The 65,547-nt window shown below is 36.2% G+C and overlaps 6 protein-coding genes across 7 annotated transcripts; 3 read left to right on the forward strand and 3 right to left on the reverse strand.

Moving 5' to 3' along the window:
• Positions 1–4,598: 4,598 nt before the first annotated feature.
• Positions 4,599–5,536, forward strand: LOC113467738 (receptor-type guanylate cyclase gcy-25-like). The gene is made up of 2 exons (XM_026824103.1): positions 4,599–4,701; positions 5,169–5,536. Exons 1-2 carry the CDS (start codon positions 4,603–4,605, stop codon positions 5,310–5,312), a joined length of 243 nt encoding a protein of 80 aa, XP_026679904.1. The 5' UTR covers positions 4,599–4,602; the 3' UTR covers positions 5,313–5,536.
• A 2,241-nt stretch (positions 5,537–7,777) lies between these two features.
• Positions 7,778–22,462, reverse strand: LOC103509902 (trypsin-1-like). The gene is made up of 6 exons (XM_017444352.2): positions 22,249–22,462; positions 21,840–22,002; positions 17,843–17,955; positions 13,062–13,261; positions 9,135–9,189; positions 7,778–7,928 (listed from the first exon to the last, which is right to left on the reverse strand). The coding sequence occupies exons 1-6, from the start codon at positions 22,388–22,390 to the stop codon at positions 7,801–7,803; spliced, it is 801 nt and encodes a 266-aa protein (XP_017299841.1). The 5' UTR covers positions 22,391–22,462; the 3' UTR covers positions 7,778–7,800.
• Positions 22,463–28,682: 6,220 nt separating this feature from the next.
• On the reverse strand, positions 28,683–31,462 carry LOC103509896 (transmembrane protease serine 9-like). Its single transcript, XM_008474528.3, has 6 exons — positions 31,437–31,462; positions 30,692–30,746; positions 29,835–29,918; positions 29,548–29,761; positions 29,258–29,292; positions 28,683–29,058 (listed from the first exon to the last, which is right to left on the reverse strand). The coding sequence occupies exons 1-6, from the start codon at positions 31,460–31,462 to the stop codon at positions 28,927–28,929; spliced, it is 546 nt and encodes a 181-aa protein (XP_008472750.2). The 3' UTR covers positions 28,683–28,926.
• A 9,229-nt stretch (positions 31,463–40,691) lies between these two features.
• LOC103509903 (venom protease-like) lies at positions 40,692–44,154 on the forward strand. The gene is made up of 4 exons (XM_008474533.1): positions 40,692–40,695; positions 41,735–42,001; positions 43,458–43,508; positions 43,997–44,154. Exons 1-4 carry the CDS (start codon positions 40,692–40,694, stop codon positions 44,152–44,154), a joined length of 480 nt encoding a protein of 159 aa, XP_008472755.1.
• A 58-nt stretch (positions 44,155–44,212) lies between these two features.
• On the forward strand, positions 44,213–55,681 carry LOC103509904 (trypsin-like). Its single transcript, XM_026824098.1, has 7 exons — positions 44,213–44,231; positions 50,005–50,167; positions 50,488–50,702; positions 50,988–51,050; positions 53,684–53,889; positions 54,257–54,269; positions 55,177–55,681. Exons 1-7 carry the CDS (start codon positions 44,213–44,215, stop codon positions 55,296–55,298), a joined length of 801 nt encoding a protein of 266 aa, XP_026679899.1. The 3' UTR covers positions 55,299–55,681.
• A 4,322-nt stretch (positions 55,682–60,003) lies between these two features.
• On the reverse strand, positions 60,004–62,630 carry LOC113467739. 2 transcript variants are annotated; one of them, XM_026824105.1, is made up of 2 exons: positions 61,782–62,630; positions 60,004–61,640 (listed from the first exon to the last, which is right to left on the reverse strand). In XM_026824105.1, exons 1-2 carry the CDS (start codon positions 62,257–62,259, stop codon positions 60,010–60,012), a joined length of 2,109 nt encoding a protein of 702 aa, XP_026679906.1. In that variant the 5' UTR covers positions 62,260–62,630; the 3' UTR covers positions 60,004–60,009. The 2 variants fall into 2 exon arrangements, with proteins under 2 accessions (XP_026679906.1, XP_026679905.1); XM_026824104.1 differs by having other exon boundaries at positions 60,004–61,520; positions 61,662–62,630.
• Between the last annotated feature and the right edge of the window lie 2,917 nt (positions 62,631–65,547).

Below are 65,547 nucleotides of genomic sequence, written 5' to 3' on the forward strand. Positions count from 1 at the left end.
TAGGGTAAGTGTACCATTTATTCGCCCACCTAAAAAACGTACCATTTATTGGCCCACCTGTACCATACGCCACATAAGTCTGAACTGGACGAAAATTTTCAAGATCCAAATTCATCAAAAGAAAGAGCTTAAAGACCGCTATCGAACCAGTGCTGTTCAAAAATTGTAGTCATAAAAACAAAAATTATAAAAATAAATGTGGGCAGGTGGGCCAATAAATGGTACGTTTTTTAGATGGGCGAATAAATGGTACACTTACCCTACTATTTTTTTTTTTTTTTTTAGGGAAATATGTACTCGTATGGAAGAGAGGAGGGGAAAAAGGGAAATTTGAGTAGGGAAAATTAGAATCGGAATCACGCGTTTTCTATTAAAATAGAACGTGAGCGAAGCCTGACCACTTTGGTCTTGAGATAATGTCTGATATGAGAAACAAGTAGCATCTAATGTACAAATACGAGTACAAAGGTATGTGCAAAACAGGTACCTGAGTACATATGTACATAGCTTGCAAAATGAACAAATTGTAAGTTCATGGCTGAATCTCACACATGACTGCCAAAAAGTAGTCAAATTATGTAACTTTCTTATATTTTTTTTGTGTAGGGAAAAGATAGGGAGAGAGAGAGAGAAAGAAAGCGAGAGAGGGAGAGGGGGAGAGAGAGAGAGAGAGAGACTAGAAAAAACAAACTGATGGAGCTACTAACAGTTTCCAATAATACAGAATGTAGAATAGAAGGATAAAATAGAAAGCTGTAAATTTTGTCACGTGGAACCTTTCCTCCGAGAAGAGGAAATACAATAGCATCATGAAATAGCGGTCCGTAAAATTGTAACTTTGAGATAGCTACTCTTATTGTACGAGTTAGAGGTGTATGTAATTAAGTAGGTTCCTAATTATTCGATTTGCGAGTAATGGTTCATGTTCCGGTGGAGATGGCTGTCTGCCCGAACTCAGATGAACCTGTCGAGCGACTTTACATACTACCAATTACAACCACCTATATTTATTATGTACCTAATTAATTTCTATTTTCTGTTTACGACTGATTTTGTTGACCACTTTTTCGGGAGAAAATAACATAAAAAAGTCTGTTTTTTCTCCTCCTCTTCCTCCTCCTCCTCCTCCTCCTCGTTCCTCTCTTTCTATTAACCATAAATTATTGTGTCTACGTATTGTTTTTACCGGAGAGATATAAAAAGGCTGATATTTTAGGTTGTTGTTGTTATTAAACCTCATTTTGTGATGGTTTGAATGGAAGTTACCTAAGCCAAACAGATACATAAATCTGAGCTACGAGTAGTTTTAATTTAGGCGCATAAATTTAAACATAGAGTAGGTATCGATTTCTAAATTTTTCATGACATTATCAATTATTATTATAATTATAAGTATTATACGCGTATTTTTACACTGTTTATTGTATTTCAATCGTTTTTCTCTTATAATCATGATCATATTTATTTACTTTTTTTTTATTATTAGTTATACTTATTTTATCATTTCCAATGTCTATGTAGGTACCTATAGTTAATTAACTTTTTTGTCTACCTTCTTCCTGATATATTTTTTTTATGATTTCACCCAGAGGTCTTCCCTATTCTTGTCTTCATTAAAAAATTAACGTTTACCAGAGTGAATTAGTTCAAAAATAATAATGAAATTACTTATAAGATAATTTACTTATTCAATTTCTCATTTTAAGTGTGATACCTAATTTTGAATAAATTTTATTGAATTTACCCACCTATGATTTACGTAATCTCTTATACTTACTTTACCTATCTATACGTTTATTCTACGTCTTTTTAATGTGCTATTATTTTAAACTTTCGAAAATAAATAATTAGGTTATGTGCCTAGTTAATATTTTATGCGTGCATTAAAACTGTTTTTACTTTCACCTCATGTCCCAATGGAAGCCAGGATTATCTAAAAGTGTTCTAAATTTACATGCTGGTCCTAAAAGCTCCGATTTCGACCTTGTTTAAAGTAGTTTCATGTTTCGCGGCAATTTTTCATAATAGAAGCAACCTGCTTACGAAAAAGAGATCAGTGGTGGTTGATCAGATACCATGAAGGTGTGCCTACTGTCGACAGCAGTCGATCAACATCGACTGGACCGCACAAAGTAGAGGTGTGTTTTTCTTTCGAGACACTGACCAATGAAAATCAGTTCGCATTGGAGCTGTCGGTGTTCAATTTTCCAGTAACGGTGGCATTTTCCAGAACGAAAAGTACACCTTAGGTAAAATCAAAGGAATTCGGTGCAAAGAGACGTGTTTCAAGACTTTCAAGTGATGTCGATCTACGTCGATCAATCATAGTTTCTATACGACTTCAGTATTATGTCGATTTGTTGAACAAAAATACACCTTCAGCAGAAGTCTGTTCGCCCCTGTTTTATTTTCATCCAGGACACAAGGATGACAAGGTCATATTTCCAGACCATGTGCCACAACATTGATGACTCTGATGGCATTGATGGATTGAGATGTATTGGAAATCAGGGACAGGGGCCCGCGTGAGGCCCAGTCGACACAAAATCTAATGAGAAAATTGAAATTTTCATTTGCATGATGAACGACGAACGTCTTTACCGAATTTCTTCAGGATTAAATAGGCCATTCGAGAGTTATGGTAAAACAGGCGTACAGTCAAAACTAGATCGTAGAAAACCAAACAAAGACACAAACGCAACGAACTAAAATCAAAAATCGTCGAGTTAAAACTTGACACTCTCTTCGCTCGTTCAAATTATTCTTCTCTGGAGACAATTTCTACGAAGTATGTGTCCCAACCAAGATGTTTTCCTCTTTCTAATTGCCCCCATCAATGTTCTCTACATCATATACGTATACTTTTATTCTATTCTCAGTTTAGTTTACATATTCGCACACCTTGTTCACTACAATTGTTTCTATTCTTTTTGTTCTCAGACGTATGACAATGTGTCCATCATGTTCTGTGAGGTTGAGATCACCTCTACCAAATCTCTTAGCACTGTTCATGAGGTGATGGAGTTTGTCAAGTACATGAATCAGGTTTACACTGCTTTCGATGCCCTTATGGATAGATTCCATGTGTACAAGGTAGGTTTTTTGGAATGTCTAATATATCTATAAACTCCTATTTCCTAACTACTCGTATTTCTGCTTGCTTTTATTTTAATAATACCTGTTGACTTATAAAGATAACTATGCCTTTTTATGACCTGCCTTTCAGAATCATTTGATCAATTTCTTTGTTTGTTGTTCTATTTCTATGGGTAGTTTTCTAAAGTTAACTTTTCGTGTAGCTTATTCTTCTTTCATATTTATAGTAAGATTTTTACAGGTTCATAGATATTATTCATCAGAATCACTGATAACGATGAGGAATCATCTCAGTAGTCTGTAACGTACCGTAATCCAGAGCTAAACCTACATTTTCTTTCTTTTACTATAAGCCGGTAGATAGGTATGGGAATTATGAGGAGATACGAAATGAAATAATAAAAAAAAGTGAAAATTATTTATTTTTCCAACTGTTTTGCAACAGATAGCAGAAAAAAAGCAAAGGTATCATACCCAATGTACAAAAGAAACACTTTCTAGACAATTTATTTTTATTATTGAAAAATAACACGAGTGTCTGTTTTTCCTATTTCAACCAATTTTCTTGATTAATAATTACTTTTGCCCTTTTGACGCTTTAACATTGAAAGCGACTTAGATTACGTAAATACGTACATTATTATTGATATTTACATATGTAGGTAGTAGATTTATCTATAAACTCTGTAAAAAGGTTAGGGGACAAAACATTATGTATTTCTGGAAAGATTTTATGTATGTCTTCAAGTAGGAATATACGCTTTTCTCTTACATGCATGCTCGTACAGATTTCAACATGATACTCGTTTTTCTTTCCTTTTTCTCATTTAATTTTCCTACCAAGAAGAAATCAGAACACGATAAGACAGCTAACTTTTTTCCAGTGCTCAACTTCCCAAAATTTCAAACTGAAAATATAAAATTAGTGGCGTAATGTAGGAAATGGATGGGACAACACAGAATCTGATTTTATGTCTCTTTTGTAAAAGGAAGTTTTCTTCGCGAATACTCCACTGGTTCTGAAGTATAACATACATATGATTACCTAATTTTCTAACGTAAAATAAATAAGTATGAAGCAGAGTTTAACTACTTTTTCAAGTTAACTGGAGTTGTTAACAAACAAAATTGAGAGTAATTTTTCAGGCAGAACAAAAAGTACTGTTACTGTCTGACAACTTTTTCTTAAAATTGTAATATGAGTAGAAATTCAATTTTCAACTCTTCTGAATCACATATTTGCTCTAACTACTAACATTATCATACAGCAGAAGCTTTAGGGCTTTGTCTTGGTTTTGAATTTGACATTTCATATTTGATTTTTTTATAAGCCCCGGGACTACAAATGGAAGATCTTTATTAAAAGTCAAAATTAGATAAGATACCTAATAGAATAGTTCATGGTTTAATCTCAATTCAATAGTCAATAATAGAAGGTATATTGCGAATAAAGTAATCAAAGGTAGGTAAACTGACACAATTTGACGTTCTGAATTTCAGTCCAGTATGATTCATCTATCTGACACAACCAAGACTCTCCTGGAGCAATCCCAGGAGAAAATCAGTGACTATATTATTCAATCCAGAGGCATTGTTAATCTAAAGGTAAGATTTTTGACAAAAGTAAGAAACTAGACTAGACTCTAGACCAGATAACTAACTAAAGCCTACATAATGGAAAAAAAATTACAATATTAAGGAAAATTCCGAGTCCTTTTACTTCTTATACGAGGCTCGTACTTACGAAAGCCTTAAATGTGAAAGAAAATTGAGTTTATATTGGAGAAAATAAATTGGTCCTGTAAATAACGATGTCACTTTAAAAAGGGAAAAAATAGCGGGTCATTTAACAAAATGAAATGAGTTTCTTTCTACCTACGTCTTACCCTACTATTCTCACCCGAAATTTCATCCAAAGGCTGATTAACTGCCTTTTTAAGAGACCCATTTCTTCAAATAAATTTGGAGAAGTCTATTTTCCTTATTTTTCTATAGTTAATAGTTATACCTAGTAGGGTAATTTTCTTTTCTGCTGTTAAGGCTCATAAATATTTGGTGTTAATATGTTCCAGGGGAAAGGTAATGTGGAAACTTACTGGCTCACCGGTAAAGAAATCAAATTGAGAGAAGATCCGATTGCGATGAGACTTGAAAGTCCACATTTGGAACTGGAAGAAAATGGCGATCATTTGCAAAGCGGAGGAGAGCTGACCTAATTTATTTAATACCTATACCATGTACATTATTGGTACTTCCATAATGTTGAAGAAATCTTACAGAGATAACTTCTGGCCTAAAAATCCTAATAAAAAAATCTAGAATTCTAGCCCACTAATAATAATGTAGATTTTAATAATAATAACTAAATTATTGTGTCTACGTATTGTTTTTACCGGAGAGATATAAAAAGGCTGATATTTTAGGTTGTTGTTGTTATTAAACCTCATTTTGTGACTATTTTTGTGGTCAAATTCTCAAATTATATTGAGGATAAAATTCCATACCTCGGCTGGGATTGAACGCCCTCCTGTTTACCAGGCGAGCGCCTTGACCACTACACCGAGGCAGGTTTCTATAGTTAATAGTTATAGCTAGTAGGGTAATTTTCTTTTCTGCTGTTAAGGCTCATCTTGGTGTTAATATGTTCCAGGGGAAAGGTAATGTGGAAACTTACTGGCTCACCGGTAAAGAAATCAAATTGAGAGAAGATCCGATTGCGATGAGACTTGAAAGTCCACATTTGGAACTGGAAGAAAATGGCGATCATTTGCAAAGCGGAGGAGAGCTGACTTAATTTATTTAATACCTATATAGCATTTACATTATTGGTACTTCCACATAATGAAGAAATCTTACAGAGAAAACTTCTGGCCTAAAAATCCTAATAAAAAATCTAGAATTCTAGCCCACTAATAATAATGTAGATTTTAAAAATAATTAATAAATTATTGTGTCTACGTATTGTTTTTACCGGAGAGATATAAAAAGGCTGTTATTTTAGGTTGTTGTTATTAAACCTCATTTTGTGGCGATATATTCGGGTTTAAAGTTTCTCTTCGAAGTACAACTTTACAGTCTAGCCACGTACTTCTAAACTTTCAGGTTGCCTCACCTCTACAAAGAGTGGGGCAACCTCTCAACCAAAGAGTCTTTTCTAACACTTTTCATTAGCAGGTTCCAGGGAGTACGTAGGTATCTAGTGTAGATATAGTGCTCTCTAATGTGGACATAATAGCGATTCGGAGACACAAACACTGTCTATAATTTGGAGAGAAAAGTATCTAGTTTGGTTTTTGTTAAGTTTGAAGTATGCTAAGAGCAAATGGACTGGATACTGCTACCCGAACGTTTGAACCTGTGGGACACTTTTTAAGTGCTGCGATTGTTGGCATTCCTAGTCTTCCGGTTCTGTAGAAATCATGAAAAGAAAATTATGAATTTTGGTATCATAATTATTTTTCTTCGCAAGAATTAAATACCTATATGAAGTATATTTTGTGATGGTTTGAATGGAAGTTACCTAAGCCAAACAGATACATAAATCTGAGCTACGAGTAGTTTTAATTTAGGCGCATAAATTTTTACATAGAGTATCGATTTCTAAATTTTTCATGACATTATCAATTATTATTATAATTATAAGTATTATACGCGTATTTTTACACTGTTTATTGTATTTCAATCGTTTTTCTCTTATAATCATGATCATTTATTTACTTGTTTATTATTATACTCATTTTATCGTTTCCAATATCTAGGTACCTAGTTAATTAACTTTTTTGTCTACCTTCTTCCTGATATATTTTTTTTATGATTTCACCCAGAGGTCTTCCCTATTCTTGTCTTCATTAAAAAATTAACGTTTACCAGAGTGAATTAGTTCAAAAATAATAATGAAATTACTTACATACTTATAAGATATGCTATTAGGAAACGGGGATGCACATAAAAAATGTTATTATGATTTTTCATTTAACTTTCTTTTTTCTTTTCTTCCTCTAAAGTTTAACGTTAAAAATTAAATTACTCGGAGCTTTTAAAGTTAAAAAAATATATGTATAGATATATTAGAGATTAAAAAGTTTAATTGAAGGATTTACATAAAATGTTTAAGAGCTTTTTTTTCCAGTCGGAAACTTTTCGGTGCGATCTTTGGATTTTCTTACCAGAAAACTTGTTCAACCTCACCGTCTATTCTATTGTACAGTGTCAAAAGTCAATAGTTTCTTTTTGAGGGAGAGGCACGTAATTCGATATTTGAAATGAAAAGAAACACGTGTAAAATAAAATAATATATTATTTTTTTAATAGATAATTGATTTAAAGAACAATGACAAATAAATAAAGTGGTTAATAAAAAAATATAAAACAAATAAATAATATAAAATTAAAAATATTCCCTTTTTCACTCATTTTCTCTTTTATTTCTTCACTCTTCTCTTTGTACATACTCGTACTCCCTAAATAAATATAAACAAATTAAATAAATAAATAATGTACCTACCTACTATCACAGTTGCATAATAATTATAAAGTTACATATAAAAAATAAAATAAATACTTGTACCTAAATCTGACATAAATAACTTATTGCATAATATTAGGTATTTGCCAATAGAAGATCAATAAGTGAATTTTAAAAAATAAATAAATAATCCATAAAAAATCAATATTACAGTCATTTTGTAATCAATATTTGTCAGATCAATAGTTGTAGTTGCAAGGACAGGCATCAATGGTGTTGTTCTTGATCCAAGTTAGATATCTGTTGACACGGGCATAAACTCCTGGGTAGTTTTCTTGGGCACATCCTTCGCCCCAAGATACAACTCCTGAAAATAAAAGACATAAGCCTTTAGTATTGGAAACGGGATTTTTACAAAATACCTATTCCATAGTCTTACAAATAATTCAGTTACTTCCTCAAACACATAATAAAAAGAACTTTAATTTTGTCCACTCAGTATGTGCATGATCTTTCAGGCGTTTATTCCAAACACCCTGTATATATTTCCAAATTCAAACTCAAACCGATTTATTCTCATCTAAAAAATCTCCTCGTGTCAAATTGAAAAGTTCTGACCATTTTGTTTCGGACGAAACTTTGTCCACTGAAATTCAGACTTGTAAATTGAAAATGATTGTAAATAGAAGGAATTGCCTCCGAGGCTTGTGTGGAAAATCGTCCCAAACTCAAGGTCTGTGAAAAGCTCGTGTCATGTAGGGAACAAATCGAGATACATTGTTCTATCTAATGTTCTGAGGAATTCAGCAATAAATTATCTATCTCCAGAGTTTTGTCTTGTTTTCTCAAAAGCCTTCCCCGAGATAAAATAAAATAAGTTCCTATGTAGGTACCTAGGTTTCTGTCTACTCAAAATGCTGAGAGGGTGAGAACGAAAAATATGGCTATGGTCGAAAATGCTGAGAGGCTGTGAAGTTTTAAAATGTTTACACTATTGCCAATTGGCCATGGTCGATCGACATCCCGCGGACACTGTACTAGTCACCTAAGTATATAATATACATTGTACATACCTACCTATATGGGGAAATTCTAAAATAATTATAAATAGGTACTTGAAACTATCGTTACAGCACGTTACCATACGGAGGATAATTATTTATTGTTTATAGCTTAGGTTGGGTGGTAGAGAGCACTACTAATTTTATTGTTACCAGGACCAGACATATAATTAGGATACTTAATCTGTTTTAGAGTAGCATTAGTAAGTAAATAGAGCGAAAAAAATGGAGATAGAATGGATGAAAGTTTAGAATTAGGGTGCCTCTGGATATTCTTGACTAATTTCGAACAATAAGTACCTACTAAAATCAACTCAAATGTTCTTCGTTGCTCCAAATATTTTTTGGGTGGAAAAACTCCTTCATGAAAACCGTGCCACTAAAAAAAGGTAAGGTAATAGGTACACAAAAAGCCCCACTCCGAGGCTTAGTTGTAGGGCAAACAGCCCTAAAGTTCGGTTTAAACTTGTACAAATCTACCATAAAAGGCAACAAAAATGAAGGTAACTTACCAACAATATGATGAACGGTTTCATTAGCATAGTGGAGAGGACCACCGCTGTCTCCCTGGAAACAAAATAATCAAATATCACGAAATTGCTTAGATAGGTTGCTAAAAATATTATTAGTATGTGTAAAAAGGAGACATTCGGGTGAAAGAGATAGTTATTTCAATTAAATCCTTGGAACATAGATTATTCTCTGTATATATCTAGTGATAGATCGATTTCCAGAACTCTAGATTTCAGAACTCAACAATGACTAGCAGTCGCAATAATCCATTGCATGAAGATTTTATCCAGCATAAACCAAGATTATACTTGGATAACCCGTGGGACATTAAAATAATTATGTCCTATGTGTATATCTATGTAAAATCCTATATGATCTTTATCCTATGATCTTTATGCTGTCTCCCTGGAAACAAAATAATCAAATATCACGAAATTGCTTAGATAGGTTGCTAAAAATATTATTAGTATGTGTAAAAAGGAGATATTAGGGTGAAAGAGATAGTTATTTCAATTAAATCCCTGGAACATAGATTATTCTCTGTATATATCTAGTGATAGATCGATTTCCAGAACTCTAGATTTCAGAACTCAACAATGACTACCAGTCGCAATAATCCATTGCATAAGGATTTTATCCAGCATAAACCAAGCTTATACTTGGATAACCCGTGGGACATTAAAATATGTCCTATGTGTATATCTATGTAAAATCCTATATTCTTATCTTTATGGTAAAACTATGATCTTGCTTAACATCATTTGTAATCTTCATCCTTCTGACAGCTTGTTCTTGTTGTTGTAAGTTGAAAAAAAAAAAATCAAATTATAATGCTGTTTATGCTGTCATCTTTCTTATCTTTCCTTCTTCCTACCTCTCTTATCTCGTTGTATCACAATCTCTCTCTCTCTCTCTCTCTCTCTCTCTCTCTCTGCCCTTCCCTCTCTTTCATTTTCTTTTCCCGGCTCTCCTTCTAGCCTACTCTTTACATCTTCAAATTGTGGTTCATCAGGGTTAACCACACTTCCTGTCAAAATTTGAACACTCGTAAATAAATTCCCAGTCCAATTTTACGTCATCTTCTCATCACTTAATTAAGCAGTCCATTTTAAAGACAAAATACTACCTCTCAAGTACAACCTTCTTACGAAAACATCAATCCTGAACATCTAATTGACAAAATCTACTTCAATCTGACATGAAACTACACAAGTACCTACCTATTTTTGTTCTTAAATAAGAGAGCTACTTCCCGATTTATCCCTAAAATTTTGTCCTTATGGTAATTCAAGGACAATTCAGGCGATTTACTATGGAAATGTGCATGATAATATGATATTGTCCGTCTCCATTCTGTCATTGTTATGTAAATACTGGACACGTGCTTCGTCCCCTGTCCTACTGTCTCATCCACTTGTCCATTATCTCCTCTATTTACTAAACTCCTATCCCATCCATCTCCTCCTCCTTTTTTACTTCTCCTTCCCCTCCTCTCTGTTCACTGAATTCCCAAACCTTCCTACTCAATCTGTCTGCTCCATCCTCTCTTATGCTTCTCTTCCTCCTTACTTTTATAAGTCTTCCTTCTTTTCCTACCCTCTTCATTCCTTCTCAACGTTCTACTCTTTCTCTTTCTCCTTTACCTTCATCCCCTTCCTCCTTTTCTTCCGTCTCTTATATCTTCTTCTCTTCTCGTCTTCTCTTTCTCTTCTTCCTTTTTTCTCCTCAATCCCAATGAGAAATAAGTTAGTGTGGGGGAGAAAAGGTTGAAGGTTTTCTGGTGCGTTTACCATCTTTCAATACAAAAGGGAGAAAAATAGACGGTTAGGTTTCCAGAAGCGAATATTGATGGCGAAATTTTGCACCCGTTTTCATCTACTTTTTAAGACTTCTCCTTATCCTACTCCTCTTCTTTGTCCTCCTTCTTCTACTTCTCCTGTTTTTTCTTCTTGTCCTTTTCCTTTTCCCTCTCTACTCTATCTTACACCACCATGAACCCTTTTTTCTCCCTCCTACTATGTTCGCACAGAACTGATGGTAATATTTCCTCCTCTTCCTCATCTTTCTTCGTCCTTCTACATCCAGCTTTACGATGCTTCCTCCCTTCTCTAAAGTACTACCAGAACCCTTTTCCATCCCACCCCTTTACCAATCTTACCTCCCCTCCCTTTTCACGGAACCAATATTCCCTCCCCTCTGACCTTGCTCTTGAAAAATCCACCCAAAATAAAGTTTATTCAATTTGAACTGTCAAACAAAACAAATTTTCTCCTTCTCCTCCTTTTCTCCCGATTTTACCTCGTGTTCACACAATGGGTAGTGTTAGAAAGCATTATTGCTTTTCTTCGAGGGGGAAGTCGATTTTTAGTGACATATATTTTTTCCAGATGTACACTAAGAATGTTTAGACTCTACTTACACACTCCTTCTATTCCGTATAAACTTGGTTATTTGATTCCCCTTATTAGGTAGGTAGTTTGAAGAAAAGGGCGTAGATACTAGCTGTTATTAACGACCTCCTTTAATGTCTTTTTCTTCCTGATCAATCTGATCATATAGGTATGAACAAAGCTTGCCGCATTGCATATTCGTAAATAACTACTAGGCATTCACAAAAAAAAAAAAAATGTTTTGGTTCTCGTTGTCGATTTTCTTTTTTAAATTTTCCAGATTTTATTATCATATAAGTATGTGATTCCTCAACTTTCTAGGTAAGTACCTACCAAATACCCACCAATGCGCCTAAAAATTATTATTGAAACCCAGTTTATGTCTCTCTATAAAAAGTTCAGCAAAATAAAATTACTGAAAACATCCAAACGTTTTTAGCACCCAGTACAAAACAGAATGGTTACATAGTAAGCGATCATTATAATATGGGTTAACTTGGGTGTAATTATCTATGAATGTGTTCTCAAACTCCAGCAAATATGGTTTTCCACTCAGACCTCAGAAGGATAATTTCCCTCAAAGGAGAACAAGGGATGGCGATCGGGGATGTGATACGCTTAACGCTAAGAAAATGGTGAATCTTAGGGGGGTTCTTCAAGGAAGTACATTGGAATTATAGGGGTGTAACAGGGGACAGCGGCTGGGCGTGTGATACGCTCAGAACATGGCGAAACTTGGGGCGTTCATCAAGGAAGTAGATTGGGCCCAAAAGGGTACAAGAAGGATCGAAGTTAGAACCAAAGTTGTGCGTTAAGAAAACGACAAAATATATGGCGTTCTTCACAGATCTACATTTGGGAACGGAAGTGTGCGAGGTAAAACTTGGTGGGTTCTTCAAGGAACTAGATTAGGACCACAATAATAGTAGTAGCCTACTGCTGGAGTAAAGGGACTTTTCAGTCCTATACGAGCAGTATAAATAAACACTATTATTATTATTATTTCCTCCTCTACCTCATCTTTCTTCGTCCTTCTACATCCAGCTTTACGATGCTTCCTCCCTCCTCTAAAGTACTACCAGAACCCTTTTCCATCCCACCCCTTTACCCATCTTACCTCCCCTCCCTTTTCACGGAACCAATATTCCCTCCCCTCTGATCTTGCTCTTGAAAGATCCACCCAAAATAAAGTTTATTCAATTTGAACTGTCAAACAAAACAAATTTTCTCCTTCTCCTCCTTTTCTCCCGATTTTACCTCGTGTTCACACAATGGGTAGTGTTAGAAAGCATTATTGCTTTTCTTCGAGGGGGAAGTCGATTTTTAGTGACATATATTTTTTCCAGATGTACACTAAGAATGTTTAGACTCTACTCCTGATTTTGCCAAGGGTTCATTTTTTTCTTCTTTCATTTCTTCGAGTTATTTGCTGTAAAGCTGAAGAGAGCCAAAGTGCCTATAGCGCTCAAATCAACAGTAAAAGCAAAGGTGACTATATTCTGAAAAATCATACACTCGGACCCTTTTCTCACTCACCTGGCAAGAGTCCTTCTCTCCCTTAGGATATCCAGCACACAACATGTTAGGTGTGATTCGGTTCTCATAAGCAGTCTTCTTGCACTCAGCGTTGGACAATATGGGTACCTCTACTTCGAGGAGGGTGTCCGATGTGGAGCCCCCCTGTTTTTGGACCCCCCAGCCGGTCACGATTCCTGTCTTGTTGGAGAAGCTCTTGCCTGAAACATTGAAAAACAGGAGTGGAAATTTAGTTCGATTCAATTTGATTCTGGATACCATTCAGTCCGACAGTCCGATTATGTGGAAATGATAACAATTGACCTCCCAGCATCGGAATTCTGTGGCTATTTTGGTGGTGAAAATTTTCTCAAAAACCTCTGTTAGTAGGTAGTTGATTACCGTCCATTACAGTGTTTATACATAAATATTGTCAAATAATACCATATTATCAACCAACATTCCATATTAACTATTAAAAAAATCTCAAAAGTATAACACCATTCCATAAAAAATAGAACCGTTTTATCCTTACTTTCCCTGTTCCCTATTTTACATTACAGTTTCCCCTACCTTATCATTCCCTTCAAACACTTTCCCTACTTTGTCGTTATCTTGCACACTCAAATTTTCCAATCACGTAAAAGGGAAAAGCTGGAAAAAAGGGAGAGAACAAAAGACAGGAAACCGAAACCTTGGATACATTAACCGAGTTTAAAACCCTACTTCTTTCTCCACTAACACTAGATTCTTTCTCCACTAACACTGACTTTTTTCTCCACTAACACTGAATTCGTTCTCAACTAACACTGACTTCTTTCTCCACTAACACTGACTTCTGTCTCCACTAACACTAGATTCTTTCTCCACTAACACTAGATTCTTTCTCCACTAACACTGACTTCTTTCTCCACTAACACTGACTTCTTTCTCCACTAACACTAGATTCTTTCTCCACTAACACGGACTTCTTTCTCCACTAACACGGACTTCTTTCTACACTAACACTAGATTCTTTCTTCACTAACACTGACTTTTTTCTTCAATATCACTTACCTCTTTCTCCACTAACACTTACTTATTTCTCCAATAGCACTGACTTCTTTCTCTACCTGCGGTTCATTTTTCCTCCACTAATACTGACTTATTTCTCCACTAACACTGAATTTTACATAGGAAGGAAATAAATAAAAACCAATCTCGTCCCTCATTTGAAAAGTTTTTAGCCTCCTGACTTGAGCCCTGTGACCCAGATGTAATTAGATGAGCATCATCCAGCATTTTCATGAATATTTTATCGTATATTACTGCAATTCCTACAGAATAATACTATTCCTACTTCCTATTCCTACTCTGTAGGTGCAATCGGAGATGTCATTTCACCATCCTCAATTCTCAAGTGAGGGGAAAAAAACTCGTATTAGAAACTTATTAATCAAAAGGTGTTATTCATTGGTATACCAGTTCATTCTAATCAAAAGGTGTTCGTTCCATGCCATCGTGCTTCGGGCTGCACGTTCCAAGTTCCATAAAACCTACAAATGTGTATAACTCCACGGAGAGTAGTTATTTTTTTGGTGTGTTATTATTTTTCATAACAAAAATATATAAATATATAACAATACTTCAATCATCAATACACATCAAGCCAGCTCCATCATCAAAAGCATAAGGCTTAACAATCTGCCTTGTTCCTCTTAATCTTAATGAGACGTAGTTATTAGTGAACTTTATTGCAAAATGAAGTTATTCCGCTCAGAATAGACATTGCACTCATTATCATACAAGAAATTCCTGTAAAGCCTGGTCCAAAAGATACATATAAGATTTTAAGAGTAGATCGAAGAATAAATAGATCGGAAAGCCCGCTACAATGGAACCCATGTACCTAATAAGGTCAAAGGATTTTGGTGGAAAGATGATGAAGAAGAAACAATAAAGAAAAGATCATAGTGGCTCGTCCTTCGAAGTGTACACTCGGCTTTCAATTCATAAAATCGATATTTGCTGACACACATGCAATTTTAAACATCAGAGAAAACACAATTAACACAATATGATGGGATAATTATTGTAACAGACCCCTTCCTAACACGTTTAACTGACCCGTCATAACATGCCATTGTGTTGTACCTTCAAACCAAACCCATCAAATAGTGGCTCGTCCTTCGAAGTGTACACTCGGCTTTCAATTCATAAAATCGATATTTGCTGACACACATGCAATTTTAAACATCAGAGACAACACAATTAACACAATATGATGGGATAATTATTGTAACAGACCCCTTCCTAACACGTTTAACTGACCCATCATAACATGCCATTGTGTTGTACCTTCAAACCAAACCCATCAACGGCGCTGTCGTGATTTTAGTTTTATTCGATTATGCTAACGACATGAATATTTCAAAAATTAAAACACAGAATACTGGGTGACGGACAGACGAACTGAATAGAGTCCGAGAATCGAGATTTTTGTTATTCAGTGAAAAATCTGTAAAAACAACTCGAAGTTAATCGATGTTTGTTTGATCTTTGTAATTCTACGCGTTGCACAGGTAAGTACTTATGGCAAATTGCTTGGGTTTAATTCCAAGTTTCCTAAAGAAAAATTGAGCTCGAAGTTAATCGATGTTTGTTTGATCTTTGTAATTCTACGCGTTGCACAGGTAAGTACTTATGGCAAATTGCTTGGGTTTAATTCCGAGTTTTCTAAAGAAAAATTGACTACTTGAAATATCGGATGAGTGTCCAAAGAGGATATAAAGTATAACCATATGAGTGACAAACTTACGAGCTAATCCTCTCTAACCCTGTAGATAGTGTACATTTTTAGTTAAATTTTAAATTTTCGAAAATAATTTTATACATTGGCTTTTTCTCTTTGAACATGTTGCATAAATTTCATACATGTGGGGAAAAAACAAGATAATAACATTTTGAAATTCAGAATTCAGGGATAAATTGAATTTCGTTATTAGATTTGGCAAATGCATTTGACACTCTAGTTTAGGATCAACATAATGAATTAAAACAAGGGCCACCAATGTCACCATAATGACATGGGATGCTATTTGCTATCATATCCTCTGGGTACGTGAGGGTTCACAGAATGAAGACAATCATATTTTATATTTTAGTGAAAAATAGTTATGCTACTACTAACACCACAATTGCATTTGATTTTTTTTTTATTATTATTATTTTTACTAAGCTTTTACTTGTTATTTTGCCGTTTCCTTTTGGAGATGTTTTCTGTGCCCACGACAAAATCAAGAGAAATGCCCACGCATTGTAACACGGTAACCTTTTGATTAAATTATACCTAAGTTTATTTTTGTCCTAATTTATAGCTAAAGACATGGTTACTATGTATGGATTTTTTACGTTCATCGTGTGTTGGAATTGTCAGATAAATGTCTTCAATTCGACCCTATCATTTCATTAGTTTGTAGCTCGTATAATTTGGATAGGATAATATTATTTTGATTGAGAAATGAGAACTTCCATTTGAACGCCCTCTCAGTTACTGGGTCTCCTGAACATCCTAGAATTTCAATATTGCAGTCAGGTTTGTTCTTTTCGTGTTGAAAATGTTGAAATCAAATGCTCTGCCTATCACTACATTACTTATTTACTTGTGGAGCAGGCACGAATATAAAATGTCGATTCCCGCCCCGGAGTGATTTTATCCTAAACAGGTAAGGTTCGTTCTGGGAATGACCGGCTTTCTCCTGTCTTGTCTTCCTTCTTTCTTCGCTTGCGGCACGATAAGGCCTTAGCAGTTACAGTTCCCTCTATATAAAAAAAAAAGAGATTTGTAGGATGTTGACAGAATAGGAAGGAAATAAATAAAAACCAATCTCGTCCCTCATTTGAAAAGTTTTTGGCCTCCTGACTTGGGCCCTGTGACCCAGATGTAATTAGATGAGCATCATCCAGCATTTTCATGAATATTTTATCGTATATTACAATTCCTACAGAATAATACTATTCCTACTTCCTATTCCTACTCCGTAGGTGCAATCGGAGATGTTATTTCACCATCCTCAATTCTCAAGTGAGGGAAAAAAAACTCGTATTAGAAACTTATTAATCAAAAGGTGTTATTCATTGGTATACCAGTTCATTCCAATCAAAAGGTGTTCGTTCCATGCCATCGTGCTTTGGGCTGCACGTTCCAAGTTCCATAAAACCTACAAATGTGTAGGTACCTATAACTCCACGGAGAGTAGTTATTAGTGAACTTTATTGCAAAATGAAGTTATTCCGCTCCGAATAGACATTAAACTCATTTTTATACAAGAAATTCGTGTAAAGCCTGGTCCCAAAGATACATATGAGATTTTAAGAGTAGATCGAACAATAGATCGGAAAGTTTGGCCCGCTACAATGGAACCCATGTACCTACCTAATAAGGTCAAAGGATTTTGGTGGAAAGATGATGAAGAAGAAACAATAAAGAAAAGATCATAATATATAGTGGCTCGTCCTTCGAAGTGTACACTCGGCTTTCAATTCATAAAATCGATATTTGCTGACACACATGCAATTTTAAACATCAGAGACAACACAATTAACACAATATGATGGGATAATTATTGTAACAGACCCCTTCCTAACACGTTTAACTGACCCATCATAACATGCCATTGTGTTGTACCTTCAAACCAAACCCATCAAAGGCGCTGTCGTGATTTTAGTTTTATTCGATTATGCTAACGACATGAATATTTCAAAAATTAAAACACAGGAACTCTAGAATACTGGGTGACGGACAGACGAAGTGAATTTTGTGCTGTAGCCCCTGTGTTTGGTGATCCATTTGACTTTGCGATCAATGTGGTCAGATTCGTTGAGTGTGGATCTGTCGTGCTCCAGGAAGCGGACTGTGATGTGCTTCTTGTCAAACCTGGAAATATAGGAATTTGGCATAATTAGTAGGTATGGTATAGGTACATCGTCTCAAAGTGGTCAGTTATTCAATATTGCCTGACCAAAACCAAACTGTAGGCTTGAAGACGCTGCTCATTGCGAACACCCATTACAGAAGTTAAAGTAGGCCAAATAGGGTATACAGAAGCTACACCATTGTAAATTTACCTGAAGTGCAATTTTTTTATTATTTTTTTTCTCATCTTTCCTTACTCGCAGCGCTGGCAACAGAAAATAGAAAATCTGGAAATTCTGAAAAACTGAAAAAAAAAAAAAAAAAAAAAAAAATCAAAAAAAAAAAAAAAAAAAAAAAAAAAAAATGAAAAATGAAGGAAAAGAAGAAAAAATTGCCCTGAGCACTTATTTCTTCATTAATCAGGAGGAGAGAGAAAGAAAAGAGGGAGATAGAGAAATTCTCACACAGTGGTGATTTCCTTTCCGTAAAAATCACAATTATCTGAGCAATTAGGAATCTCGTGGATTTTAACATGTTTATCCTTAGGGAGAGTTGTTTTCTTTAAACAGAAAGGAAGGAAGAACAGATTGTCAACATATAATTATGATTGACGATCAAAACAAGAACCACCTTGACGCAAACACAAATGGAGCTTAGGGTCCTTGAGAGATGTTTACAGAATGTTATCAAAAAGATCGATCAACTTTGAGAGACAATCTACATAAAGTTAAGAAAAAAGCAACTTACATCTTGGAGAATTACATATTTACCTATGTACGTACATGATTGTAACAAAATTAAAAGAAACCATCTTTTGCAGAATACACTTCATTAATTTGTACATAGCCGTCACTAATACATAACTACTTATGTTTTGAGTTCCACAATTCACGTCATGGCCTATCGCACTGATATCAAAAATTTGGTACGTTTTAGTGAATATTGTTTTAAATAAACTAAGCTAATAATACTTTTATCTACCTACTTATGTACCTGTGATACGCTGTGTATTCAATTTTAATATTTAAAATATTCGCTCAATCATGAGCTCTGTTTATACATGAGTAATTTGTTTTAAATGTTAACCCTTTCAATTCATTTATATCATTTTGGTTAGCACTTTTGCAATCCCTGACATCTAATATTTAAAATATTCGCTCAATCATGAGCTCTGTTTATACATGAGTAATTTGTTTTAAATGTTAACCCTTTCAATTCATTTATATCTTTTTGGTTAGCACTTTTGCAATCCCTGCCATCTGTGGACATGTGGACAAACTACACAATAATAGAACTGATAATACTTCAATTATTGACATTTTCATAAATGGTATTCAGTAAGTACTTCAATATGTTGTCAATAAGTTTGAGACCTAAATATCAATATGTGTGCTTCCAATATGCATTGATCAAACACTTATTGATCCTCTTGGGAGTCTTGGGACTACTTTGACATTGGTTAGTTCATAAGTAGATAGTAAAATAAATGTGGAAGAAAGAAAACTACCATTTTGAAATTTTGATAAATGCTTAGTTACACAATAATGATAAAATTTAAGGCAACTGTATCCTTATTTAATTATTCTTACAGCTCTCTCAAGCTCACCCTCAGTAAACAAGATTTCATTGAAGAAACAAACCTCGCCACTGAGCATAATGTCTGAGGTAATAAAACCAAATGAAGATAAATAAACAGACGTATCCGTGGATGATAATAATATTTCCTTAGCCTTATCTACTGTGCAATCCACAATAAAGGATAAACTTTACTGTCGAAAACAAAAAGGCACAGTTTTTATGAGACTAGAGGCATATTACATGATGAAGCTGATGCCGATGCCGTCACAAATAAAGACATTCATATATTATGATTTGTTTGTACCGAGCTTACTTTATGCACTATCACTGAGTTTTATCAATGAATCGAAAGATTTGAAAATACAAATACTACCTAAAAAAATAAAAAATAAAACACTCTCATTGTACAACCTTTTAAGATAAATGAAAATAATGAACTTACTTGTAAGCAGGCATATTGAACGAGGAACACCGCCAACACTACGAAATACTTCTGAGCCATTTTGTACACTTTTGACTTTAGCTGTTAGGTCTTTCACGAGATGTTATTGGATGCACTTTAGAAGTTGAAAAGACAACGTTAACAATCAGATGACTTCACCAAAGTAATTCAAACCTAGGACGAGATTGTTCTTTTATAATTAGGAACAGCAGATCATCTGGAAAAACTGGGGGATTAATCGGAAAATGGGTGACATTGAAAATTGGCAAAAACTCGGGAGGATTTATTACACGTCCAGTAGAATGCTAAGGTTAGTGGGTCAACACAATGAGGGATGCCTGAGACAGTTCCGTCCCAGAGGACTTCTGGAGATTTACCGTCAGTCATTACAAAAACTTTTCAAACAACACTATCGAGAAAGGGAATTGAATGAATTGGAGGGATTTCAAGCCAAAGAAAGTTAACTAAAAAACAGAAGATAGAGCTGCAGTTGATTCCTCAAAATTCCCAAATTCTGACATAAACAAGCGTCAGAAATGAACCAAATAATAACAAAGTTACCCCCATTAAAACTGAATTTAACGAAATGAAGTCTATGTTTTATAAGCTATTGAATAACAGAGAATACAAACACTGTGCACTCAAGGTACCTCCACTGAATGCTATGTACTGTGGATAGATGGAGAGGATAATAATTGGCTCAAGTGTTTGATATGATGAAGTGTAATGTAGACTTGGAGGAACATGTCAGTGCAATAGTCCTAAACTAAAATGCACTCAAGGTACCTCCACTGAATGCTATGTACTGTGGATAGATGGAGAGGATAATAATTGGCTCAAGTGTTTGATATGATGAAGTGCAATGTAGACTTGGAGGAACATGTCAGTGCAATAGTCCTAAACTAAAGACAGTTCCGTCCCAGAGGACTTCTGGAGATTTACCGTCAGTCATTACAAAAACTTTTCAAACAACACTATCGAGAAAGGGAATTGAATAAATTGGAGGAATTTTATTTCAAGCCAAAGAAAGTTAACTAAAAAATAGAAGATAGAGTTGCAGTTGATTCCTCAAATTCCCAAATTCTGACATAAACAAGCGTCAGAAATGAAAAATGAACCAAACAATAACAAAGTTACCCCCATTAAAACTGAACTTAACGAAATGAAGTCTATGTTTTATAAACTATTGAATAACAGAGAATACAAACACTAAGAGGACACACATTAGGAAAATTTGTGAGAACCGAACAGGCTAAAGGTACAGAGGACAAGGCCGGAACGTTTAGAAAATGATAAGAACGTACCTGATGATAAGTTTGAATCCGATGGAAAATACCAGGGAAGAGGTCAGGAATTTAGTTTGGAAGGACTTGGTAAATAGGTAATACTGTGCTACACTCCGCAAACACGGACACCTCTTGACAACAAAAAGCTAATAAATATTACAAAAATAGAATGAGGCTTACCAAATGATTATGTTTAGTTTGGAAGGACTTGGTAAATAGGTAATACTGTGCTACACTCCGCAAACACGGACACCTCTTGACAACAAAAAGCTAATAAATACCACAAAAATAGAATGAGGCTTACCAAATGATTATATGCTTTACGCTCTGAAGCCTTTGAACAGCGTGAAGAGGTTTTCCTCCACTTTGGTGTTTGCCTCGTGAAGAAAAGTTCCGCCATAGCTTTGATCAGGTATGGCCTAGACCTTCTTGAATCAGGTGAGGTTAAAAGCCAATTTCAAAATTTCATCCCATCATTCCAAACATCTCAACATAAAGACAAGAACGTACGATGGATTGCCCTTTAATCTGATACCTCTGATGGTGACCCAAATACCCAAACCTCTAGTTTGAAATGGAATTGACTGAACTTGACTTACTGATGGACGCAATGAGCAGCTGTCAGCACATAGAGGTTGTTGATTAGAGTGGCGCCACAGTAGAATCTTTTCTTGTACATGAGAAGTGCCATCCAGGGATATTGGTGAACATAGGTGACTTGGCCGCCCACAATTCGCGTCTTCTTGTTGACTGCCCCGCAAGCTGTAACCAAGTTTCCAAGTTAATTATTAGATTTCTTAGATAGATACCTCCAACAATCCCCTGGACACACAAAGGAAACTCCTGCACGTAAGGGTGCCAACTTGGTCATCATCACATCTAAGTACCAAATGTGATCTCTACTAATATTTGAAGAAGATTCTGTAAAACTTTAAACTTTACCACTGTACTCATTCCTCGAAAATTCGGTCCAACTCATTCATATACTGAGCAAAGCCACAAACTTACTGCAAGGGCCACACTTTTCCAGATCCACAGGTTTGACCGGCTCAGGTGGGGTGCTCTCTTCCTGGTTGGTTACAAATCCAGATATGAGCTCCTGAAACCAACTGGTGTAGTCTTGGAACCCATGTGGAGCAGCCACTGGCATCGGACCAGGTACCACCGAAATACCATCGTCCAGGACCTCTGGAACCTCATCATGTTGAACGTCATCCAGAGGCTGCAAAACCGATTGTTCTATTAGTGAAAACTCTTTGAAAGCTTGTTCGTTTAGTTATACTCCCATAACTTACAACTCTTTCAAATCTAATTATGTTGATTTGATTCTTTGTCAAATGTGTCAGTGCTAAAATTATAATTATTAATGTTATTATTATCATCTAACCTTGCATTAATGCAGGTCAAAATATTGGTTTTTAAATGGAGGTAATAATATGTAGTTGACTATCTAAAGTTTTATTTTGATAAAATGTAGTACAATAAAAATGTTTGCATATTTATTACTTCATTAAAGTAGTTCTATGGCACCTATACCTAGTAAATTGATAAAACATAGGTAAAACACAAAATGTGTGTGCATGGAAAAAAAAGGCTTTTAAAATGTTTTAATGAAATTTTTAACTACGTTGTCATATTATTATGAGTTGTTTGCTAGCATTGCTGTTATTGAGCTAGCTTCGACAACATACATTAGTGTCTGCAAATATGATGTATGAACCCTGTGCGGTACTCTTCTGGAGAAGATGGGTGAGTTGGGTATATCTTTGCTAATCTCTTCAAGAAAATCTCCATATTATGTCTCCCCACATTAATTAAATTCAAGTCTATTTTCTTCAAATTAGGCACCTGAACCCCTTCTGAAATACTTTCTTAGCAAACTGTTTTTGTATACCCTCTATTTTTATTATGTCTTGGTACACCTATGGGTTGATGTTTAGATCGCTTTCCAAACTGCTCTCGTCGTCGATTGTAATTATTTCACATCACGTATTGACACAGACTTTATATTTCTCGCTATACGCAATCCACGAGGGAAGAACAGGCGGCGAAAGGGAGATATAAATTTAATATTAAAAAGGATAATATTTTTTCCCGCCAGTACATATCAGAATAATATGAAAGACATTGTCTATGACAATAACAGGCAACTTGAATATGCAGTCGGGAATATTGTGGAAAACTTCAGTGGTGGAGCTCCCATGACAAAAGCTCCAATGGTAGAAGGTTTGAACCTAACTAAAACTGTGGTTAAATTACATAAACCTACCATACTAGATCACTAGGGAATATGGATAAAGGAGTTGATTATGACGGAATGTACCCACAAATACGAGTAAAATAAATGTGGAAGAAAGAAAACTACCATTTTGAAATTTTGATAAATGCTTAGTTACACAATAATGATAAAATTTAAGGCAACTGTAATCTTATTTAATTATTCTTACAGCTCTCTCAAGCTCACCCTCAGTAAACAAGATTTCATTGAAGAAACAAACCTCGCCACTGAGCATAATGTCTGAGGTAATAAAACCAAATGAAGATAAATAAACAGACGTATCCGTGGATGATAATAATATTTCCTTAGCCTTATCTACTGTGCAATCCACAATAAAGGATAAACTTTACTGTCGAAAACAAAAAGGCACAGTTTTTATGAGACTAGAGGCATATTACATGATGAAGCTGATGCCGATGCCGTCACAAATAAAGACATTCATATTTTTCTGCTTTTATTCGACATAAGACTTCTAGCATTATACTCAATATTGTTTATGTTCACCAATTACTAACTACCGACCATTCTACAGCCTACACCCAATGTTCAAAGTTAGTTTGGTTCCTGACCAAAGTTAGTTACGGTTGTAACAAACCTGTCAAAATCTTTGAGTAACTTTTTCCTTCTTTTTTTTCAACTTTTACAACTAACTTGAAAGTTTTTAGAACTTTGGACATATTTTTTTTTCTCCCGGATGTTTTCACTGAATGCCTCGTGTTTTGTGCTGCAGATGTCTTCTAGGTGTTATTTCAAAAGCTCAAAACTTTGTATTTTTCTGTGCCCACGACAAAATCAAGAGAAATGCCCACGCATTGTAACATGGTAAGCTTTTGATTAAATTATACCTAAGTTTATTTTTTGTCCTAATTAATATAGCTAAGGACATGATTACTACGTATGGATATTTTACGTTCATCGTGTGTTGGAATTGTCAGATAAATGTCTTCAATTCGACCCTATCATTTCATTAGTTTGTAGTTCGTATAATTTGGATAGGATAATATTATTTTGATTGAGAAATGAGAACTTCCATTTGAACGCCCTCTCAGTTACTGGGTCCTGAACATCCTAGAATTTCAATATTGCAGTCAGGTTTGTTCTTTTCGTGTTGAAAATGTTGAAATCAAATGCTCTGCCTATCACTACATTACTTATTTACTTGTGGAGCAGGCACGAATATAAAATGTCGATTCCCGCCCCGGAGTGATTTTATCCTAAACAGGTAAGGTTCGTTCTGGGAATGACCGGCTTTCTCCTGTCTTGTCTTCCTTCTTTCTTCGCTTGCGGCACGATAAGGCCTTAGCAGTTACAGTTCCCTCTATATAAAAAAAAAAGAGATTTGTAGGATGTTGACAGAATAGGAAGGAAATAAATAAAAACCAATCTCGTCCCTCATTTGAAAAGTTTTTGGCCTCCTGACTTGGGCCCTGTGACCCAGATGTAATTAGATGAGCATCATCCAGCATTTTCATGAATATTTTATCGTATATTACAATTCCTACAGAATAATACTATTCCTACTTCCTATTCCTACTCCGTAGGTGCAATCGGAGATGTTATTTCACCATCCTCAATTCTCAAGTGAGGGAAAAAAAACTCGTATTAGAAACTTATTAATCAAAAGGTGTTATTCATTGGTATACCAGTTCATTCCAATCAAAAGGTGTTCGTTCCATGCCATCGTGCTTTGGGCTGCACGTTCCAAGTTCCATAAAACCTACAAATGTGTAGGTACCTATAACTCCACGGAGAGTAGTTATTAGTGAACTTTATTGCAAAATGAAGTTATTCCGCTCCGAATAGACATTAAACTCATTTTTATACAAGAAATTCGTGTAAAGCCTGGTCCCAAAGATACATATGAGATTTTAAGAGTAGATCGAACAATAGATCGGAAAGTTTGGCCCGCTACAATGGAACCCATGTACCTACCTAATAAGGTCAAAGGATTTTGGTGGAAAGATGATGAAGAAGAAACAATAAAGAAAAGATCATAATATTGCATTAATGCAGGTCAAAATATTGGTTTTTAAATGGAGGTAATAATATGTAGTTGACTATCTAAAGTTTTATTTTGATAAAATGTAGGTAGGTACTTCATTTTCTTTTCCCGGCTCTCCTTCTAGCCTACTCTTTACATCTTCAAATTGTGGTTCATCAGGGTTAACCACACTTCCTGTCAAATTTTGAATACTCGTAAATAAATTCCCAGTCCAATTTTACGTCATCTTCTCATCACTTAATTCAGCAGTCCATTTTAAAGACAAAATACTACCTCTCAAGTACAACCTTCTTACGAAAACATCAATTCTGAACATCTAATTGACGAAATCTACTTCAATCTGACCTATTTTTGTTCTTAAATAAGAGAGCTACTTCCTGATTTATCCCTAAAATTTTGTCCTTATGGTAATTCAAGGACAATTCAGGAGATTTACTGTGGAAATGTGCATGGTAATATGATATTGTCCAGTCTCCATTCTGTCATTGTTATGTAAATACTGGACACGTGCTTCGTCCCCTGTCCTACTGTCTCATCCACTTGTCCATTATCTCCTCTATTTACTAAACTCCTATCCCATCCATCTCCTCCTCCTTTCTTACTTCTCCTTCCCCTCCTCTCTGTTCACTGAATTCCCAAACCTTCCTACTCAATCTTTGTGCTCCATCCTCCCTTATGCTTCTCTTCCTCCTTACTTTTATAAGTCCTCCTTCTTTTCCTACCCTCTTCATTCCTTCTAGAGAGGGAGAGTTTATATGATGGAAAGGGGAGGGAATAGCATTTTTATTACGGTTGCCTGAGGTCTTGTTTATTAAAGTTTTTTTTTTATATCTATAGTTATTTGTATTTTTTTGATGAAGGATCAATCAACGAGCAGGATTTATACCTTTTATATAAATTACTCCACATACTGAGTGGTTCACAGAATAGATTCCCAGAGCAAACAAACCGAATAGAAATAGTGGTTTACCGAATAGATTCTAGAATATACCTAGTTCATATGAATCCTTATAAATTCATAAAACACTAAATTAAAACATGGCAGAGCAATATTCACAAGTTCATCAACAATGCAGCACGTTCTACTGGTTTAAATCTCGGATTAGCCACTGTCATTGTTATGCATGCTCATCAACGCAAACACAATACAAACACACATGGACATATTACACATAACAATACTGACAAAGATGAAGATGATCACGACTCTGATGAATGCAACCGACAGCACATTTGCGAAATTGCATAAGAGAGAGAGAGAGAGAGAGAGAGAGAGAGAGAAGCGCGTGTTAATATTTGGGATAATACAAAACAATAACTGTGGTAAAATATCGAGGCGGATTAGGGACGAACATTTATTGTATGTCAGATCCTATTAGTAGGTACGGATTTATACTCGAAACAATTCACAGATTCCTCTCTGTTATCAGTTACCCCTCTATTACTTACTCCCCGGTCACATTTACCCCTGTCTACTTACACACTCCTTCTATTCCGTATAAACTTGGTTATTTGATTCCCCTTATTAGGTAGGTAGTTTGAAGAAAAGGGCGTAGATAGGTACTAGCTGTTATGAACGACCTCCTAATGTCTTTTTCTTCCTGATCAATCTGATCATATAGGTATGAACAAAGCTTGCCGCATTGCATATTCGTAAATAATTACTAGGCATTCACAAAAAAATGTTTTGGTTCTTGTTTGTCGATTTTCTTTTTAAAATTTTCCAGATTTTATTATCATTATAAGTATGTAAAATTGCATAATTCGATTAGCACCAAAGTAAATATGAAAATAGGCTGAGAAAGGCGACAATTGTCACGAACGTTTCTGTTAAAAAGCGTATTAGAAAGCCTCTCGACACAGAATAAATTGCATAATTCGATTAGCACCAAAGTAAATATGAAAATAGGCTGAGAAAGGCGACAATTGTCACGAACGTTTCTGTTAAAAAGCGATTTAGAAAGCCTCTCGACACAGAAGAACAGAGGCTGTGGGGAGATTACATAATGTGCAAATTTCAGCCTCTCTTCCTCTGTTACTTCCTCGCCCTCATCATCTCTTGGAGGAGGGGAAGCACTTCTCAATAATAGGATTACACGTCGGAGAGGCAAACACACTATTTCATTACAAAGTAAACAATAATGCACTCAAGAATTAGTAAATAATCTTCATTCTCTGGTTTTCTCTCGTATAAGCTGTTCCAATAAACACGTACTTTTGTGCCCCGAGGGAGTTCCTTTGAATGTAAAACATTACACGCGAAAACTTTATAGTTCTGTCGATACAGGGTATCCCGAGGGAAGTCACGTGGTGTTACTAGTGTTCCTGTAGCACAGACTGGTAAATTGCTAACAAGGGGAAAAACAGACGAAGAAACACTTGTTTTTACAATACGAGTATATCTCTTCTCTCCTACCCTTTTGTCTTTAGAATCCTTTTGTCTTTTCTTTCTAGATATTACTTCAGTTTTTACTATTTTTCTGCTTTTATTCGACATAAGATTTCTAGCATTATACTCAATATTGTTTATGTTCACCAATTACTAACTACCGACCATTCTAGAGCCTACACTCAATGTTCAAAGTTAGTTTCGTTCATGACCAAAGTTAGTTACGGTTGTAACAAACCTGTCAAAATCTTTGAGTAACTTTTTCCTTCTTTTTTTCAACTTTTACCAACTAACTTGAAAGTTTTTAGAACTTTGGACATATTTTTTTTTTTTTCTCCCGGATGTTTTCACTGAATGCCTCGTGTTTTGTGCTGCAGATGTCTTCTAGGTATTATTTCAAAAGCTCAAAACTTTGTATTTTTCTGTGCCCACGACAAAATCAAGAGAAATGCCCACGCATTGTAACACGGTAACCTTTTGATTAAATTATACCTAAGTTTATTTTTGTCCTAATTTATAGCTAAAGACATGGTTACTATGTATGGATTTTTTACGTTCATCGTGTGTTGGAATTGTCAGATAAATGTCTTCAATTCGACCCTATCATTTCATTAGTTTGTAGCAATACAGTAGAAAAAAAGGAAGTACCTAGACGGAGAAGAAGACTCAGAAAAATACGAGAACAAGAAGGAAAAAGTGTAAAGGAAAAAGTTAATATTGAACTCAAGGGACCAACATTGCTTTACGCTCTGAAGCCTTTGAACAGCGTGAAGAGGTTTTCCTCCACTTTGGTGTTTGCCTCGTGAAGAAAAGTTCCGCCATAGCTTTGATCAGGTATGGCCTAGACCTTCTTGAATCAGGTGAGGTTAAAAGCCAATTTCAAAATTTCATCCCATCATTCCAAACATCTCAACATAAAGACAAGAACGTACGATGGATTGCCCTTTAATCTGATACCTCTGATGGTGACCCAAATACCCAAACCTCTAGTTTGAAATGGAATTGACTGAACTTGACTTACTGATGGACGCAATGAGCAGCTGTCAGCACATAGAGGTTGTTGATTAGAGTGGCGCCACAGTAGAATCTTTTCTTGTACATGAGAAGTGCCATCCAGGGATATTGGTGAACATAGGTGACTTGGCCGCCCACAATTCGCGTCTTCTTGTTGACTGCCCCGCAAGCTGTAACCAAGTTTCCAAGTTGATTATTAGATTTCTTAGATAGATACCTCCAACAATCCCTGGACACACAAAGGAAACTCCTGCACGTAAGGGTGCCAACTTGGTCATCATCATCACCTCTAAGTACCAAATGTGATCTCTACTAATATTTGAAGATTTGTGACCACAATTCGCGTCTTCTTGTTGACTGCCCCGCAAGCTGTAACCAAGTTTCCAAGTTAATTATTAGATTTCTTAGATAGATACCTCCACCAATCCCCTGGACACACAAAGGAAACTCCTGCACGTAAGGGTGCCAACTTGGTCATCATCATCATCACCTCTAAGTACCAAATGTGATCTCTACTAATATTTGAAGATTTGTGATCTCTACTAACGGTCTAACTCTTCACGCTGTTCAAACTAATAAATTCGGTCCAACTCATTCATATACTGAGCAAAGCCACAAACTTACTGCAAGGGCCACACTTTTCCAGATCCACAGGTTTGACCGGCTCAGGTGGGGTGCTCTCTTCCTGGTTGGTTACAAATCCAGATATGAGCTCCTGAAACCAACTGGTGTAGTCTTGGAACCCATGTGGAGCAGCCACTGGCATCGGACCAGGTACCACCGAAATACCATCGTCCAGGACCTCTGGAACCTCATCATGTTGAACGTCATCCAGAGGCTGCAAAACCGATTGTTCTATTAGTGAAAACTCTTTGAAAGCTTGTTCGTTTAGTTATACTCCCATAACTTACAACTCTTTCAAATCGACCAGGTACCACCGAAATACCATCGTCCAGGACCTCTGGAACCTCATCATGTTGAACGTCATCCAGAGGCTGCAAAACCGATTGTTCCATTAGTGAAAACTCTTTGAAAGCTTGTTCGGTTAGTTATACTCACATAACTTACAACTCTTTCAAATTTAATTATGTTGATTTGATTCTTTGTCAAATGTGTCAGTGCTAAAATTATAATTATTAATGTTATTATTATCATCTAACCTTGCATTAATGCAGGTCAAAATATTGGTTTTTAAATGGAGGTAATAATATGTAGTTGACTATCTAAAGTTTTATTTTGATAAAATGTAGTACAATAAAAATGTTTGCATATTTATTACTTCATTAAAGTAGTTCTATGGCACCTATACCTAGTAAATTGATAAAACATAGGTAAAACACAAAATGTGTGTGCATGGAAAAAAAAGGCTTTTAAAATGTTTTAATGAAATTTTTAACTACGTTGTCATATTATTATGAGTTGTTTGCTAGCATTGCTGTTATTGAGCTAGCTTCGACAACATACATTAGTGTCTGCAAATTGTTTTCGCAAAACTGAACATTTTAATAGCAGCGTTTAACTGCATATTATTACAACAAAAAATGCTGCAAATCGTGAGGCTCAACAAAAAAAACCTTTGGAAATGATACTCTGATGTTTTCGCAAAACTGAACATTTTAATAGCAGCGTTTAACTGCATATTATTACAACAAAAAATGCTGCAAATCGTGAGGCTCAACAAACAAAAACCTTTGGAAATGATACTCTGGATTTTCAACCCATAACTAGGAATTTATATGTATTTTTACTAATTTAATACACCTCTCACATTTTCATATGCATTACTTGTAGTAGCTGCCTTCATCGGACTAAAACCCCGATACCTTATTTGTTAATCAAGAAAACAATACTTAATATTTATGCACCTTTAATTAATTATATTAAAAGTCATAAAAACAAAATTAAAAGTACACTAAAACTTTTCTGTCGGGAAGTTTCCAAGTTGAAGTTTGAACAGATAAGAATAGCCGGAGCAATAAGGCAGACTGGCGGAATAAGGAAGCCGTTTAAAAAATAAAAAAGTTCAGGTAAAGAAATGAAATTTAAAGCTGTTCTCTTAATTATTAAACATCGCTCCCTGTGAAGAGGAGAGGGGGGAATATCGAGAAATAATAATACCTACACGGGATATTCAAATCTCTCAACGAAGCCATAAGTAGATTTCACAATGCTTTCTCTTTCCATTATCTACGTGATTATGGAAATAGGGTGTAATGTTCATTACAGAAAGATGTTAACATGCTTGATGATAGTTTACGTGTAGTCTGTCAAAAAATGGTTGGTGGTTGGGTAGGTACCACGAATGTGCCTAAAAAGATTTAAGATTTATTTATTCAAAATCCCAGACGGTATAGTTTACAATACAATTACATGAAAGAAAATATATAAAAAGATTCAAAAGGGATAGAATCTATTGAACTACCTCTTAGATATTAGGTAAGAGAAATTTTGTCAATTCAACCTCTTGAATCAGTGACACCAAACGGAAGAGCTAAGGACCAATTGCAACTTACCATGCCAGGAGTGTTGCAGGTTGCATCTTGTAATTCTGAAGATAACTACGTTGTCATATTATTATGAGTTGTTTGCTAGCATTGCTGTTATTGAGCTAGCTTCGACAACATACATTAGTGTCTGCAAATATGATGTATGAACCCTGTGCGGTACTCTTCTGGAGAAGATGGGTGAGTTATGTTTTAATGAAATTTTTAACTACGTTGTCATATTATTATGAGTTGTTTGCTAGCATTGCTGTTATTGAGCTAGCTTCGACAACATACCTACATTAGTGTCTGCAAATATGATGTATGAACCCTGTGCGGTACTCTTCTGGAGAAGATGGGTGAGTTGATGTAGGTATCTTCTACATTTTACTAGTCTACTGCAAATTCTAATGTTATAATATTACAATACATAATGTTTCTTCAAAATTACCAATTCAGTTTCAAAAGATCATAATTATTTTCAGTAGTGTTCTCTGCAATTAAAGCATCCTTGAATCCTATTGTTGCTATTTTAAGTGTGATTTCCATTCATCCCGATTTCTTCTTGGGTATTTTTCTGGCTTTCTTCTAGTGAAGGACACTCTTCCACCCAAACACAAAATATCAACTTCCGTGTACCTGTTTTAGCTCCTCGTGTTGTCGTGTATTGTGTTCTAAATCAAAGACTGCATTAAGAATCTTGTATCATATTACACTCTATGTTACCTAGCTAGTCTAGCTACCTATGTGATAACACCATTCAACTGGTCCACGGTGAAAGGTTATTAATAAATATGTCAAGCAAATAAAAGTGCTCGCAGCTTCTCTCCCCAAGACGGACACATTTTTCTTAGCTCCTCGTGTTGTCGTGTATTGTGTTCTAAATCAAAGACTGCATTAAGAATCTTGTATCATATTACACTCTATGTTACCTAGCTATGTGATAACACCATTCAACTGGTCCACGGTGAAAGGTTATTAATAAACATGTCAAGCAAATAAAAGTGCTCGCAGCTTCTCTCCCCAAGACGGACACATTTTTCCATCAGCAAAAGCTTTCACACTTTATGTACAAGTAATGTATGGGCCATGTAGAAGTTTATTGTTTATGGCAGCGTATTGGATGACACAAGTGCAATAATAATACATGCTGTGTGGAGATGTGGATGAGTTTCTCATCCAAGTTAATGCCGGAGCAGTTACTTTAGACTTTTATGACTTCACTTCCCTGGATAAGGTTTAACATATACCCGAGGAAGGATGACTATAGATGTATATGTATATCTTAATCTGTATGTGTGTTGTGTGTGTGCTCCTGGAAAATATGCTTTGACTTTTATGAACAAACGCATTACGTTTCTAAATATCTTTTGTATTATGTTGTGCACTAAAACAATGATGCGCTCTAGTCTGGTGTGTCTGCGTTGAGAAACTGGCAAGTAGGGAAATGTGGGGTAAACGAGGTTCAAAGTTTGACCTTTCGGGAAGGCCAAGTCAGTACTTGCACAAGACAGATATGTATATGATTAACTGATGTACCATTAACTTTGATTTTGTCAGGATGGACAAAATCCACGCCTATACTTTTCATGAGATTCAATCTTAGCTTAGAAGATCATTTGAAATCCGAGATATTATGCTGCCATAGCGGAACAAATCAGTTAGGCACTCTTAGGATTTGGTTATAAGGTTATAATAACAAATCAATTAGGAATTGAGATGGTTGAGGTAGATACTGTCTAAGAGATCAGTTACGTTTGTTAATAAAGAATCGCTTTTCTCGCTTCCTAATCTCCCAAGTTTCGCCCGACACATCTTCCCCACTTCTACCGACTAGGGAATGTTTACACGACTCCTTGGGTCTTGGGTTAATATTATCATTTGTTTTTATAACTCTCCCATTTATATCAGTGAATATTTTTTTGCCCCAGTGTCTAGTAGAATCTTTTATTGTAGCATAAAACTTCTCAATTGTTCCCTGTGTAGTAACGGGAGTAGTTGTTGCTGGGTATAAAAACAAGAATGTAGTATTGAGACTATCAGAGGAGAGCTCTTCACATAAGTTAACTAAATGACTGTCTTTAAAATAAGAATGTGAATGTTACGTTTGTAAGATAAATTAATAAAGGGGATATGCTAGAAGACTGTCTAAAAAACAATAAAAATTTGACTTTAATCAGAAATGACGGTGTGCACATGAGCAGACAACCAGACGATTAAATTGTCTATCCCCCCAACAAACAGCTAATGATATAATCAACCAAAGGAAAACACAATCCCGCGCACTAATTTTGTACTTTGCTCTCGAAGCAAGTTACAATATGGCCATTTTAAAATGCCATAATCTCTCATTTAAAAAGTTTTCGAAAAAAGGATGTCTTGTTACATTCTGTAGAGAAATGCATTCTGGCAGTGCAAGGCCATCGTCAGCTTCAAGAAGATTAGAAAATCAGTGTGATCTTGACTCAATTGGACCAGATTGACGGATCTAGTTGCCTTAGTTGTCATTTATAAGGTCAAATGCAACACCTGAACAACTGTAATCTCCCAACGTCCAAGATCCAAGGTTAGTTTGCATTAACTTCAGCCGTAAACATGAATGTCCCTTTATCACGTAACGGAGTTCTGCAATTAGGAAATACCAATTGGGTATTCATGATTATTAGTGCATTGGATTTCTAAACAGTTCTCAAGGTTTTACTGAATGGAATAGTGAGAAACGAAAATATCTCATTTACTCGTTAGACTCATTTACAACAAAAATATTGTAGATTGCCGAATTGTTTTCCTAAGCATTATCACTATCATAGATCACTGAGATGCACTTTAATACCTAATTAGATAGGTAGGTACTTGACTACACACTTTGGTTTTTCCATAAGTAATGATTGCATAAATTGGATAGATAGAAAGTACGCTGCAGTAGATTGGTATTTCCTGTTTTTGTGGTTACACTACATCCGAATTTTTCATACTTACCATCATTAAATTGCATAGAGATGTCGTGTGATGTCACGTCGTAAGACTTGAAAATTGCCGTTATGAAATCACGGCCTTACAATGATAAGTAATTAGGTAAGTATGTTTGAGGCAAACACAGAAGAAGATCTCAAAAACAACTATTACCTACATCTTCAGGAAGTTGCCTGCAGCAAAAGGTTGAAGAGTTCAAAGTATTTAACGCGAAGCTAACAAGCACTATGGTTGACCTTATCAAAAACATTACGAAAATAGTGACCTCAAGTGTGATGTAACTTGAAGTACGCTGTATTGCTTCAGGTACTTGGGTCACTTTCCATTTATACTCTATTGTGCCACTATAGGTATCTCTGATCTTGAGACCACTGGTATCATGTTGTGTTGTGTGCAGATCCTTATCATTTATAGCGTGGACACCCCACTTCCCTGTTTCAGGAGAAAGTGTTAGGTGTCTGCCTATCTTCAGGCCAAGCTTCTCTACATCGTATACTTCCCCTCTTGCCAAAGTTCCAATAGCACATTTCGTATTTAATTTCAAAATAAACCGTTCCGTTTTTAAAATGTTAAAAATCAATTTAGTGGATTTCATTGTCATCTTTTGTCTCAAGACGTTTTCTTAGTTTTGGTACCTGAGTGAGAACAAATGGTTCAATTAATCAGTTTAAACGCTACTTAGCAGGTGCTCGGTGTTGTTTTTTAGTTAGTTCATATTTTAGCTTTATTAATCTGTTGTTTCCGGTTGCTTGCTGATACTTCTGATTGATTGAGACAACATTCGCGAATTTGCATTTCTGTAGACTTGTTGAATTAATTGTACAGTTCCGGTAAGATAAATACGTACCTATTCTAGTTATTTTACATGTACCTATACCTTTATTTTTAATTTTACGAATCGAGAAAAATACGCCAGATCTAAGTCCGTATTTAAATTGTGATTTGGTGAACTTTTTATTCATGTACATGTACACGATATACCTACCTACATACATTTCTCTAGCTCTCTATCCAGTAATCATGTAGGCAATGGAAATTGAGTTGAATGCAATCTTGGTACAACCTACAACATTACCTAATGAGAATATACAAGTAAACATGTTGACAGGATGGTTCCAAATTTGTACATAGTTGTGATTTATTCAATAAATAATTGATAAGTTTACCAGATAACATACCTCATTTTTATACCTAAAGTATGTAGGTAGGTGATTAGTTCCCAAAGAGAATCCTCACTGCACTGAAAATTCATCCAGACAAACTTATGGACGACATCAACATAATGGACAGAAAACTGAGTCGAAAACATCGAAATCTCCGAGAAAAGTACTTATCGAAAGCGACTGTGCAACACTGTATAAGTGCTTGCCAAGCAATTTTCCTATTATCTTTGTTAAATGTCTGTAAGGAGAAGTTTGGTCGCCATATTCCTAGTCTTCATTATCATCTTGGACTTATTTTTCAGCAGTCGTAAACATTTTATGTCTTCCAACTTGTCTGTCATCCTTATTAAAGACTTTTCGGTTAAACTTGTACTAAAATTCGTCGTTCGCTCCAGAACTTTGCAAACTTTTTTATGGTCTTTTCCGAAAAGCAATTTTGAAGATGAACACGAAAGATAAGTGAATGGAAAGGATTGGATGAAAGATGCAAACTGACTGGAAACATTGAGAATTGTGTATCCTTGCAATTCATACTTGTTTGGAGCAAAAATACCTTTTGCAGATACTATTGCCAGTAAATCAGTAATCTGTTTGATTAAAACATAAGTTATGTATGATATGGTGTGCTCATTATCATTTTATTGGATTTAAAACTTTCGTTTAGAACTGTGACAAGATGCGCTTGGTAAGAAAAAGTTTTCAAATGAGCCATAAAAGTTAAATATTGATCATAACATTATCATCGTTTTTAAAATATAAAACCTCTACATGCAACCGATAATGAGTACGTACCTATGTATTACCTAAAGCTTAAAGGCTAGTAATAACTGATATTAAAATCAAGATATCCAACGAAATTCGTACCTGTATTGGATCTCATATTGCCAGTCACAGATTAAAATGTAGGTAGGTACCTACCGGACGTTGTAGTCAGAAACAATTCAACAATGACATCTAAACCGGCAACAGGAGACAAACTCCCAAATACCTAGCTGGAAGTCTATAAGACTAATCCCATTGACTAAACATAATCTAGGTATCCAACGCTCTCCGCTGGGTAGGACATGGTTTCAATGTCTTGGTTCTAGATGCAGGTCTAGGTAATTTCTCTTTAGAATTTTGGGGGTCCAACTGCAAGGCCATGGCCACACCAAGCTAGGAGATACTCTCGATGAAACATATTGTCAAGGCGTCCTCACGGGAGACAAGATATTGGAAGATCACACGCGGTGAGCATGGGATAAAACAATGCACAAGTTCACGTGATTCTTACATCAGGCATGGTCCAGAGAGATTTATTTTCATCTTTTCGAGTGCAAATCCTGTCCGAAACAAATACCTTAGGACTAATTGAGGGATTTGAGCCCTTCTGAACATGGGAAAAGGTGAAAAAGAAAGTCTGCCTCCAAATTCTGTCATAAGCTTTATTTGATGATCGTTCCGAGTACAACTTCTGTAACACATGTGATTCAATGAACCTAGTTAATCTGATGATCAAAAGATTAAGAATGGAAGAATTAGAGAGTTCCTAATTTTTCAATTTTCAATCATTGTTCTAGTTTCCAATTTCCAAACTTTTTCGTAAGTAGGTAGCTATTTACAGTTTCTTTCATTAGATGTCATTAATTGATTGTGATAAAAGTGAAGCAGCAAAGATTTCAAAGAGGTACATACCTTCTGTTGTAAAACAACTGAATATGACTTCAATATATCTCCATCTCTTAGCATGTCTCATTTGAGACTACCACGTAGAATTTTGCCCCATTCATCGCGATTTCAAAGATTTTACTCCTTACTTCACTACTTTCTTTTCGGTACGTAACTCCACAATATTTCAGCAAGAAACAATAGTCATCCAAGTTCTAATAGATCCCAGTCATCTGAGTGTGTTTGGTATCAGTGAGTTATCGACCACCCCTGTGGTGAATATAGAAAGTGATACCACCGCCACTGCTCCTGCTGACCTTAGAGATTTCTTAATTACTCAAGTTCAAACCGTAACAAGAAGAATAATCATATCAGACACAATAAATCACAATATTTCAACAAGTGAGCACACAACTGGAGAAATTATTCCAGACTCGGGAGTCACCATGGTGTCAGCAACAACTGAGACAACCTCAGTGAGTGTGTATCTTCCAACCAGAAGCTTTCTACAGGTGAAGAAGACTCATGTAAGCCAATCTTCAAGCAGACATCCTTCAACTGTTGAAGACGTCAAGATGTGAAGGCAAAATATTTCTGCATTAGACAAAGTCATCAAGTTAATTCATATTAAAGGCGATTCTCAAGCAAATATCTTTCATCAGTTGAAATGGATATCAGGATCTGAAACAAAAATCTTTCAACAGAAAAGAGAAATTCAAGTTGATTCTTCCGTAACAAGAAGAATAATCATATCAGACACAATAAATCACAATATTTCAACAAGTGAGCACACAACTGGAGAAATTATTCCAGACTCAGGAGTCACCAACAACTGAGACAACCTCAGTGAGTGTGTATCTTCCAACCAGAAGCTTTCTACAGGTGAAGAAGACTCATGTTAAGCCAATCTTCAAGCAGACATCCTTCAACTGTTGAAGAAGACGTCAAGATGTGAAGGCAAAATCTTTCTGCATTAGACAAAGTCATCAAGTTATTCATATTAAAGGCGATTCTCAAGCAAATATCTTTCATCAGTTGAAATGGATATCAGGATGTGAAACAAAAATCTTTCAACAGAAAAGAGAAATTCAAGTTGATTCTGGTGTTGAAGGAAACCCGCCCGTCCGTGTCCTAGTTGGCCCCGCATCACTACCAGAGAATTGAACTGTCATTAAAATTCATGACATCCAATACGAGTAACCCTCTGACCTTCTTTTCCCCCACCCTGCCCTAAAGCTCGTGACAGATAAGGAACACTTACGACTTATTTCCAGAAAGGAAAAAAGGAAGGAGGGGAAATGACGGAGGAGAAGAAGAAAAAGAAGGGAGAGGAAGAAGGAGGAGGAATTGAGAAGAGGGGAGGAGAAATGGAGAAGAGGAGAGGGAAAAAGGAGGGATTGGAGGGGAAAATAGGGAAGTATGGAGTGGCGGTTCACCACTAAGATTAAACAATGTTGATCGTGGTTTTTATCTGGCTTGGTGGCCGACCTGACACTGACATGCATCACATTCTGCCGGGTTTTCCGGAGTAATGTGAAGTGCGCTCAAATTTGCCAAGGCAATTGAGCTCTCTTAAGGTGTTTCCACATTGTCGACTGGCCGTCGATCGATGTCAACCACACTGCCTCGACAACTTAGATTCACCTCGTCAATCAACAGTCGGTCGACTATGTTTGGACACACCTTTAAAGTCCTTGGGGAAAGACGAGGTGACAAGTCCTGATGGGAACTTGCCTTTTCAATTTCATAATTTTCAAAAAGTTTGATAAATTATCCTTTTTGTCACTTGTTAAATTGTAACTGTTGGTGCTCAGTTCAAACGTTTCGGATAACAGACAATAAGACAGCCGGGAACTTTTGTCTGTTCGCAGATCTTGAAATGCTGTAAAGAAAATAGGTTGGTATTTTGTTATTTCTTTATCTAAAAACTATAAAATGAAAATGCATTTGATAAAAAAGGGAGAAGAAATAGGTATAAAGTCCTGATGTGACTTCTAAGGAAAAACAAGGTGATTCCCTGCTTTTCCATCTTCCTCACAACGGCCCTGGATGTTACGACTTGATAGTACTCTGGGGAGCTCACAGAACTTTGAACAGTTCATGGAACTTGCCTTTTCAATTTCATAATTTTCAAAAAGTTTGATAAATTATCCTTTTTGTCACTTGTTAAATTGTAACTGTTGGTGCTCATTTCAAACGTTTCGGATAACAGACAATAAGACAGCCGGGAACTTTTGTCTGTTCGCAGATCTTGAAATGCTGGAAAGAAAGTAGGTTGGTATTTTGTTATTTCTGTATCTAAAAACTATAAAATGAAAATGCATTTGATAAAAAAGGGAGAAGAAATAGGTATACCGTACATCAACCTAAATAAAAACTATACAGAACAATGAAATGAAAAGCAGAAAGATATGATCGGGAGAAAAGGTTTTCCAGTCTTTCATACATAAAAACCTTTCGCTGTCTGTCTTCTGACATTATTTCATCGACTTTATTATACATCCTTTTAGTAAGTTACATGAAAATCATTTCTGTTTTTATTTTCTCGTCATCAGAATAAAGTCGAAATATTTATTGCCAGCGTCAGTTCTCGACATAAATGCAGCACTTTGATCTTCGGAAAGAAAGGAGCAGACGTTCGACCTTTTAGCAACAAGACACAAAATCAGGAAATAGATATAATAACTGCCGGAAACTTCAGCTGCAAAGACTGTGCTCCCCATGTGGATTTGTGTTTAATTGAAGGTTATTGGTAATCCGTAGAAGAAGAAGATGATGAAGGAGAAAGAAAATTGACGAAATTTCAGGGCCACATGCCATAAGGCAAATAGTTGAAACATCAATTTCCACAGAAAAAATATTGATCAAAAATTTACAAGTCGCAAACTTGCTAACAAATTTAACAATGACTGTAAGGTTACGACGATATGAGTGGAAATGACTCATCTATTTCAAGTGCCAATGTTGAATAGAATATTACAGTAGGTGATAATTGAAAGTAAGTTTGACCTATATTGTGCCGAGACGTCTTTCTAGCCTAGACAAACTAGATTTTCCTTCCTCCGTGCGCCGTAACTGATGGGTTGGGGTACCTTATCAGATGGTCAATCGTTGTCTTTCAAAAGGTTCAACTGAAGGTAGAACCACATTACCATCACGTCACGTGAACTCATGGGGAGTCAGGAAGATGTAGTTTGACCTATATTGTGCCGAGACGTCTTTCTAGCCTAGACAAACTAGATTTTCCTTCCTCCGTGCGCCGTAACTGATGGGTTGGGGTCACTACCTTACAGATGGTCAATCGGTGAAAAGGTTCAACTGAAGGTAGAACCACACTACCATCACGTCACGTGAACTCATGGGGAGTCAGGAAGATGTGGTTCGAAGTTTTCCCATAATATTGTAGGTAATTTCGTTCAGGACAGCCACACTACCATCACGTCATGTGAGTTCACGTGTTGAAGATGACGTATGATACCTAATTGTTATAAGATGATCAAAGATGGGTACGTCTAAATTGTAAATTTCATATCGATTTACTTAAATTGTCACACATGTCACTTTAATTTCTAACGTAGAATTATTTCCAATGAGGTAGGATTTTCCGCCACGAGTTTCCAGCTTTTCGTGCAGGCATTTTTTTCACGAGTTTTATGGAAGTCATGATTATCCAAAAATAAACAGGTAAAAATTTCTTTGAAATTATTTCTGTTCAAGCTAGTAGGTAATTATGAATAGGGATTGATAGAACTATAATGTATTACCTATATACATAGGTACATAATACCTATTAGTGTTCATGTGTGTACATAAATTTATGTTAAAACTGGCCCGTGGCTCCCGAACAATGGACGATAATATAACGACTTTAGGCTTTAATGTATTCATAAGCCGCGCTTACCGTGCATTAGTATGCCTAGGCGTTATGGATGCGTGTATTATTTCATAACAAACATGCCGACAAAGTTATGTTGCTGGCGTGAACGACCTAGGATTCCAGAGTTAAAACGCCTTATTCGAAAAAAAAAGTTATGTTATTTCAAATCCAAGTACATAGATATGATATTTCACATCACAATAATTCAAGTACTTACCTACTTACTTTCCGTGCGAGAATAATTCAAGTTAAGATGGGACAACTGCTCTGAAATCCTTTGATTTCAAGAGACTTCTCCAGAATCTCCAGGGAGGTTGAATTCGTATGGATAGATGAAAACTAATGTGAGGAAAGCCGTATTTTTCTTTCGCAATTTCCCCTCTTCTGAAGCTCGTTTTCCCTCTTTTGGAGTGATAGCCTGTACTAAACCATAAAAAAAAGGGGAGCGAGCTTCAGAAGACGGGAAATTCCGAAAGGAAAATACAATCAAAGCACCTAATGACTACTTATTGGAAATTTGGAATCTGACCAAAAAATTCAAAATCGGAAAATGTTTAGGGAAAGTCCGGGCAAAGTGATCCGTCCGTAGGGGAAGTCTGGGCAAAGTGTTCCATCCGGGCACAATAATCGTTTTGTTCCGACCTACCACGATTTTTTTCCTTCCCCAGATGAAGCCAACTACACGGGGAAGATCGGCATAGTGGCGGGCTGGGGACGTCTCGACGAGCGAAAACCGACGGCAAACTCCCTACGCAAAGTGGAAGTGCCCATCCTGTCCGAAGAGGAATGCAAGAGCGCGGGCTATAGTGCCAGTCGGATCACTAACAATATGTTGTGTGCCGGGTATGCTGAGGGCAAGAGAGACTCCTGTCAGGGAGACAGCGGTGGTCCTCTGCAGATAGCCGTTGCGAGGCCGGGCAAGATGGAAGTCATTGGTGAGTAGTTGAACACGAATTACTGAATTATCTGAGCACACGACAGTACTCCAGGCCTTACAGCCCTGTGTATCTTTACACGAACCGATTCGGCAGGTTTTTCTCACCTTCATAGATCAGCTTCCTCTAAAAGTGAACTTTTGAAATTCAGGGCATGAGTAGTTGAGTACTTATACACATTTATGTGGGCTGATCTGTGGAGGTGAGAGAAACATGCTGATTTGGTTTGTGACTTTGAGTAAAGAGAAACCCAGTCTCGTGACAGCAATTGCCTTCACAACATCGGAACAATTTATACTTTCCATAGGCTTTACGTCTGGAGTTATAAAGAAAAGGAAATGGAAATTTGAAGGAAAAAGAAAAGAAAATGAGGAATTACGACGATATGAGTGGAAATGACTCATCTATTTCAAGTGCCAATGTTGAATAGAATATTACAGTAGGTGATAATTGAAAGTAATCTCGTGTATATCTGGGAGTGAGAAAAAATTAAAATGCAGCGCTGAATAAGAGTAAACACAATGTAATTATTGAGAGACATGATTTTTTTCCTATATTTTGCTCTCAATATTGTTACTTCACCTTCTACTCTGGCAATTCGTGTATATCTGGGAGTGAGAAAAAATTAAAATGCAGCGCTGAATGAGAGTAAACACAATGTAATTATTGAGAGACATGATTTTTTTTCCTATATTTTGCTCTCAATATTGTTACTTCACCTTCTACTCTGGCAAGCCAATAAGATAACAGGCTTACTTTCAGTAGGAGGATATTAATATTTTAGACCCACTAACCTAGGTATAACCTAATTGTAGTTTTAAAACATATCCTTTAAAGACCGCTGATCTTATATCAAAAGATGTTCGCAAAAACGTAATAAATGAGATAGTAGGGTCCTGTAAATCAATTCAAATCAGAATGGCAAAACTTTGATCTTAGCCCTCAATGAGTCCAAAAGCCAATAAGATAACAGGCTTACTTTCAGTAGGAGGATATTAATATTTTAGACCCACTAACCTAGGTATAACCTAATTGTAGTTTTAAAATATATCCTTTAAAGACCGCTGATCTTATATCAAAAGATGTTCGCAAAAACGTAATAACTGAGATAGTAGGGTCCTGTAAATCAATTCAAATCAGAATGACAAAACTTTGATCTTAGCCCTCAATGAGTCCAAAAGGAACGTGCAGAAAACATAAAACACCATGGTGAAAAACTAACAATTTTCTTTGAAGAAAATGTCTAGTTTTCCACACGAAATAGTTACGTGAGGAAAAATCAAAGTGTACGTGTTCGCTTTTACGAGAACATGACGCCTCGTTCATTCATAAACCCCGTCATACATTTCCTAGGACATGCATTATTTACTACCGCACGGATGATACCGCGCGATGTCAGTGTCAGCGTTTACTATAGTTTCCACTATCTAGCATGCGTTATTGTTATTCTCCACAGCAAGGATCGTCTCCCACGTGTGTATGCTCTACCCGAGGTCCTTATCACAAGGTGATAGGATAACATGGAGGTCTATCCCCATACTCTCTCGCCACTCATCTCGCACTCAATTAGTTCAAAGCTATAAAAATGTGTCACAGTCCGGTCGGAACACTTCAAGTGGCAACAGCAGGTTCATCTTCGTCTTTCCTACGCCTTCCCAGTTCGATCTTCTCCAGACACCATGCAGACTTTCCTACTTCTTCACTCGAGTCTACTGGTCATCGCCACATCCGGGTCACCTGTTAGTGTGAGTACAAACTGACATTTTCAAAACCAAACAAAATAGGATACCCCAAACATAGTATTGAATATTATATTCTCATACTAAATATGGTTTGTAGTAAAGGAGTAGATGGGTAAATAGAGCGCAGACTGTCACATAAAAGTTGAAAAAATAAAAAAAATAGAACCACCGAGGCCAAACGTCCCCAACCCCTATGCTCCTCCTCCACCTCCTGAAGACCAAGGTAGAAGTTCTTTCTTTGATCTCCCTTCAGCCAGTCACTTCCTATCGGACAGTTCAGATGTTATAGTCGACTTCAACGTAGATGATCTGACCCTATGGAAATTCATATCTCGTCTCCACATAGCATCCTATTATTTGTACTTTACAATGCCTGTAAAAACCTTCTGTTATCATGATGCTAGGCCATAGCCTAATGACCTAGAGATGATTTCGCATTGTTTTTGTCAGTGGTAATGACATTGAAAGGATGAACCATTGCAACTGCGGTAAGTGATTGAAAGGTGTTTCCAGCTTTCCAGATCTTTCAATTCTGAGTCCTAACTGAGGAATGAACCTGATAGTTAGAACAATTTTCGTATTTTAAGGCCTCTCACACATTCAAAGTATGTATCTCGTCGGCGTCACCTGACAATCCAAGCAAACAAAAAACTGAGGGCAAGCGCATCTCATTCAATGGAAATTTGCATATGATTAAAAAATTTAAGAACTTAGAAATTATTAAAACTTGATTGACTAATTTTTTCCTAGTCTTTCTCTAAAATTTAGTCTGAAAATTAAACATGAACTTTCTTAAAAAAGAGTATTTTAGCAAAAGTTTTTTATTTTTCTTCCTAGAGAACTCAGCAATAGGTTCATATTATTAAGAGTTCTCATATACGGTCTATGTCACAGAATAGGACCGCTTTTGGCTATCTGTTCCAAGCTAATTTGTAAAGAATTACGTCATGGTCATGGCATTTTGGGCAAAGCTCTTTGAAAAATCAGTAACACTGTGAAGCTTTATATCAACTACAAATATATCTGTTCAATTTACTTTTGACCGTCAGCAGACATAAGTTTGACTATGTCTTTAACAAAACTGGCGGGCAGTCTGCTGACAACCAAAAGTAAGTGAAACGGTGTGAACTTTGCCTATTCCTCAACTCAGTTCAAAGATATCAGCAAAATCAACACGTAACTGATGAATAGTTATGACTTATGTTATGTTATTCTAAAATAGAAATCTAATATTTACGCTCAGATTTCCACTTTCTCGGTAACATAAATTCTCGGAACGTTTTCTTTTTTAAAAAGCTTAACTCTTGGCGCGTTCACATCTGAATCATTTTATTATGTAAATACATGAAAGGCGAAATTTATTTAAATAAACAAATGAAAAATTATGTTCGAAGTCTGGTAGAAGGGGTGAGACTTTCCAGGGGGAAAGCTTCCTTTGCGAATGTAAAAATAAGGAAGAAAAGTTAAACAGTGAGATAATTGCACACAGCTGCTCACTTTGCAGAGAGCATCAGGTTCAGGACTCATTAAAACTGAAAACAGTACGGGCTCATTGTGTAAAGTAGGCGTGTAATTATTTGAAATTACATAAACTGTCTGAATCTGTTGCGAAATCCTATGTATAGGTACCTAGATACGTATGATTTAGTCCACACCAGGAATGTAGCATATAACTTGGTAGGTACCTATACCTGTTACAGAAATATGTATAATGTAGGTGCATACCTACCATGTCTACATAATAATTTGTACCTACATACTCGTGTTCCGTTTAAATAGGTAGTTAGTTCTAAATGCAACAAATTTTTGTGAAGAATTTTGCATAGGGATACCTTTATTTTCTCAACAATGATTCAACATTTAAAAAATACTCACAACATATTAATTATCTCTTTTATTTCAATGGATTTGTATTATTACTTTTTATGGTATGCAATTGGCTGATTTATTTTTTCCCTGAGAAAAATTTCGGGGATTTTTGAAGTATACTAGAGTGCTATTTGGACCAAACCATAGCCCCATCACCCCATGTCACTACACAGAAGTACCTAGGTAATGTGGGTGTATATCATTCTGTTTCATAATATTTTATATCAAGATTATGGTTGACTGATCTCTCCTATGATCAATCCAATGCTTGCATTTTTATATTCCAACATTTATTAGTTTTGAAATTATTTGAAAAACGCAATGTCCGAAGCCCGTATGTACATAGGATACGCTCCCCAGTTCATTTGAAATGGACTTTTCACTGTTCATTACACAATCATATCATATTGCAACCTATCCAACTTGATCAAAGCCGGGGAAGTAGGTATTTCGGGGATTTTTGAAGTATACTAGAGTGCTATTTGGACCAAACCATAGCCCCATCACCCCATGTCACTACACAGAAGTACCTAGGTAATGTGGGTGTATATCATTCTGTTTCATAATATTTTATATCAAGATTATGGTTGACTGATCTCTCCTATGATCAATCCAATGCTTGCATTTTTATATTCCAACATTTATTAGTTTTGAAATTATTTGAAAAACGCAATGTCCGAAGCCCGTATGTACATAGGATACGCTCCCCAGTTCATTTGAAATGGACTTTTCACTGTTCATTACACAATCATATCATATTGCAACCTATCCAACTTGATCAAAGCCGGGGAAGTAGGTATTAAATTTAAATGGGAGATATGAGCTCATCAATGTTAAAACAAATGCAACGAGAGAATTAGAATAAATTCTGCCCAAGATGTACCGTTGAAAAATAAATACAAACATGTTCCCCTCGTTTTGCTGTAGGAGCTTCGCTGATTGTTTGGTTTGCTCTTACAAAAAGAAAAACATTGAATATATCTTGGTGACAGAACACAAATATTCATTATCTTCATTTGTAACCTTATCCGTCTTAAAAGAGCTCAGAGCTATTTTAAGACGAATAAGGTTATTCCATGATTTCCATGTCTAGCAAATTAATATATTTGAGCACTTTCAGGCTGTAGAAATCCTTTCTCCCAAAACGAGAGTAAGCAATGTTAAAATCCAAACGCTCTTTACGGGGCATATTGCATACTTCAATACACTTGTACATTCAATTGAAAATGAGGCTAACAGAAAAGTGACCGATGCAGGACAAAATGTGGAAAGAGATTTAGTTACACAATAAAAACTTCATACTGAAGGGATATTAGCGAAAGCTTTTCAAAAGCTCTAGCTTTGAAATTGAACCACTTGTGTGAACCTATGAACTAGATCGCTATCATTAGTCAATAATATGAGACTTTCAGTAGTGTATAGATTCTGTTGGATGAAGGGGAAAATTTTATTCAGTAGTGGTTGAAGCATGTCTTTGAAATGTTTGAAACACGACACAACGTCCAAGCAAATAGGACAAGATTATATTTTTTCTACTTCCTAAGGTATACGGAACTGAAAAGCTGCTCCTGATGCTTTCACTGGACTCTCATTTTTCCATCATTAGGCATCAATAGGTAATAATTGTAAACTGATGAAGATTCCAAAAGACGAGGAATCAAACTGTCTGTTTATATTTATATCAATAGCATTAAGAAATTCAAGAAGAGATACTTTAAATCCACAAGAACCGTCCAATCCGTCCATGTCTTGCCCGATGTATATCTTCACAGAGTTACCTACAAAGGATTTTCTGACAAACTCCGTGTGTTGCTCAAGAAGAAAAGTTTTTAATTATAAATTCATTAGGAGTTTCACTATCCCAATTAAATCTCTCCCAGTAAGAACTTCCTTACGGTGTTTATATTGTAAATTTATAGCACAAGCTGTTTTAAGTTTTCAAGTAAACAAAGCCAGTGTTTCACAGCATGCTTTTGCCACTTCCACTCCTCAAATCCTCTTTGTAACCCTTCTTTACGAGAAGGGGAGGGTGAGAATTCCTTCCTTACATCAATTTTCTTGCTATGTATAAATGTTTTAATGACGCGACGCGACATAACGTGTGTTTACTTAAAGGCATGATCATCTCATGTAAGTATTACAGTAAGGAAGGGGTATTTTCCTGATGTTTGAAGATATTTATAATAGTTTAGACAATCGAGGAATTGATTTTCTGATAATCTAGAACGGGTGATAAAATTTGACATGGAAAAATCTGTTCATTTCCTTCTCCTTCTTTTTCTATAGAATATAAATGGATTAGACAGCTATGTATGGTGACTTAAACAAACATCAAAACTAAATACGTGATTGGAATTTCATTCTATCAATCCGTCGTGTATATCTGGGAGTGAGAAAAAATTAAAATGCAGCGCTGAATGAGAGTAAACACAATGTAATTATTGAGAGACATGATTTTTTTTCCTATATTTTGCTCTCAATATTGTTACTTCACCTTCTACTCTGGCAAGACTTTGTTTGGGAATTGGAGAAATTTTCCATGGCTGAATTGGAATTGAACTCTCCGGGCTGAGAGGACACTTACACGTGCTCTGTATTCTGCCGTCTTCCCTCCTTGCGTTCTATAAGAGACATGCTACGAACTTCATTGAACACACTAATAACTCATTTGACTTTATGATTAGTTTTGTGTACGTAAACATTCTAAATTATTGGGTGGAATGCACATTAGAGAGTAGTCTTGTGTCTTAACTTCAGCTAATGACAAAGTACCTTTACCTTGAGGCCTTGGGGTTATGAGACTTATGAGTTTGTTAGAATTATGAAGAAACTATTATGTATCCATTACAAGAGTAGGTAATTTTGATTGAGATATCCAAAGCACGTGTAACACTCTTTTTGTAATATTTTCTTACAAAAGAATTGTTCGGGGGAAGGGTTTTACTCATAAGATTTGTGGAAGTATTTTGTGTAGTCTTCCAAATTTACCTACAGTTTGCCATCTGTGTCCCACATTTATCCATGTAAGTTCTTCGAGAATTCCCCTTAACATGATCAATTTTCTTTTATATTTTACAGCAATTTTCACCTTCCCACCTGTCTTTCCGATCTTTCTTGCCAAATTACAACTGGGGCTATCAACCACCGAGAAATATTGTTTTGTTCAAACGACGACAAACATGGCCTACTCCAGTTTTTAGGAAATTCAGAAGGTCTTGGTAGATAAGGTGATAAGGCAGGCATAATGCCACAATAAATGTTGTCTGGGGACTTGGGTGTGTTTTCCACACATTAGGTACATAAGTGGAAGAGGAAATGGTATTATTAGGCAGTATCTCCTATGGAAATTCATATCTCGTCTCCACATAGCATCCTATTATTTGTACTTTACAATGCCTGTAAAAACCTTCTGTTATCATGATGCTAAGCCATAGCCTAATGACCTAGAGATGATTTCGCATTGTTTTTGTCAGTGGTAATGACATTGAAATAGCCATAGCCTAATGACCTAGAGATGATTTCGCATTGTTTTTGTCAGTGGTAATGACATTGAAATGACAATAGATGACATAGACCATTCATTGCTTCTTTGAACTTGCTATGCTGGAATACCTGGGTGCATAGGCGCATTCAATATCACTTCTCGATAGTAGGTACCTATGATACCTACATAACTACATAGATAATGACTAACATTGGTATAAATAATGGGCAGTAAAATAGATATTGTTTATTTTTATATCCCATAATTATGTATGTTGACAGTCCAACACCTAGGTACCTACCTTTTCATAGTTTGTTTAATTATGTAGGTAGATACTATGTTGCTACCAAGATAGATACCTACCCTACCTACCAAAGAATTGTTTCCAATGTCAACAGAATTCGCTCCAATGTGCAATGAACAGAGGAATAAATTCCTACATAATTAATAGAATTATAATAATAATTGTTAATAGGACATGGCAGCTAGTCTGACCTGATACCTTGGTCAATATGAATTGTTCTGGTACTGTTTCCCCTCGTGACAAGTTATTAGCATAATATCTTTCAATTCTGAGTCCTAACTGAGGAATGAACATGATAGTTAGAACGATTTTCGTACTTTAAGGCCTCTCACACATTCAAAGTATCTCGTCGACGTCACCTGACAATCCAAACCTATGCAAATCTCACACTGGAGGTGAACTACATAGTTGTGCAACTGAGAGGTCTGTATGATCATAGGTTTGGATTTTCAGGATACTCCACACTATTAACCGTCGCGAAACAATGTTCCCAATGTGCGACAGGCCTTAAACAATGCTCCGAAGGCCTTACATGATTCAGATGTCCCATTAGACCTTTCCTCACCAGTTGACATTCAGTAAAATGATCTTAATTGGCTTTCAGCTTGCGGACAAGTGGAACGCAACCAGAGGATTGTCGGCGGAAATGTCACCAAACTTCACGAGTTTCCTTGGATTGCCGCTCTCACCAAGAAGGGAAAGTTCTACTGTGGTGCCACTCTGATTGCCAAGAGACATGTCCTGACTGCGGCTCATTGTATTGAAGGGTACGTCATGTCATTGCAGGGAAAATTGTCATGATGATTTCTTATCGTCTGTTTCACCAACATTTTTTTAGCCTCTAGAAGGCCTATTAAGCTAACAGTCTGTTGTTAAGTTCCATTTGATTTGTGTAGACTTAACACAACAGGGCTCTTAAGCTAATAGGCTGTTAGGGGCTAAAAAGAAAGTTGGTTAAACCTATCCTTAGAGGACAAAATCGAACTGCAGAAATTACCTACGGCCAGGAGAAATGAAAACCGTTATTACTGATGATTTGATAATGATATCCCTTTTTGATCCATTGATTCACTTGTGGCTTTTTCAGCGTCAATCCAAAAGAAATCAAGGTAACTCTGGGCGAGCACGACCGGCTTTCGAAAAACGAAAGTGTTCCAGTCATCATTCGTAAGGTCAAGAGAGCCATCAGACACCCGGACTTTTCCCTCAGCAACTTTAACAACGATATTGCCCTGCTAGAAATGGAATCAGGAGTTGACTTTGAAGCGCCACAGATTCATCCTGCCTGCTTGCCTGGAAATAGTAAGTAGGCCTTTTTCAAGTTGGGAAAAAGTTGTATTGTTGTGGGGATGTTAAACAAGATTCTGTTAAGTGGTGTAATTCTATAAAAAGGCATTTTACTCGTGTCCTTCGTAATAAAATAAAGAAAACATCCGACCTTCCTCTCGTCTATAATTTTATTGTTTACCTACTTGAGGTAGGCTGAAAAAACTGACCCTTAAAAGGGACCCTTAAAATACAATGCTTGTGGTGTTTACACAAAGAGTACATGGTTTTTCTTTCACCCTCATATAATTGCCCTGCTAGAAATGGAATCAGGAGTTGACTTTGAAGCGCCACAGATTCATCCTGCCTGCTTGCCTGGAAATAGTAAGTAGGCCTCTTTCAAGTTGGGGAAAAAGTTGTATTGTTGTGGGGATGTTAAACAAGATTCCGTTAAGTGGTGTAATTCTGTAAAAAGGCATTTTACTCGTGTCCTTCGTAATAAAATAAAGAAAACATCCGACTTTCCTCTCGTCTATAATTTTATTGTTTACCTACTTGAGGTAGGCTGAAAAAATGACCCTTAAAAGGGACCCTTAAAATACTTTCCCCTCATATGCGTACATAGCCTCATTCAATTACTGAAATTGTATGTTATCCTTTGTCTAAATTTGGGAAAAGTTTGTTTTAGAAAAGGTAAGAGATAACACTAAAGTTAGGCCCCGTTTCAGATTGCTCCCATTTCTAATTCAGTTCGTTTTATTCTTGCCCATCTCCTGACCTCTTTGATGTTCATGGCGCTATCAAGATGTTTCATTACATCTAAAAGTTCCGCTATGTTTCTTTTCAATTAAAAACAATGATTATTATCTAACAATCAAACGCTCACACAAAGTCCATTTAGATTGCACTCGGTTCTCTGAACAACAATAAACCGAGATGTGGCGAATATAATTACAGAGGACAGGGGCTAGTTGTCAGCCATTTGAACGTGTTGCTTTTTACCACAAGGAAATTTAGTTTAGCAGTACTTTTCACCGTTTTAGCAATTCAATTCTGTATTGGCTCCCTGGTGTAGTTCTTGTTACTTCTGGATATGTTTGGAAATCATTCTCGAACAGCATGCTCAGAAGTTGACACTCTTGTTGATATAGGAAATTCGTACTTAGTACCTATACAGAAGTGATAATTAATGGTTTAGGTTAATCTTCAAGTTGAATGACAACTAGCCCTAGTTTCCTCTCCTGTCTCGAGTTTTAAGTGCTACTCATATTGTAGTTTTCCTTGATAACGCCTTTTAATCGGAACATGCATATGTGAGGAGAAAAAGCATACCAATAGCAAGAGACTACTAAAAGAGTTCCTTTGGTAGGTAGGTAGGTACTACTAAGATTTGCGAATCTTATGATGTTGATTATTTTATAAGTTGATTTCACAACACAAAACAAATGAGGAGATTAAACTGAGATGTGGCGAATATAATTACAGAGGACAGGGGCTAGTTGTCAGCCATTTGAACGTGTTGCTTTTTACCACAAGGAAATTTGGTCTAGCAGTACTTTTCTCCGTTTTAGCAATTCAATTCTGTATTGGCTCCCTGGTGTAGTTCTTGTTACTTCTGGATATGCTTGGAAACCATTCTCGAACAGCATGCTCAGAAGTTGACACTCTTGTTGATATAGGAAATTCGTACTTAGTACCTATAGCTATACAGAAGTGATAATTAATGGAGGACACAAATAGCTTTTACTTTTCTGTGAAGAGTAAAAGCTATTTGTGTTCTTCATTTCAAGAGGAATCTTCACAAAGTCACGTCAGAATCTATCAATATGATAATTAATGGTTTAGGTTAATCTTCAAGTTCAATGACAACTAGCCCTAGTTTCCTCTCCTGTCTCGAGTTTTAAGTGCTACTCATATTGTAGTTTTCCTTACTCATAATACGTTAGCAAATTACAAAATGCAATACCTGGCTACTCCTCACCGTTCCGTAACGCTACTCAAACGTATTTCAGAACCCCTTTCTCTCAAAGTCAAGTCGACAATAGGCTTTAATGTATTCATAAGCCGCGCTTACCGTGCATTAGTATGCCTAGGCGTTATGGATGCGTGTATTATTTCATAACAAACATGTCGACATAGTTATGTTATTTCAAATCCAAGTACATAGATATGATACTTCGCATGAAAATAATTCAAGTACTTACTTACTTTCCGTGCGAGAATAATTCAAGTTAAGATGGGACAACTGCTCTGAAATCCTTTGATTTCAAGAGACTTCTCCAGAATCTCCAGGGAGGTTGAATTCGTATGGATGGATGGAAACTATAATACGAGGAAAGCCGTATTTTTTTCTTTCGCAATTTTCCCTCTTCTGAAGCTCGTTTTCCCTCTTTTGGAGTGATAGCCTGTACTAAACCGTAAAAAAAGGGGAGCGAGCTTCAGGAGACGGGAAATTCCGAAAGGAAAATACAACTAAAGCACCTAATGACTACTTATTGGAAATTTGGAATCTGAACAAAAAATTCAAAATCGGAAAATGTTTAGGGGAAGTCCGAGCAAAGTGATCCGTCCGTAGGGGAAGTCTGGGCAAAGTGTTCCATCCGGGCACAATAACCGTTTTTTTTTTTTACTACCCAGGGGTATACACAAGGGTTGCAAACTATCTGAACTGGATCCATGCCCAACTGGGAGACGACTGTACCTGTAACCTGTGATTTGAATTGAGCCAATGTGTTATCCGGATTGGGACAACCTGTGATTCTATTGGGCCAATCTATGATCTTACTGAGACGAGCTGAGATCATACTGGGGGATTACTGGGCCAATTTGTGATCTTTATGTGAGGCCAAAATGTGGTTTGAATGGGGCCATCTTTCGGTGTTATTCAGCCAATGTGTGGCCCTTTTGGACGCATTTGTGTTTCTGTGAGGCCGCTCAAAATGTTCCTCATTAGTTGACAGGGGGAGGTGCTTTCTCCACGTTCTGTCGATGTGATTTCCTAGTCATTGAAAAGTAAGGTCTCGACGAGCGAAAACCGACGGCAAACTCCCTACGCAAAGTGGAAGTGCCCATCCTGTCCGAAGAGGAATGCAAGAGCGCGGGCTACAGTGCCAGTCGGATCACTAACAATATGTTGTGTGCCGGGTATGCTGAGGGCAAGAGAGACTCCTGTCAGGGAGACAGCGGTGGTCCTCTGCAGATAGCCGTTGCGAGGCCGGGCAAGATGGAAGCCACGTTATCGTCAGTGGACTGTGAATTATCGGAGTCAGAATACAGCAACCATTGACCATTATTGATCATTATGATGAGGCTTCCGACCAAAGAATTCCATTCAGAATATCAGGTCAAAGCATGGAAAGGAAATTTATTGTTCGGTTTGATCCTAACGAAAATTGTAGCATGTGTAAAAGGCTGAAGATTGATTTGACAGCCAGAGTGGTGTTCGTTGGTTGTATTGTCATGGGAAGACGTAGGAAATTTACATTGTGTACCACCCTTAAAATAATCTGGTTTGCCAGTTTGCCACCTTTGAAGTTTTAGCGAAGTTTTATTGATCTGTTACCAATTAAAATAATTTATTGATTTTTAAGATGGAAGTCATTGGTGAGTAGTTGAACACGAATTACTGAATTATCTGAGCACACGACAGTACTCCAGGCCTTACAGCCCTGTGTACCTGTGTATCTTTACACGAACCGATTCGGCAGGTTTTTCTCACCTTCATAGATCGGCTTCCTCTAAAAGTGAATTGAAATTCAGGGCATGAGTACTTATACACATTTATGTGGGCTGATCTGTGGAGGTGAGAGAAACATGCTGATTTGGTTTGTGACTTTGAGTAAAGAGAAACCCAGTCTCGTGACGGCAATTGCCTTCACAACATCGGAACAATTTATGCTTTCCATAGGCTTTACGTCTGGAGTTATAAAGAAAAGGAAATGGAAATTTGAAGGAAAAAGAAAAGAAAATGAGGAGTGTTCAAGCTAGTAGGTAATTATGAATAGGGATTGATAGAACTATAATGTATTACCTATATACATAGGTACATAATACCTATTAGTGTTCATGTGTGTACATAAATTTATGTTAAAACTGGCCCGTGGCTCCCGAACAATGGACGATAATATAACGACTTTTAGTCGGAACATGCATATGTGAGGAGAAAAAGCATACCAATAGCAAGAGACTACTAAAAGAGTTCCTTTGGTAGGTACTACTAAGATTTGCGAATTGCGAATCTTGTGATGTTGATTATTTTATAAGTTGATTTCACAACACAAAACAAATGAGGAGATAGACTAAATTTTTTAATCAATAATATTGACATTATTTTGAAATTGAGACTAAATTTTTTAATCAATAATTTTGACATTATTTTAGTCAAAATTGACCAATCAAATGCCTTGAGACTATGCTTAGCACGAACTTAAGAGCCAGCATTTTGTTCATAAATATGGGTGTAAATTTTTTAATCAATAATTTTGACATTATTTGGAAATTCTGTTTCCAGGAATTGTATCATGGGGTCGGGGCTGTGCCCGTCCTAACTACCCAGGGGTATACACAAGGGTTGCAAACTATCTGAACTGGATCCATGCCCAACTGGGAGACGACTGTACCTGTAACCTGTGATTCTATTGGGCCAATCTATGATCTTACTGAGACGAGCTGAGATCATAGTGGGATTACTGGGCCAATTTGTGATCTTTATGTGAGGCCAAAATGTGGTTCGAATGGGGCCATCTTTCGGTGTTATTCAGCCAATGTGTGGCCCTTTTGGACGCATTTGTGTTTCTGTGAGGCCGCTCAAAATGTTCCTTACTCGTTGACAGGGGAAGGTGCTTTCTCCACGTTCTGTCGATGTCATTTCCTAGTCATTGTAAAGTAACAGAGACCATCCACGTTATCGTCAGTGGACTGTGAATTATCGGAGTCAGAATACAGCAACCATTGACCATTATTGATCATTATGATGAGGCTTCCGACAAAAGAATTCCATTCAGAATATCAGGCCAAAGCATGGAAAGGAAATTTATTGTTCGGTTTGATCCTAACGAAAATTGTAGCATGTGTAAAAGGCTGAAGATTGATTTGACAGCCAGAGTGATGTTCGTTGGTTGTATTGTCATGGGAAGACGTAGGAAATTTACATTGTGTACCACCCTTAAAATAATGTGGTTTGCCAGTTTGCCACCTTTGAAGTTTTAGCGAAGTTTTATTGATCTGTTACCTATTAAAATAATCGTAAGTGGAAGAGGAAATGACATTATTAGGCAGTATCTCCTATGGAAATTCATATCTCGTCTCCACATAGCATCCTATTATTTGTACTTTACAATGCCTGTAAAAACCTTCTGTTATCATGATGCTAGGCCATAGCCTAATGACCTAGAGATGATTTCGCATTGTTTTTGTCAGTGGTAATGACATTGAAAGGACAATAGATGACATAGACCATTGCTTCTTTGAACTTGCTATGCTGGAATACCTGGGTGCATAGGCGCATTCAATATCACTTCTCGGTAGTAGATACCTATGATACCTACATACATATACAATGACTAACATTGGTATCAATAATGGGCAGTAAAATAGATATTGTTTATTTTTATATCCCATACCTAACTTGTTTTTTTTTATATCCCATATCTTGACAGTCCAACACCTAGGTACCTACCTTTTCATAGTTTATTTAATTATGTAGGTAGATACTATGTTGCTACCAAGATAGATACCTACCCTACCTACCAAAGAATTGTTTCCAATGTCAACATAATTCGCTCCAATGTGCAATGGACAGAGGAATAAATTCCTACATAATTAATACTCGTAGAATTATAATAATAATTGTTAGGACATGGCAGCTAGTCTGACCTGATACCTTGGTCAATATGAATTGTTCTGGTACTGTTTCCCCTCGTGACAAGTTATTAGCATAATAAGTAACCTCTACACTCAAGAGCGATAAATTTGGGACAGATTGACCATGGAACTTTTTATCTTTTTCGTTGTCAACAATACTTCCATTGATTCTGAAGAGGTTTGATTCCGAAACATTCCAAAATCGAAATGAGAAAGAAGAGAGGACAGGAAAAGCCTACAGTTACGAGAAAGAAGCTTGTACAACGAGAGGAAAAAAACTAGGGTGCCGGAATCCCAATTGAGTGACTGTATCAGGGTTCCATATTAGAGTGCCGGAATCCCGATCGAGTGTCTGTATTAGGGTTCCGTATTAGACTTTCAGAACTCAGTCACTCGATTGAGATTTCTGCACCCTAGTCACAAGGCCTAGTGTATCTGTTTTATAATAAAGTTCGCCTTGGGCAGGAGCGCTAACTTTCAAGGTAACTAGGCTGGGTCAAAGGCTATCAGAGTAAAGGGACGGAAATCCTTTGCTGTCCCAAATTGTTTCGCACTTGGGTGTATCATAGTTATATCTTCATCAGAGGTTAACGTCTATGGCACGTCACAGTTTAACACCATGCGCTGATGTACAGGTGGGTAATTAGAGCCCGTATGTTAGTGGTGACGCAGATATCAATATGTTTGACCTATATTGTGCCGAGACGTCTTTCTAGCCTAGACAAACTAGATTTTCCTTCCTCCGTGCGCCGTAACTGATGGGTTGGGGTAAATCTCCGGAACAGATAACTCCCATGGCGCTATGTACTCATCCCTTTTAATTACTTGGGCACTAATTCTATCAAAAATTTGGAGATCTTCCAGTCTTGATTTTATTGTTCTCGGTCGGTTTGCTCTGTTGATATTACGACCAAGTTGTGCATGAGTTAAAATTAGGCTAACAGGGTTTGATGGGTTACATTTCACTCTCGTACCTCACTTGAAGATCACGAGTAATTTTATGGAAGAAAAGTGTATGGTATGGTAATAACTTATAAGCTATTCTTTAAGAATGTATAGGTAAGCAGGTAGGTAACTTGGTGGGTGCGTGGGTAAATAGGTAGGTTACATTGGTATCTACTTTACTGATGGTATTAAATTTGAATTGCCTTTGTGTCCATGGAAAGTGGAAAGGTTTCTTTCTTTTTATTAAGAATTCGGTTTGCTCACACAAAGATAGAGAACTAAGGGTTAGGTGGCGTTAAAAATAACAATCCTAATCTAATTTCAACTAATATATCCGATACGAATAGGTATTTTAGGTATTTGTGAGAATACCTACCGACCTACAGTGATATAGGTACCTACATACTTACTTTATTCTTAATTTAAATCAACAACTGCCGTCACCATCAGCAGTAACTTGGACGGAAATGAAACTCCAAAGCAGAACCTTCAACTGACGATTCATCTATTCTTCAACGAAATTTGCAAAACTGTCAAAAACGTCTTTCACAAGAGAATACCTAGTTTTGTTATTCAGTTCACTTTAGTTTTGAAATGGCCGGGAGCTTTTTCTGGGACAGAAACTCTCTGTGATCCTCTCAGGAATTCAATTCGCTCTGTTGAAAGCAGAAAGCTCTAATCTCTTTTTCCTCCCTTTTTAGTCCGTCCTTCCTTTACTATTACAATAGTAATAAAAATCTGGTGTGAACATCACACGACTTTCCTTATCCTATTGAATGATGCTTATTTGAGTGTTCTTTGAAAACATCAAACATTTTAGCATGGATCTAACTTTACTCAGGGATTCGGATTCTCTAGTAATCTTGGGAGTTTTGTGGTTAGCGCGGTGGGCCTGGATCTTGGTGGTTCGAGTTCGAGTCCAAGACAAGTAGGTAATCTAATTTAGGGTGAAATATTGAATGGCAAATAAAATATGCACCTATTTTGTGAAAAGTATTAATGCATGTTCAACACGATAAAAAAAAAAAAAAAAATCCCACCCCTCTAACATAATTTTATCCTTAAAATGATGCTTACAGATCGACGCTCATCAGAACAAACTATAAAGTAGAGAATCACAGCACCTTATAAAAAGAAGCAGCTTACTCAGCTTAGGATTTTGCTGAAAGTTGAAGCGAGTGCATCGACTCTATTTATGTTGCTGAGAAGTTCACGAGTAATTTTACGGAAGAAAAGTGTATGGTATGGTAGGTAATAACTTATAAGTTATTCTTTAAGAATGTATAGGTAAGCAGGTAGGTAACTTGGTGGGTGCGTGGGTAAATAGGTAGGTGACATTTGTATCTACTTCACTGATGATATTATATTTGAATTGCCTTTGTGTCCATGGAAAGTGGAAAGGTTTCTTTCTTTTTATTAAGAATTCGGTTTGCTCACACAAATATAGAGAACTAAGGGTTAGGTGGCGTTAAAAATAACAATCCTAATCTAATTTCAGCTAAAATATCCGACACGAATATTTAAGGTATTTGTGAGAATACCTACCGACCTACAGTGATACAGGTACATACTTACTTTATCCTTAATTTAAATCAACTACTGCCGTCACCATCAGCAGTAACTTGGACGGAAATGAAACTCCAAAGCAGAACCTTCAACTGACGATTCATCTATTCTTCAACGAAATGCTTGGACTTGTTCCTTCAGGGCTGCAACTTCATTGTTTTCCTGCAACTCATCGGGTACATTATTAGAATTAATGCTTCTATTGTCAAAAGGTGAGGAGTCCTGAGAGTCCGATGATGAGGAGGAACTTGAGTTTTTCCTCGTTGTCAGGATAGGTGTTGACTGATTTGACTTATTGGAGGATGAAGGTGAATTAGTGTTATTAGGGGGCATAGACTTAACAACAGGTTCATGATTGTGGGATAATCTCTTAGTAATAACTGTTTTACCAAGAGCATTGATTTCTGTTTTAATAGTAGCAGGGCAATGGAGTGTGTCAGATTCTGAGCATTTGTAATTTTTTCCTTTGTTAATCTTCAGAGGGTTGACAAAAATATATTTATATCCATTATATTCCATTGTAGGAAGGTAGTGTCAAGAGTTCAAGAAGTAGGTACCTATACTTCTATTGTCAAGTTGGAGATTTATTTATCAAATAATGCACTTTGCATTTTAGTTAGTAGTACGGCGTTTTATAGCTCGTTTACTAAGAATTGCAGTTACTAACCAGGTAGGTATGCTTATGCACATACACTGTGTCTACTGTTCTATCCAATTAGTGTGTAGGTGGATGCGTATCAGGTGATTATGTACAAGGCTAAGTATTGATAGGTATACTCATCTGACTATGACAGGTAGCCAATGTAATCTTAATGGAGTTACTCTTGTCAATCAATCATTCAAATTGAAGTTTGAGTACTGCTACACTTTGTAAACAAAAGTTTTCCAAGGTCATTCAGAGAGTGGTTTGAGCTTAGAAATTCAACAGGAAAATGCAAAATTTGTTGAGCACCTCTTGAAATCCCATAGATCACTCAAGACTGTTAATAGTTTTATAAAGCTTGATATCATCGGCATATAATTCAAACTGAGAATGTTTTATTACCTGCTGTATACCATTGATCATAACAATGAATTTTAAACCACTCAATTTACTCCCTTGTGGGATAGAAGATGGAGGGTAGAATGGTTCTGATAGAGCTTTCTCATGTTGTACTCTATGTTCTCTCCTGTCAAGATAGGAAGCTAAAAATTCCACCAAAGATCTCGATAGACCAACATCATAGAGTTTACTAAGTAGAGTGTCATGGTGACATTGGTCGTACGCTTTAAATATATCGCCGTAAAAAACATCTATTTGTTTTGATTTATTTTCAATAGCCTCCGTGCAATAAGTTTGAAATTTCAAAAGGTTAGATGAGGTAGACCTATTGTTTATAAACCCATGTTGGTGTGGGCTTATTTTTGGGAAAATATGGGTAGACATTTTCTCGTAAAGGATGATCTCGAAAATTTTAGCAAAACTATTTAGTTTGGCAATAGGTCTTGTATCTGTTACTTGTTTAGAGTTCTCTTTTTTTGGTACAGGTCTGATGAGTGTACATTTTAGAAGGTTAGGGAACAATTTATTTTCCAGAGATAAATTAAAAATATGTTGTAATGGTACTGCTAGCCATTGCTTAGCATCTATTATTATGGATGCTGGAATATTATCTATTCCCGGACCTTTATTCCGCTTTAATTTCGCGATGGCAGCAATAACTTCATCGAGTGTGATTTCGTCAATGTTCAACTCATCAGTTCTATCATTCTCAGGAAAATTAACTAAATAAGTTGATCTGTCATTGTTATAGACAGTACTATAATAGTTAGCGAAAGCGTTAGCTATTTTTGTAGGATCAGTTAAAATTTCACCATGACACTCATACACTGTTCTTTTCGGTTCAGATTTACGTTTCTTAAAAAAATCCCAGAAATAAGAACTGTCCTCCTTGATTTTGCTCTCTATTACTGAAAAATGATTTTTATAATCAGCACTAATTTTTTCTTTGGTACATTGTCTTAGTCGTTCATATTGTACTTTATAGAAATCATTTAGATGTTTTTTCTTTCTATACCATTCTTTCTCTTTATAAAGTTTGTGAGTTTCATGTTCCCACCAGAAGGGAAATTTTTTAACATTATTTTGTAAATTTTCGTTTCTGTAAACCTTGACATGCCTATTTAGTAAAATATATAGAGACCTATAGAGTAATTCTAATGCTTCGGTAGGATTTTCTGAACTTAAGATATTCGACCAATCAGTATTCTTTATCTCGTCAGACAACAGTTCATAATTGGCCGTGTTATAGTTAAATCTATATTTTAAGAACAATTCGTTCACTAACGGATTTAAGTTTTCTATGTGGTCTATATTTTCCGAGTTTGCTGCATTTAATTTAAAAGTTTGTTGTCTTTCTTTATTTGGTTTTTTCATTTTATCCCATTGGATTTTAATTGATAGTGTTGGATGATGTTTGTCCTCCTTAAGGAGGCTAGTACCTTTGCTAACATTACAGGCTATACCTCTTTTTGAAGCCGTACTTTCATTAGTATTCCGTAAAAACTTGTACAATACTAGGTCTAATATTTTATTTCTTTCGTTGTATACCGTGTTATTACCTGACGTAAGGTTAAAAACACCTCTGCTAACATTACAGGCTATACCTCTTTTTGAAGCCGTACTTTCATTTGTATTCCGTAAAAACTTGTACAATACTAGGTCTAATATTTTATTTCTTTCGTTGTATACCGTGTTATTACCTGACGTAAGGTTAAAAAGACTAATCAAGTTGCATAAAGTTCTCATAACATTATCTGAAGGACAGTTCATACTTTCACAAAAGTTGCTACAGTTAAAATCTCCTACTAACATAAAGCTATTATGGTGTAAATTTTCAGATAAGGACTCCAGATAAGTGGAGAAAAGTTCCATGTTGAGTGCTGATACTGGTGGTGGGAGGTAGACACAGCAGATCAGGAGTGTGCCCAAATAGTAGGGTAGTTTCATTTTAACCCATAAACATTCATAAGCCGCCTCACATACTGTCCAGTCCTCGATCATGTAGGCTTCTAAGTGATTTCTCACTGCTATAAGAAGACCACCTCCTCGTCCTTTCGAAGTGGTAGTTTCATCTCTATCTCTTCTGAAAATTTGGTAGTTATCATCCAGTAGTTCAGCATCATTAATGTCGGATTTCAGCCATGTTTCGCTCAGGATAATAACATCATTTTCTTGCATGGAGGTATTAATGTAAAGGTCATTAGTTTTAGTACGTATTCCTCTTACGTTCTGATATAAGAAATGTACTACTTTGTCGGTATTACCTAATCTATCCACCGGATTGTTCTTTATCCTAGTTGGGTTATTGAAATATACGTCTTCAGATAATATATTCTGGGAAAAAAGTTCCTTTGTAGTGTCAATATTGTTCGTACAAGGAGTACTCGTCCGTTCTTCTAGAAAAAATTGTTCTCCCTTGTTTTTCCCATCGATCTAGTATTGAATGGGTAATCATTATAGTCATTCGGCGCGGGAAAATAGTTATAAAACTGGTCATATCTTTCATAGTATCTTGTTGGGTGATTCCTGTTGCGATTTGATTGGTTGTAATAGCATAATCATTATAGTCGTTCGGCGCGGGAAAATAGTTATAAAACTGGTCATATCTTTCATAGTATCTTGTTGGGTGATTCCTGTTGCGATTTGATTGGTTGTAATTCCAGTGATAATATCCTGGATAATGATTCCCGTTGTATTTTGGATAGTTTCTTTGGTTTTTGTACGCGCTAGAGTATCTTACATAACGATTCCTGTAATAATTTGTACTTCTATTTTCCCAACCACTTCTGAGGAGTCCATTGTATTTGGATTTTTCTTTTGACCATTGATTGCGTAGGTAGTTTTCCTCCTTGTTTCTGTAATATTTATTGTTCGAGGGATAGCAATTGTATTGCTGGTACCGATCCTCATTTTGTTTGTTTTTTATTGGCCTTTTGGGTTTATATGTTCTAAGGTTCGCATGGTTCGCTTGTGGTGTAGGTATGTTCCCGAATTTAACTTGTTTATTTCTTCCAGTCAGTGATTTCGATATTTGGGAACAAAGTTTCATTTTTCCTCTGCGATTAAGGTGTATTCCATCTATACTATAATCCCAATATCTTAATATGTGTTTTATTTCTATGGTTTCAATATTATTGAGTTTTTCTACGAACATTTTAACGCTGCTGTTGAAAATTGCAATGTTCTTGTTTTTCCATTTTTGATCAAGTCCTGGATGGGGTAGAACCAAGTGAATTTTACTGCTTTCATATTTTTCTCGTATGTCATATATTGCTTTTTCGATCTCTGTCCATGTGGAACAACATACGTCATTTGTTCCTGCAATAATTACTATGTCATCATAGGGTTTGTTAGCCACATGCAGCTCTGAGACTTCTCTAAACCTGGCACCTGGTTGAAATTTTACATGAAATTCATATTTATAAGGTTTATTTGTCTTCAAGAAGTGCTTCAGATCTCTCACGTGACTGTCTCCTAAAATGAGACAGTTTTTTGTCCGTTTTGTTGTTCCGCTGGCACTAGGGGAGCTTGCCTTATCTGCTAGAGGTATTGGAATATTATCTTTCTTTATAGACTTACTATTTGTCGATGTTATCTTTTGTTTCCTATGTGTTGAGAGGGACTTCTCATTTTTCTTTGCCTCACCCTCAAGGATTCTAATGCTTTGTATCATTTCTTTCATGATCTTATCATCCTCTGTTGTTAAACATCAAACATTTCAGCATGGATCTAACTTTACTCAGGAATTCGGATTCTCTAGTAATCTTGGGGGTATTGTGGTTAGCGCGGTGGGCCTGGAGCTTGGTGGTTCGAGTCCAAGACAAGTAGGTAATCAAATTTAGGGTGAAATATTGAATGGCAAATAAAATATGCACCTAGGTATTTTGTGAAAAGTGTTAATGCATGTTCAACGCCATAAAAAAAAAAAATAAAAATAAAATGAAATAAAAAAAATCCCACTCCTAATATCATTTAAATTTTCTAACATAATTTCATCCTTAAAATGATGCTTACAGATCGACGCTCATCAGATTGAATTGACAATAATGTCGCCTCGGAAAATAATAAAGGTATCCACTATCTACACGCCACTGATCATTCAGCAATTAACAAAACCTGTGCCCATACAGTTACTGTACGCATATTATACGTATTTCAATGTTTACGTTTAATTTACACATGCCGAAACACAAAGGATTTTCCAATTTGAATGCAAACACTCGTAGACCCCTCTGTTTCTCTACCCGAACACGTTAGTAACAAGTAGTTTGAGCACTGCCCTTTATTAAGCCTGTGTAATCTGTTGTAACCCTTGTGCATAACGCCTGTATTACAAGCAAAATTGGGGTGTTCATATCCAACAACATGACGCAACATGAGAAGAGAAGAAAACACCTTCATTATTTTTTTTTTTTTTTTTCTTTAAGTTTCCAATCTAAAAGCCTACAGCTTATTTGTTGTTGTTGTTGTTGTTGTTGTTGTTGTTGTTGTTGTTGTTGTTGTTGTTATCATTAGAAAATAGTAAAAACACCCTTCAACAGAAATTGATAGTGACTGTTGCCATAAAAAAGACTTACTTTTGAGTAATATAAATCCCGTGCGCCACATAGAAAACAAGCTGGGCCCGTCCCTCCGGGAATATTTAGTCCGTAGTTTATTCGATCGTGGTTAAAGAAAATCAGTACCTACCTATATATGTACCTACCTACCTAATTTGTTTTATATTCAGTTTATTATTATTATTGATTTGATTTTTTGATTTTACTTTCATGTAAGGATTAAAAATCAAGACTAGAGCCCGTTCTCCCTTTATTTCCAATATAAGGTTTAAGTCACCCATCCATTTATTGGCCTTGCTCGGCGTAGCTTAACATAGGTAACGCTAAAACCGGTCTTAAATGATCGACTGAAGTGTTATCTAAAACTTTCTCGCTTTGAGTTCATAGGTCGTCGCGACAAATTTCAAGATCAGAGCTCAATTGTGTGAGAAAATGTGAAAAAAAAATCCCACAATTACTCAATTAACTTTAAGTCACCCATCCATTTATTGGCCTTGCTCGGCGTAGCTTAACATAGATAACGCTAAAACCGGTCTTAAATGATCGACTGAAGTGTTATCTAAAACTTACTCGCTTTGAGTTCATAGGTCGTCGCGACAAATTTCAAGATCAGAGCTCATTATTTTGTGTGAGAAAATGTGAAAAAAAAAAAAAAAATACAATTACCCAATTAACTTTAAGCCACCCACCCATTTATTGGCCTTCCTCGGCGTAGCTTAACATAGGTAACGCTAAAACCGGGCTTAAATGATCGACTGAAGTGTTATCTAAAACTTACTCGCTTTGAGTTCATAGGTCGTCGCGACAAATTTCAAGATCAGAGCTCATTATTTTGTGTGAGAAAATGTGAAAAAAAAAAAAAAAAAAAAAAAAAAAAAAAAAAAAAACCCCAAATTTACAAAAAAAA

This window comes from Diaphorina citri, unplaced genomic scaffold (genome assembly GCF_000475195.1).
Source record: "Diaphorina citri unplaced genomic scaffold, Diaci psyllid genome assembly version 1.1 scaffold542, whole genome shotgun sequence".
Taxonomy (NCBI): domain Eukaryota; kingdom Metazoa; phylum Arthropoda; class Insecta; order Hemiptera; family Psyllidae; genus Diaphorina; species Diaphorina citri.

Excerpts from the sequence above, each read along its gene's own strand:
- LOC113467738 (XM_026824103.1), top strand. The coding sequence starts at position 4,603 with ATGATTCATCTATCTGACACAACCAAGACTCTCCTGGAGCAATCCCAG. Across the intron at positions 4,702-5,168 it reads GAGGCATTGTTAATCTAAAG|GGGAAAGGTAATGTGGAAAC; the intron begins GTAAGATTTTTG and ends AATATGTTCCAG.
- LOC103509903 (XM_008474533.1), top strand. Across the intron at positions 42,002-43,457 it reads GGGCAAGATGGAAGTCATTG|CAAGGATCGTCTCCCACGTG; the intron begins GTGAGTAGTTGA and ends TATTCTCCACAG. Across the intron at positions 43,509-43,996 it reads CCCGAGGTCCTTATCACAAG|CCAGTCACTTCCTATCGGAC; the intron begins GTGATAGGATAA and ends ATCTCCCTTCAG.
- LOC103509904 (XM_026824098.1), top strand. Across the intron at positions 50,168-50,487 it reads GCGGCTCATTGTATTGAAGG|CGTCAATCCAAAAGAAATCA; the intron begins GTACGTCATGTC and ends TGGCTTTTTCAG. Across the intron at positions 50,703-50,987 it reads TGCCTGCTTGCCTGGAAATA|AAATGGAATCAGGAGTTGAC; the intron begins GTAAGTAGGCCT and ends TTGCCCTGCTAG.
- LOC103509896 (XM_008474528.3), bottom strand. The coding sequence starts at position 31,462 with ATGCAACCTGCAACACTCCTGGCATG. Across the intron at positions 29,293-29,547 it reads GGAAAAGTGTGGCCCTTGCA|CTTGCGGGGCAGTCAACAAG; the intron begins GTAAGTTTGTGG and ends ACTTGGTTACAG. Across the intron at positions 29,059-29,257 it reads ACAAGAAGACGCGAATTGTG|GGCGGCCAAGTCACCTATGT; the intron begins GTCACAAATCTT and ends ACGCGAATTGTG.
- LOC113467739 (XM_026824105.1), bottom strand. The coding sequence starts at position 62,259 with ATGCAAGAAAATGATGTTATTATCCTGAGCGAAACATGGCTGAAATCC. Across the intron at positions 61,641-61,781 it reads TCTTTTTAACCTTACGTCAG|GTAATAACACGGTATACAAC; the intron begins GTAATAACACGG and ends ACCTTACGTCAG.
- LOC103509902 (XM_017444352.2), bottom strand. The coding sequence starts at position 22,390 with ATGCCAGTGGCTGCTCCACATGGGTTCCAAGACTACACCAGTTGGTTT. Across the intron at positions 17,956-21,839 it reads GCTGCTCATTGCGTCCATCA|GTTTGACAAGAAGCACATCA; the intron begins GTAAGTCAAGTT and ends CTATATTTCCAG. Across the intron at positions 13,262-17,842 it reads CACCAAACACAGGGGCTACA|GCAAGAGCTTCTCCAACAAG; the intron begins GCACAAAATTCA and ends TCAATGTTTCAG.